Source organism: Lutra lutra, unplaced genomic scaffold (genome assembly GCF_902655055.1).
Source record: "Lutra lutra unplaced genomic scaffold, mLutLut1.2, whole genome shotgun sequence".
NCBI lineage: Eukaryota > Metazoa > Chordata > Mammalia > Carnivora > Mustelidae > Lutra > Lutra lutra.
In genome coordinates this window covers 706,397-778,485 of record NW_025923848.1, presented here as the reverse complement: position 1 = coordinate 778,485, position 72,089 = coordinate 706,397, and the positions used below count along the sequence as shown (strand labels likewise).

The window sequence follows — 72,089 nt, the reverse complement described above, 5'->3', positions numbered from 1 at the left end:
GCAATGCTGTTGGGATGGCTGTCAAACCGTCAGGGGAGGAGAGACCTGAGAGGCCCAGGAGGGCACCCCCACTCCTGAGGGCAGCCTTGGGCACAAATACGCATTGTGACCCTCAGCCCCAGCCCCCTTCCCATATAAAGCCCCTTGTGAGTTGGACCAAAAGCTCATATATGTGGCTTGCCATGCCCCTAGGCCTACCTCCTGACACAAAGTGGGATTTTCCAGGCGCCCATACCAAAAGCCTTGCTCTGAAATCCCTCTGGTCCTTTTGGGGGACCCCTGTGACAGAAAACAAACTGCTCCCTTCCCCAAGAATGACACCAAACTATTGAGATCCAGAGAGGGAGAACTTTCCATCGCACCATGAGGCCACCCCTACATTACGGGGCCAAACTAGACACAAAATCCAGAGCCAAAATCCTTAACTACACCATCACACTTGCCTTGATTTAAAATCCCCAGCAGCTGCCCCCAGGGTCTGGACAAACAGGGGCATTCTGACACAAGCTGAGCAATAACCCCCATGCAGACACGCAGGCAGATATTCCCAGAGACAGAAGATTGAAGCAGATAGAGCCCTAGGCCCAAATCTGAACCCTAGCTTTGGTTTCCAGGCATCTCCCATCAGAGGCCTGGTGTCGAATACCAGCATATGGGGGTTTCCTGAGGCACCAAACAGAACAACCCTAGTCCCCACATGGGAAGTTTGCTCTTTGGAGCTGTGTCAAACCCTTCTCAGTAGGAGAATCCTGCAGGGCCCCTGAGCCACCACCTCATTCCAAGCTCTCCATGGACAAAAACCCACATTATGACCCATCCTCGTGAGACTCCATTTCAACTCAGCACCCTGGGTAGTTCCCCCACGGCCAGGAGATTGAACCTGCATTGTCTCTAGGAGCCAATGGGAATGCGATGTGGGGTGTCCAGGTATCCATCCTTAGAACCCAGCTCTGGAGTCTTTCTGTATGGGGTGTACCGGAGCCACCCATGGTGACTCTACTCTCCCACGCAAGGCAATCTTGCGGTTTGGAGCAGCACAAAACCCCCAGCGTGGGAAAACCTCCATGGCCTCAAGAACCCCCCTTCATGAAGGGGCCATCATGGACACAAACTCCAGCCTCAGCCAACGTCTTATCCTCACCATGACTTCAGATGCAAGAGATCTCGATTAAGCATCTGCAGAGTGGGCCTGCCATGCCCTTGTCCCCAAACCTAAACCTACCTTTTGTTTTCCGACTACTGTCCTCACACTCCTGGGCCACAAACCCTCCAGACTGGAATTCCGGAACCACAACACAGCACTCTGCCTACCGAGCAGAAGAAAAACTTTGCCCTATGGAACTTCCCTGAATCCCTCAATGTGGCTGAAACCTACACTGCCGTCGACCACACTCCAATTTCATAGGCTGCCCTGGAAACTAATGTTCTGTCAGACACAGCCTGAGACCAGAACTCCCAAGAGACAGCCAGACAGCTCGCCACACACCCGGCATATCAGACCACCATGGGCTTAGTCCCTCATCTCTTCCCAACCTGGGTTTTCAGGCATCTGACACTAGATCTTATCTCCAATACCTGCATGCGGGGGGGAACCTGATGCCCAATCAGAACTCCTCCTTCCCCAAGGCAGGAAACCTTGCTGTTCACGTGGTGTCAAACCTTCAGGGTATGCGAAACCAGCATGGCCCATGAGGCCACACACATGCTTGAGGACTGCCTTGGGCACAAAAACGCATTGTGTCCCTCAGCGTGAGCCCCGTGCTCAAGGAAGGTCCCTTAGTGGCTGGACCAAGAGCCCGCATATGGGGCTTGCCATGTCCCTAGGCCACCAATCCCGACCAGAGGTCGCATTTTCCAACAACCGAACCCAGGGCTCTGCTCTGGAATGCCTCTTTTGGCGGGACACTTGAGGCAGAAAACAGGACTCCACCCTTCCCACAGAATGACCCCAAACTCTTGGAAACTGGGCCAAATCCCCAGAGAGGGATACTCGTCCAGGGACAATGAGGCCACCCCTTCATTCCACAGACATCCTTGACACTAATACCAGAGACAAAGGCCTGAGTGACCGCCTCCCACTCACCCTTATTTCATATCCTGAGGAGCTCCCCTCACAGTGTGTATATCGGGCCTGCCATATCCTCAGCCCCAAAACAAAGGCGAGTTTGTGTTTTCAGACTTCTGTCCCCACAACGCTGGCCCACACACCCTCCAGACTGGGGCCCCTGGAGCAACATCGCAGGGCTGTGTCTGACCTCTCCAAGGAAACTGTGCCCATTCCATGGGCCACAGCCCTACAGATTAGGAGAAACCTCCAATGTCCCCGAGGCCATCCCAATTGTGTAGGCTACCTTGGACAAATAGGGGTGATCTGACACAAGCTGAGGAACTACCTCCAATCAGACAAGCAGGAGGAAGTCCTCAGAGACAGTAGATTGGCCCAGACAAGCCCCTAAACCCTAATCTGAACCCTTGCTTTTGTTTCCAGTCATCTCTCCTCAGAGGCCTGGTTTCCAATACCAGCATATGGGGCTTTCCTGAGGCACCAATCATAACACTCCTCGTCTACACATGGGAAACTTGCTCTTTAGAGCTGTGTCCATACCCTCCGCTTAGGAGAATCCTTCAGGGCCCCCGTGCACTGCCACATTCCAAGGTCTCCATGGACACAAACCCACACTATGCTCCATCCTTAGCAGAATCCTTTTCAACTCAGCCCCCTGGTTAGCTCCCCCAGAGCCAGGAGATTGAACAGGCCTTGTCAATAGGACACAATGGGATTGTGAGTTGGGGTACCCAGGCATCCATTTTGAGAACCCTGCTCTCGAGTCTTTCTGTATGGGGAGTCCTGGAGCCATCCAACAAGATTCAACTGATCGGCAAACGGAATCCTTGCGGTTTGGAGCATATCATAACTCCCAGCGTGGGAAAACCTCCATGGTCTCATAAGGCACCCCCCACCTTCATGAAGGGCCAAATGGACACAAACTCCAACCTGAGCACACGTCTGATCCTTGCCCTGATTTCAAATGCAGGAGATCTCGATTCAGCCTCTGCAGAGTGGGCCTGCCATGCTCTCGCCATGAAACCTAACCCTAGCTTGTGTTCTCAGACTTCCGTCCTCACACTCCTGCCCCACAAGCCCTCCAGATTGGGAATTCTGGAACCACAATGCAGCATTCTGCTTGGCACCAGAAGGACAACCTTGTCTTATGGGACTTCCCAGAAACCCCAAATGAGGATCAACCTGCACGCCACATGACTGCACCCCAATTATATAGGCTACCCTGGGCACTAATGCTCTGTCTGACACAGCCTGAGCCCAGACTCCCCAACTGACATGCAGACAGCTGGCTGCACATTCAGCACATCAAACCAACCATGGCCTTAGGCCGTCATCCCTTCCCAACCTGGGTTTTCAGGCGTCAGAACCTAGGCCTTATCTCCAATCACTGCACAGGAGTGAACCTGATGCAGAAATCAGAACTCCTCCTTCCCCATGGCAAGAAATCTTGCTGTTGTCATGGTGTACAACCTTCAGGATAGGAGAAACCAGCATGGCCCATGAAGCCACGCCCATGCTTGAGGGCCGCCTTGGGCACAAACATGCATTGTGACCCTCAGCGTGACTTTGATGCTCAAGTAAAGCAAATCAGTGGCTGGACCAAGAGCACGCATATGGGGCTTGCCATGCCCTAGGCCCCCAATCCTAAACAGAGTTTGCATTTTCCAGTGGCCTGTAACCAGGGCTCTGCTCTGGAATCCCTCTTTTGGAGGGACACCTGAAGCAGAAAAGAAGACTCCTCCCATCCCACAGAATGATCCCAAACTCGTGGGAGGCAGGCCAAATCCCCAGCAACGGAGACTTGTCCATAGCCCATGAGGCAACCACTCCATTCCACGGCCATCCTTGACACAAAATCCAGAGACAAAAGCCTACACAACTGCCTAACATTCGCACTTTGTACATACCCTGAGGAGCACCCCTCATGGTCTCTAAATCGGCCCTGCCATACCCTCGGCCGAGTTTGTGTTTTCAGATTTCTGTCTCCACAGCCCGGACCCACACACCTTCCATGCTGGGGCACCTGGACCCACAGTGCAGGACTGTGCCTGGCCTCTCCAAGGAAAATTTGTCCATTCTATAGGCCACAAACCTACAGATTAGGAGAAACCTCCAAGGTCCCCGAGGCCATTCCAATAGTGTAGGCCGCCCTGGACAAACAGGGGCGATCTGACACAAGTTGAGCAACTACCTCCACTCAGACAAGCAGACGGATGTCCCCAGAGACAGAAGATTGAACGGGACAGGACACAAGGCCCTAATCTGAACCCTTGCTTTTGTTTCCAGTCATCTCTCCTCAGAGGCCTGGTTTCAAATACCAGCATATGGGGGTTTCTTGCGGCACCAATCAGAATATGTCTCGTCTCCACATGGGAAACTTGCTCTTTGGAGCTATGTCAAACGCTCCAGTTAGGAGAATCCTTCAGGGCCCCCGAGCTTCCACCACATTCCAAGGTCTCCATGGACACAAACCCACATTATGAACCATCCTTAGGAGAGTCCATTTCAACTCAACCACCTGCTTAGCTCCCCCAGAACCAGCAGATCAATCCTACCTTGTCGCTAGGAGACAATGGGAATGCGAGGTGGGGAGCCCAGGCATCCATCCGTAGAACCCTACTCTCTAGTCTTTCTGTATGTGGTGTCCGGGAGCCATGCAACAGGACTCGACTGTCCCACAGAAGGAATCCTTGCAGTTTGGAGCATCTCACAACTCCCAGCGTGGGAAAACCTCCATGGCCTCATGAGGCAACCCCTTCATGAAGGGGCCATCTTGGACACAAACTCCAACCTGAGCCCATGTCTGATCCTCGCCCTGACTTCAGATGCAGGAGACATTGGTTCAGGCTCTTCAGAGTGGGCCTGCCATGCCCTCGCCCCGAAACCTAATCAATCTTGTGTTCTCAGACTTCCGTCCTCACACTCCTGGCCCACAAGCTCTCCATTGGGAATTCCAGAGCCACAACGCAGCACTCTGACTGCACACCAGATAAACTTTGCCCTATGGGGATGCCCACAACACAAAATGAGGATCAACCTGAATGACACTGGACAGCACCCCAATTACGTAGGCTTCCCTGGGCACTAATGCTCTGTCTGACACAGCCTGAGCCTGGACCTCAAACTGACACCCAGACAGCTGCCCACACACCTAACCTATTGCACCCGCCATGGCCTTAGGCTGTCGTCTCTTCCCAACCTGGGTTTTCAGGCTTGAAAACCTAGACCTTATCTCCAATCAGTGCACAGAGGTGAAACTGATGCAAAAATCAGAACTCCTCCTTACCAATGGCAAGAGCCCTTGCTGTTGGAATGGTGTCCAAATTTCAGTATAGGAGAAACCAGCAAGGCCCATGAGGCCACAACCATGCTTGAGGACCGCCTTGGGCACAAAATCACATTGTGACCCTCAGCATGAGCTCTGTACTGAAGTAAGGCCTCTCAGTGGCTGAACCAAGAGCCCGCATATGTGGCTTGCTATGCCCCTAGGCCCCCAATCCTAAACAGAGGATGGGTTATCCAGTCGCCTGTAACCAGGGCTCTGCTCTGGAACCCTTCTTTAGGAGGGACACCTGAGGCAGAAAGCAGGACTCCTCCCTTCCAACAGAATGACCCCAAAAACTTGGGAGCTGGGCCAAATTCCCGGAGAGGGAGACTCATTTATGGCCCACGAGGCCATCCCTCCATTCCATGGCCAACCTTGACACAAAATCCAGAGACAAATGCCTTAGCAACCGCCTCACATTCTCCCTTCATTCATAATCCCAGGAGCTCCCATCACCGTCTCTAGATCGGCCCTGCCATACCCTCGGCCCCAACATAAGCCAAGTTTGTATTTTCAGATTTCTGTCCCCTCAGCCCTGGCCCACCCACCCTCCAGGTTGCGCACCCAGAAACCACACCGCAGGCTTGTGCTTGTCCTCTCCAAGGAAACTTCCCACTCCATTGGCCGCAACTCTACAGATTAGGAGAAACCTCCAAAGTCTCCGTGTCCATCGAAATAATGCAGGCCGCCCGGAAAACAGGGGTGATCTTACGCAAACTGAGCAACTTCCTCCACTCAGAGAAGCATATGGATGCACCCAGACACAGAAAATTGAACCAGACAGGACCTTATTCCCTAATCTGAACCCTTGCTTAGATTTCCAGGCGTCTTTCATCAGAGGCCTGATGTCAAATACCAGCATATGGGGGTTTCCTGAGGCACCAATCAGAAGACTTCTCTTCTCCACATGGGAAACTTTCTCCTTGGAGCTGAGTCAAACCCTCCCGTTAGGAGAATCCTTCAGGGCCCCCAAGCCACTGCCACATTCCAAGGTCTCCATGGACATAAACCCACATCATGATCTATCTGCAGGAGAGTCCATTTCAACTCAGCACCCTGGGTACTTCCCCCAGAGCCAGCAGATCGAACCTGCCTTGTCCCTAGGAGACAATGAGAATGCGAAGTAGGGTGCCCAGGCATCCATCCCTAGAACCCTGCTCTCGAGTCTTTCTGTATGGGGTGTCCTGGAGCCATCCCACAGGACTCGACTGTCCCGCAGAAGGAATCCTTGCGGTTTGGAGCATCTCACAACTCCCAGTGTGGGAAAACCTCCATGGCCTCATGAGCCTTCTTCTCTTCGTGAAGGGGCCATCATGGACAGAAAATCCAACCTGAGCCAAAAACTGGTCCTCGCCCTGACTTCAGATGCAGGAGATTTCAATTCATCCTCTGCAGAATGGGTCTGCCATGTCCTCGTCCCAAAACCTAACCCTATCTTGTGTTCTCAGACCTCTGTCCTCACACTCCTGGCCCACAAGCCCACCAGATTGGGAATTCTGGAGCCAAAAAGTAGCACTCTGCCTGCCCACCAGAAGAAAAACGTTGCTTTTTGGGATAGCCTAGAAACCCCAAATGACGATCAACCTGCACGCCACTCGACTGCACCCCAATTATATAGGCTGACCTGGGCACTAATGTTCTGTGTGACACAGCCTGAGCCCGGACCTTCAGACTGACACCCAGAGAGCTGGCCACACACCCAGCACATAGGACCCGCCATGGCCTTAGGCCGTCATCTCTTCCCAACATGGGTTTTCAGGCTTGAGAACCTAGACCTTATCCCCAGTCACTGCACAGGGATGAACCTTATGCAAAAATCAGAACTCCTCCTTCCCCATGGCAAGAAACCTTGCTGTTGACATGGTGTCCAACCTTCCTGGTAGGAGAAATCAGCTTGGCCCATGAAGCCACGCCTATGCTTGAGGGCCGCCTTTGGCACAAACACGGATTGTGATCCTCAGCCTGAGCCACATGCTCAAGTAAAGCCTCTCAGTGGCTGGACCAAGAGCCCACATATGGGGTTTGCCATGCCCCTAGGACCCCAATCCTAACCAGAGTTTTGGTTTTCCAGTACCCAGGGATCTGCTCTGGAATCCCTCTTTTGGTGGAACACCTGAAGCAGAAAAGAAGACTCCTCCCATCCCACAGAATGACCCCAAACTCTTGGGAGGCAGGCCAAATACCCAGTGACAGAGACTCGTCCATGGCGCATGAGGCCACCCCTCCATTCCACAGACATAATTGACACAAAATCCAGAGACAAAAGCCAAAGCATCCAGCTAACATTCACCCGTTGTACATACCCCAAGGAGCTCCCCTCATGTCTCTAGATTGGCCCTGCCATACCCTTGGCCCCAATCCTGAGCCGAGTTTGTGTTTTCAGACTTCTGTCCCCACAGCCCTGGCCCACACCCCCTCCAGGCTGGGGCACCTGGAGCCATATTGCAGGACTGTGCCTGGCCTCCCTAAGGAAAATTTGTCCATTCTAAAGTCCACAACCCTACAGATTAAAAGAAACCTCCACGGTCCCTGAGGCCATCCCCAGATTGTAGGCTGCCCTGGACAAACAGGGGCGATCTGACACAAGCTGAGCAACTACCACCACTCAGAAAAGCAGACGGATGTCCCCAGAGTCAGAAGTTTGAAACGGACAGACCCCTTGGCCCTAAACTGAACCCTAGCGTAGGTGTCCAGGCATCTCTCCTCAGAGGCCTGGTTTCAAAAACCAGCATGTGTGGGTTTCCAGAAGCTCAAAACAGAGTGCCTCTCTTCTCCATATAGGAAGTTAACTATTTGTAGCTGTGTCAAACCCTCTGGGTAGGAGAATCCTTCAGGGCCCCTGTGCCACCGCCACATTCCAAGGTCTTCATAGACACAAACCCACATTATGACCCATCCTCAGAAGAGACCATTACAACTCAGCCCCCTTGGCAGCTCTCCCAGAGCCAGCAGATAGAACCTGCCTTATCGCTAGGAGACAATGGGAATGCGTGTTGAGGATGCCCTAATGGCATCCATCCATAGAGCCCTGATCTCGAATCTTTCTGTATGGGGTGTCCTGGAGCCATGCAACAGGACTCGACTGTCCCGGAGAAGGAATCATTGCGGTTTGGAGCATCTCACAACTCCTCCCAGTGTGGGAAATCCTCCATGTCCTCATGAGGACACCCCTCCAAAAAGGGGCCATCCTGGACACAAACTCCAACTTGAGCCAACGTCTGTTCCTCTCCCTTACTTCAGATGCAAGAGATCTCAATTCAACCTCTGCAGAGAGGTCCTGCCATGCCCTCCTCCCGAAACCTAACCCTAGCTTCTATTCTCAGACTTCTGTCGCACACTCCTGACCCACACTCCCTCCAGACTGGGAATTCTGAAGCCACAACGCAGCACTCTGCTTGCCCACTGGAAGAAAAACTTTGCCAAAAGGGGCTGCCCAGAAACCCCAAATGAGGATCAACATGCACGCCACTCGACTGCACCCCAATTACATAGACTACCCTGAGCACCAATGCTCTGTCTGACACAGCCTGAGTCAGGACTTCCCGACCGACACCCAGACCGCTGGCCGCACACCCAGCACATTAGACCTGCCATGGCATTAGGCCCTCGTCTCTTCCCAACCTGGGTTTTCAGGCTTGAGAACCTAGACCTTAACTCCAATCACTGTAGAGGACTCAACCTTATGCAAAAATCAGAACTCCTCCTTCCCCATGGCAAGAAACCTTGCTGTTGACATGGTGTCCAACCTTCCTGGTAGGAGAAATCAGCTTGTCCCATGAAGCCACGCCTATGCTTGAGGGCTGCCTTGGGCACAAAGATGCATTGAGTCCCTCAGCATGAGCCCTGTGCTCAAGTAAGGACTGAGTGGTTGGACCAAGAACCTGCATATGGGGCTTGCCATGTCCCTCTGCCTCCAATCATAACCAGAGTTTTGGTTTATCAGGAGCCCATACACATGGCTCTGTTCTGGAATCCCTCTTTTGGAGGGACACTTGAGGCAGAAAACAGGCCTCCTCCCTTCCCACAGAATGTCCCCAAACTCTTGGGAGCCAGTTCAAATCCCCAGAGATGGAGACTCGTCCATGGACCATGAGGGCATGCCTCCATTCCTCGGCCATCCTTAACACAACATCCAGTGATGAAAACCTGATCAACTGCCTCTCACTTGCCCTTCATTCATATCCAGAGGAGCTCCCCTCACGGTCTGTAGATCGGGCCTGCCATACCCTCGGCCCCAAACCTAAGCTGAATTTGTGTTTTCAGACTTCTGTCCCCACAGTTCTGGCCCACACCCCCTCCAGGCTGCGGCACTTGGAGCCACAATGCAGGACTGTGGTGGCCCTCTATCCAAGGAACCTCAGCCCATTCCATTGACATTGACCACAATCCTACAGATAAAGACCTCCAATGTCCCCGAGGCCATCCCAATAGCGTAGGCCACCCTGGACATACAGGGGTGATCTGACACAAGCTGAGCAACTAATTCCACTCTGACAAGCAGACGGATATCCCCAGTGACAGAAAATTGAAACGATTAGGCCCCTAGTACCTAATCTGAACCCTTGCTTTGGTTTTCAGGCTTCTCTCCTCAGAGGACTGGTTTTCAATATCAGCTTAAGGGGGTTTCCTGAGGCACCAATCAGAATACCTCTCCTCTCCACATGGGAAAATTGCTCTTTGGAGCTGTGTTAAACCCTCCAGTTGGGAGAATCCTTCCGTGCCCCCGAGCTTCCACCACATTCCATGGTCTCCATGAACAGAAAACCACATGATGACCAATCATCAGAGAAGTCCATTTCAACTCAGCCCCCTGCATTGCTCCCCCAGAACCAGCAGATTGAACCTGCCTTGTCACTAGGAGACAATGGGAATGTGAGGTGCAGTGCCCATGCATCGATCCTTAGAACCCTGCTCTCGAGTCTTTCTGTATGTGGCATCCTGGACCCACCCAAAAGGACTCAACTGTCCCACAGAAGGAATCCTTGTAGTTTGGATCATGTCACAAATCCCAGCCTGGGAAATCCTCCATGGCCTCATGAGGACCCCCCTTTATGAAGGGATCATCATGGACACTAACTCCAACCTGAGCAAACGTCTTATCCTAGCCTTGACTCCAGATGCAGGAGATCTCAATTCAGCCTCTGTAGAGTGGGCCTGCCATGCCCTCGACCTGAAACTTAACCCTAGCTTGTGTTCTCAGACTTCCATCCTCACACTCCTGGCCCACAAGCCCTCCAGAGTGAGAATTCTGGAGCCACAAGGCAGCACTCTGCCAGCCCACCAGAAGAAATACGTTGCCCCATGGGGCTGCCCAGAAACCCCAATAGAGGATCAACTTGCACGCCACTCAACTGCACCGCAATTATATAGTCTGTCCTGGGCACTAATGTTCTCTTGGACACAGCCTGAGCCCGGACATCCTGACCGACACCCAGACAGCTGGCCGCACACCCAGCACATCAGACACACCATGGCCTTAGGCCGTCATCTCTTCCCAACCTGGGTTTTCAGGCTTGAGAACCTAGAACTTATCTCCAATCACTGCACAGAGGTGTACTTGATGCAGAAATCAGAACTCCTCCTTCCCCATGGCACGAAACCTTGCTGTTAGCATGGTGTCCAATCTTCAGTGTAGGAGAAACCAGCATGGCCCATGAAGCCACGCCCATGCTTGAGGGCCGCCTTGGGCACAAACACTCATTGTGACCCTCAGCGTGAGCCTGTTCTCAAGTAAGGCCTCTCAGTGGCTGGACCAAGTGCCTTCATATGGGGTTTGCCATGCCCCTAGGCCCCTAATCCTATCCAGAGGTCAGGATTTCCTGTTTCCAGTACCCAGGGCTCTGCTCTGGAATCCCTCTTTTGGAGGGACACCTGAGACAGAAATCAGGTCTTCCCCCAACCCACAGAATAACCCTTAACTCTAGGGAGCACCACCAAATCCACAGAGAGGGAGACTCATCCATGCACAATGAGGCCACCTCTCCATTCCTCGGCCATCTTGACAAAAAATCCAGAGACAAAAGCCTGGGCGACCGCCTTCCTCTCACCCTTCTTTCATATCCTGAGGAGCTCCCATCACCGTCTCTAGATTGACCCTGCCATACTATCAGCCCCAAACATAAGCTGAGTTTGTGTTTTCAGACTTCTGTCCCCACAGCCCTGGCCAACACACAATCGAGCCTGCAGCTCCTGGGCCACACTCAGGACTGTGTCTGCCCTCTCCAAGGAAATTCTGCCCATTCCTTTGGCCACAGCCCTACAGATTAGGAGAAACATCCAAGTTTCTGGAGCCCATCGCAATACTGTAGGCCGTCCTGGACAAACAGGGGCGATCTGGCACAAGCTGAGCAACTACCACCACTCAGACAAGCAGACGGATGTCCCCAGAGAGAGAATATTGAACCGGGCAGGCCCCTAGTCCTTAATATGAACCCTTGCTTTGGTTCCAGGTGTCTCTCCTCAGACGCTTGGTTTTAAATACAAGCATAAGGGGGTTTCTTGAGGCACTAATCAGAACACCTCTCGTCTCCACATGGGAAACTTGCTCTTTGGAGCTGTGTCAAATCCTCCAGTTCGAAGAATACTTTGGGGCCCCCAAACCACCACCACATTCCAAGGTCTCCTTGTAAACAAAACCACATGATGACCCATCCTCAGAGAGTCCATTTCACCTAGGCCCCCTGGGTAGCTCACCCAGAGCCAGCAGATCGAACCTGTCTTTTTGCTATGGGACAAGCGGAATGTGATGTGGGGTGCCCTGGCATCCATCTGTAGAACCCTGCTCTCAAGTCTTTCTGTATGGGGCGTCCAGGAGGCATCCAAAAGGACTCAATTGTCCCAGAGAAGAAAACGTTTGGATTGGAGCAGCTCACAACCCCAGCGTGGGAAAATCTCCATGGCCTCATGAGCACCCCCCTTCATCAAAGGGACATCATTGACACAACCTCGAGCCTGATACAACGTCTGATCCTCTCCCTGACTTCAGATGCAAGAGATCTTGACTCAGTCTCTGCAGCATGGGCCTGCCGTGCCCTCAGCCTGAAACCAAACCCTAGCATGAGTTTTCAGAATTCCGTCCTCACACTCCTAACCCTCAAACCCTCCAGATTGGGAATTCTGGAGTCACAACACAGCACTCTGCCTGCCCATCAGAAGAAAAAGTTTGCCCTATGGGGCTGCATAGAGACCCCAATGAGGATCAACCTGCCCGGTTGTGCTTTCAGACTGTCCCCACAGCCTAAACCTAGCCCTAGCCCTAGCCCTAAACCTAACCTTCTGGAGGCTTTTCCCAGAAATTTGGATGCTGGCTCATTTCTCGTCGTTTCATCCTGGATGAGCACGGAATGTTATGGTCTGTGATCAATGGAGTGAGACGGATACAAAGCTAAGGTCAAGCAAAGCTTTATTTCGCGCCAAACATCGAGAATCAAACTCTCCGGCCAGGGCCTTCTCTTTGAAAGAGGCGACCCCTCCCAGCCTCACGGACTACCTTTTATAGAGATAGTTTAGCCAGGCTATACACAGGTGGCCAATGAGATTGCAACACACAGAGAAAACTGCATAGTCATGTTAGGTCACATTCGGGCGGTCAATTGAATCACAATTCACCCTAGTAGATATATGCGTGCCCCACTGATTGGATGTCTCTACCTGGCCTGATCCGCCCTTGTATCTGGGATTTGCAAGTAAGTTCCTCCGGGGGTGTGAGAGTGGTGGGCAGGGTCAATCTAAGTTTACTGCATAGGGTCAAACGAAGTTTACTGCATACACAAATCTAAGTTTACTGCATAAACAACAAAATGGCTAACTCTGATTAAGAAGGCCCTTACATTGACAAAAAATCCAGCCTGAGCCCATGTCTGATACTTGCCCTGATTCAGATGCAGGAGATCTCGAGTCAGCTTCTGCAGAGTGGGCCTGCCGTGCCCTCAGCCTGAAACCTAACCCTAGCTTGTGTTTTCAGACTTAAGTCCTCACACTCCTGGCTCCCAAGCCCTCCAGATCGGGGATTCTGGAGGCACAACACAGCACTCTGCCTGTCCACCAGAAGAAAACCGTTGCCCTATGGGGCTGCCAAGAAACCCTCAATGAGGATAAACCTGCATGGACCTCGACAGCACCCCAATTCCATAGGCTGTAGTGGTCTCTAATGCTCTTTCTGAAATAGCCTGAGCCTAGGCCTCCCAACAGAGACCCAGAGAGCGGGCCACACATTCAGCACATCGGACTCGTCATGACCTTAGGCAGTCATGTCTTCCAAACCTGGGTTTTCAGGCATCAGAACCTATACCTCATCTCCAATCCCTGCACAGGGGGGACCCTGAGGCACAAATCAGAACTCCTCCTTCCCCATGGCAGGAAACCTTGCTGTTGGCATGTGGTCAAACCTTCAGGTTTGGAGAATCCTGCATGGCCCATGCTTGAGGGCCACCTTGGGCTCAAACACGCATTGTGAGCCTCAGCGTGAGCCCTGTGTTCAAGGAAGGCCTCTCAGTGGCTGGACCCAGAGCCCGCATATGGGGCTTCCCATGCCACTAGGCCCCAATCCTAACCAGAGATCGGGTTTTCCAGTCACCCATTCCCAGAGATCTCCTCTGGGATCCCGCTTTGGAGGGACGCCTGAAAGAGAAAACAGGACCCCTCCCTTCCCACAGAATTCTTGGGAGCCATTCCAAATCCCCAGAGAAAGAGATTCACCAAGGCCCATGAGGCCACCCCTGGATTCCATGGCCATCCTTGACACAAAATCCAGAGACAATAGCCTGAGCGACTGCCTCCCACTCACCCTTCTTTCATATCCCGAGGGGCTGCCCTCACAGTCTATCGATCAGGCCTGCCATACCCTGTGTCCCAAACCTAAGCCAAGTTTGTGTTTTCATACTTCTGTCCCCATAGCACTGGTACACACCCCTCCAGCTGGGGTCTCTGGAGCCACACTGCAGCACGGTGTCTGCCCTCTCCAAGGAAACTGTGCCCATTCCATTGGCCACAACCCTACAGATTAGGAGAAACCTCGAAGGCCCCCAAGGCCATCCCAATAGTGGATGACGCCCTGGACAAACAGGGGAGATCTGACACAAGCTGAAAACTACCTCCACTGAGACACACAGACAGATGTCCCCAGAGACAGGAGATTGAAACGGACAGAGTCCTAGGCCCTAATCTGTAGCCTAGTTTGGTCTCCAGGTGTCATTCTTCAGAGGCTTGGATTGGAATACCAGCACAACGATGTTGTGTCATCAATCAGAACTCCTCTCGTCTCCGCATCAGAAGCTTGCTTTGTGGAGCTGTGTCAAACCCTCCGGGTTGGAGAATCCTGCATGGCACCTGAGCCACGGCCACATTCGAAGGTCTCCATGGACACAAACACACAGGATGACCCATCCTCATGAGAGTCCATTTCAATTCAGCTCCCTGGGTAGCTCGCCCCAGGGCCCACAGGTCGAACATACCTTGTTGGAGGAGCTAAGGGGAATTCGAGGTGGGGTGTCCAGGCATCCATCCTTAGAAGTCTCCTCTCAAGTCTTTCTGTAGGAGCGTCCTGGAGCCATCCAGCAGGACTTGACTGTCGCGCAGAAGGAATCCTTGTGGTTTGGAGCAGCTCCCAACCCCTAGAGTGGCAAAACCTCCATGGCCTCATGAGTTTCTCCCCCGCTTCATGGAGGGGCCATCATGGACATAATCTCCAACCAGAGCCACGTCTGATCCTCGCCCTGACTTCAGATGCAGGATATCTCGATTCAGCTTCTGCAGAGTGGGCCTGCCATGCCCTCGGCCCCAAACCTAACCATAGCTTGTGTTCTCAGACTTCCTTCCTCACACTCCTGGCCCACAAGCCCTCCAGATTGAGAATTCTGGAGCCACAATGCAGCACTTTGCCTGCCTACCAAAAGAAAAACGTTGCCCTATGGGGCTGACCAGAAACCCTAAATGAAGATCAACCTGCATAGCCCCCAAACACACGCGTTTTTCCAATGCTGCTCTGGGCAGTAATGCACTGTCTGACACAGTCTGAGCCCAGACCTCCCGACAGACACCCAGACAGCTGGCTGCATACCCCACACATCAGACCCGCCATGGCCTTAGGCTGTCATCTCTTCCCAAGCTGCATTTTCAGGAATCTGAACCTAGACCTTATCTCCAATCCCTGCACAGGGGGGAACCTGATGCACACATCAGAACTCCTCCTTTCCCATGGCAGGAAACTTGCTGTTGGCATGGTGTCAAGCCTTCAGGGTAGGAGAAACATGCATGGCCCATGTGGTGATGCCCATACTTGAAAGCACCTTGTGCACAAACACGCATTTTGATCCTCAGCGTGAGCCCCATGTTCAAGGAAGACCTCTCTGTTGCTGATCCAAGAACCCGTATATGGGGCTTTCCATGTCTCTATGCCTCCAATCCTAACCAGAGGTCGGGGTGTCTAGTTGCCCTTACCCAGGACTCTGCTCTGGAATCCCTCTTTGTAAGGAAACCTAAGGCAGAAAACAGGACTCTTCTCTTCTCACAGAATGACACAAACTCTTGGGAGCAGTGCCAAATCCCCAGAGAGGGAGAATCTACCATGACCCATGAGGCAACCATGATGTTCCACAGCCATACTTGACACAAAATTCTGAGACAAAAACCTGAGCATGCTCCTCCCACTCGGCCTTCTTTCATATCCTGAGGAGCCCCCTCACAGTCTGTATATCGCCACTGTTGTACCCTCTGCTCCAAACCTAAGCCAAATTTGTGTTTTCAGACTTATGTCCCCACAGCTCTGGCCCACAGCTGGGGCTTCTGGAGCCACACCGCAGGATAGTGCCTAACTTCTCCAAGGAAAATGTGCCAATTCCATTGGCCACAACCCTACAGATTAGGAGAAACCTCCAAGGCCCCCGAGGACATCCCAATAGTGGAGGAAGCCCTGGACAAACAGGGGCATTCTGAAACACGGGGCTCCCGCTGAGGGTCACAATGCGTGTTTGTGCCTAAGGCAAAGACCTTCCATCCAGCACAAACCTGCTGGATGGCTCAAGGACGCCACATACGGTTAGTCTCAAGAGCGGGTTTTTAAAGATGGATGCCTGTATACCCCACTTCTTATTTGCATTGGCTCCCAGCCACAAGGCAGTTTCGATTAGCTAGCTCTGGGGCGAGCTCAGGGAGCTTAGGCGAGGAAGGTCTCTCAGGGCCTGGACCAAGAGCCTGCATATGGGGCTTGACATACCCCTAGTCCCCAATTCTTACCAGAGATCGGTTTTTCCAATCTCACGTTCCCAGGTCTCTGCTCTGGAATCCCCCTCTGGTGGAACACCTGACAGAGAAAACAGGACCCCTCCCTTTGCACAGAATGATCACATACACTTGGGAGCCGTGTCAAATTTCTGGAAAGGGAGGCTCGTCAATGGCCCATGAGGGGCCCCCTACATTCCACAGTTATCCTTGACACAAAATCCAGAGACAAAAGCCTGAGCAACCACCTTCCACTCGTCCTTCTTTCATATCCTGAGGAGATGCCATCACATTTGTAGATCGGGCCTGCCATTCCTTGGGCCCCAAACCTAAGCTGAGTTTGTGTTTTCAGACTTCTGTCCCCACAGGGCTGGCCCACACACCCTCCAGGCTGGGGCCTCTGGAGCCACACTGCAGGTCTGTGCCTGCCCTTTCAGAAGAAACTGTACCCATTCCATTGGCCACAGCCCTACAGATTTGGAGAAACCCCCAGGGCCCTGCGGCCATCCCAATAGTGTAGGCCACCCTGGACAAACAGGGGAATTCTGAAACAAGCTGAGCAACTACCTCCATTAGGACATGCAGGCAGTTGTACCCAGAGACAGAATATTGGACTGGACAGGCCCCTAGGGCCGAATCTGAATGCTAGCTTTGGTTTCCAGGCATCTCTGCTCAGGGGCCTGGTTTTGCATACCAGCATATGGGGGTTTCCTGAGGGACCAAACAGAACACCTCTCATCTCCACATGGAAAGCTTGTTCCTTGGAGCTGTGTCACCCCCTCCAGGTAGGAGAAATCTGCATGGGCCCTGTGCCACTGCCACATTCTACGGTCTCCATGGACACAAACCCACATTATGACCCATCCTCAGGAGAGTCCATTTCCACTAAGCCCCCTGTGTAGCTCACTGGAGAGACCGAAGAAAGAACATGCCTTGTGGTTAGAAGCCAATGGGAATGCGAGGTGGTGTTTCCAGTCATACATTATTAGAGCCTTTTTCTCCAGTCTTTCCTTATGGGGCGTCCTGGAGCCATCCATCAGGACTGGACTGTCCTGCAGAAGGAAACCTTGTGTATTTGAACAGGTTACAACCTCAAGCATGGGAAAACCTCCATGGACTCATGATGCCTCTCCTTCATAAAGGGGCCATGATGGAAACAACCTCCAGCCTGAGCCACGTCTGATACTCGCCCTGACTTCCGATGCAGGAGATATCGATTTAGTCTCTGCATCATGGGCCTGCCATACCCTCGGCCTGAAACCTAAACCTAGCGTGAGTTTTCAGAATTCCGTCCTCACACTCCTGACCCACAGCCCTCCTGATTGGAAATTCCAGAGGCACAACACAGAACTCAGCCTGCCCACCAGAAAAAAAAAAAATGTCCTATTGGGCTGTACAGAAACCCCCAATGAGGATCAACCTGCACGGTGTGTTTTCAGACTTCTGTCCTCACAGCCTAACCCTAGCCCTAGCCCTAACCCTAGCCCTAGCCCTAAACCTAGCCCTAGCCCTAGCCCTAACCCTGACCCTAACGCTAACCCTCTGGAGGCTTTTCCCTGAAATTCGGATGGTGGCTCAGTTCTCATCGTTTCATCCTGGATGAGCCCCCAGTGTTAGGATCTGTGATCAAAGGAGTGAGACTGATACAAAGTGAAGATCAAGCAAAGCTTTATTTCAAGCTAAGCATCGAGAATCAAATGGACCAATAAGTGCCATCTCTTGTAAAGAGGCGAACTCTCCCAGCCTCACAGACTAATTTTGATAGAGATAGTTTAGCCAGGCTATACACAGGTGGCCAATGAGGTTGCAATACATAGAGAAAACTGCACAGTCAAATTAGGTCACACAAGGTTGGCCAAAGGAATCACAATACACCCTAGTAAATATATGAGTGCCCAACTGATTGGATGTCTCTACCTGTCCTGTCCCGCTTTTGTATCTGGGCTTTGCAAGTAAGTTCTTCGGGGGTGGGGGAGTGGGGGTGGGCAGGGTCAATCTAAGTTTACTACATAGGGTCAATCGAAGTTTACTGCATAAAAAACAAATGGCTAACTGATTAAGTAGGCCCTTACATTGACACAAAATCCATCCTGAGCCAACGTCTGATACTTGCCCTGACTTCCAATGCAGGAGATCTTGATTCAGCCTCTGCAGAGTGGGCCTGCCATGCCCTCAACCCAAAACCTAACCCTAGCTTGTGTTTTCAGACTTCCGTCCTCATGCTCCTGGCTCACAATCCCTTCGGATTGGGAATTATGTAGCCACAAGGCAGCACTCTGCCTGCCCAGCAGAAGAAAATTGTTGCCCTAGGGGGCTTCCCAGAAACCCCAATGAGGACCAACCTGCATGGCCCTCGACCAAACCCCAATTTCATAGGATGCACTGGGCACTAATGCTCTGTCTGACACAGCCTGAACACAGGCCTCCAGACAGACACCCAGACAGCTGGCCTGACACCCAGCATATCGGACCCTCCATGGCCTTAGGCCAACATCATCTCTTCCCATCCTGGGTTTTCAGGCATCTGAACCTAGACCTTACCTCCAATCCCTGTCCATTGGGGAACCTGATGCACAAATCAGAACACTTCCTTCCACATGGCAAGAAACCTTACTGTTGGCATGGTGTCAAACCTTCAGCATAGAAGAAACCTGCATGTCCCATGAGGACATGCCAATGCTTGAGGGCCACCTTGGGAACAAACCCTCAGTATGTGCCCCGTGTTCAAGTCAGGCCTCTCAGTGGCTGCACCAGGAGCCCGCATATGAGTTTTGCCATGCCCCTAGGCCACCAATCCTAACCAGAGTTCAGGTTTTTCAGTCACCCGTATCCAGGGCTCTGCTCTTGAATCGCTCTTTTGGAGGGACACCTGAGGCAGAAAATAAGAATCCTCCCTTCCCAGAGAATGACCCCAAACTATTGATAGCTGGGCAAAATCTCCAGAGAGGGAGAGTCGTCCATGGCCCATGAGGCCACCCCTACATTCTACGGCCATCCTTGACACAAAATCTAGAGACAAAAGCCTGAGCGAGTGCCTCCCACTCATCCTTCTTTCATATCCCCAGGAGCTCCCCTCATGGTCTGCAGTTCGGGCCTGCCATACCATTGGCCCTGATCCTAAGCCAAGGCTGTGTTTTCAGACTTCTGTCCCCACGGCCCTGGCCCACACACCCTCCAGGCTGGGGTCTCTGGAGACACACTGCAGGACTGTGCCTGCCCTCTCCAAGGAAACTGTGCCCCTTCCGTTGGCCACAACCCTACAGATTAGGAGAAACCTCCAAGGCTCTGAGACAATTCCAATAGTGGAGGTTGCCCTGGACAAAGAGGGGCATTGTGACACAAGCTGAGCAACTACCTGCATTCCTACATGCAGACAGATGTCCCCAAAGACAGAAGATTGAACCAGACAGGGCTCTATGCCCTTATCTGAACCCTAACTTTTGTTTCCAGGCTTCACTCCTCAGAGTCCTGGTTTTGATTACCAGTATATGGGCATTTTCTGAGGCACCAAGATGAACACCTCTCGTCTCCACATGGGAAACTTGCTCTTTGGAGCTGTGGCAAACCCTTGGGCTAAGAAAATACTGCAGGACCCCTGAGCCACCACCACATTCCAAGGTCTCCATGGACACAGACCCAAACAATGGACCCATCCTCAGGAGAGTCCATTTCAACTCAGCACCCTGGGTAGCTCTCCCCAGAGCCAGCAGATCAAACCTGCCTTGTAATGAGAATGGGAGGTGGGGTGTCTAGCCATCATCCTTAGAACCCTGCTCTTGAGTCTTTCCTTATGGAGCATCCTGGAATCATCCAACAGGACTAAGCTGTCCTGCAGAAGGAAACCTTGTGGTTTGAAGCAGCTTACAACCCACAGCGTGGGAAAATCTCCATGGCCTCATGAGGCCCTCCCTCCCTGAAGGGGCCATAATGGACACTGTTAGGGTCCATGATCAAAGGAGCGAGACTGATATGAAGCGAATGTCAAGAAAAGCTTTATTTCCCACCAAGCATTGGGAATCACACTGACTGGTCAGGGCTGTCTCTTGCAAAGAGGCGACCCCTCCCAGCCTCACACACTACCTTTTATAGAGGTAGTTTAGCCAGGCTATACATAGGTCGCCAATAAGATTGCAATACACAGAGAAAACTGCACAAACATGTTTGGTCACACATGGGCGGACAATTGAATTACAATTCACCCTAGTAGATATATGTGTGCCCCACTGATTGGATGTCTCTACCTGGTCTGACCTGCCATTGTATCTGTGCTTTGCTACCTGGGACTGGTAGCTAGAGAGACAGTATGTGTGCCCCACTGATTAGCTGTCTCTACCTGGCTTGGCCCTCCCTTGTACCTGGGATTTGCAAGTAAGTTCTTCTGGGAGGTGCAGGGTCATTCTAAGTTTATTGCATAGGGACAATCTAAGTTTACTGCACATGGTCAATCTAATTTTACTGCATAGGTTCAACCAAAGTTTACCACATAAACAACAAAATGGCTCCCTCTGATTAAGTAGGCCCTTACATTCCCCCCTTTTCTTTGGAGATTAGTCAAATCCTTGACTTTTCAGCCAGTTCTATGTTATAATGAGCATGTCAGTCTAACATTTTATTGCTCTAGTTTTCTTTTGTACAAATGACATTAGTGCACAGTCGGTTGATGAGTTTGCCATTTACCGCTTTGTATAACCTTTTCCATTTTTCCTAATTCCGTTCATCTAATTTCCCACCTATACTTTACATAAACTGGTAACAATAGGAGAAAAAATACACTCATAGTCTTTTGCATCTTAGCCTTAGTCCACGGTCAGCAGGGTCCATTGGCGTGAATCCAGGCCCTGATGCCTTCTACTTTTACTGCTGTGGGGAAGGTCAGGATGACAGTAAACAGTCCCTTCTTTTGAGGCTCCAGGTTTCCCACTTAATGGCGATGTATTCAAACCATGTTCCCAGGTTGGTAAGGATGTGGTTCCACCTCTGTCTCCATCTCAGTGTGGACAGTCTGGATCCCTGCATGGGTTATTTTTAAGACAGACTATAATAAGTGCAGTGATTGGAGTACAGACTGATCAGTCATTTTTGCTAGGACAACCTCTTGTAGACAAAGACAGAGCATGGGGGGGGGCGTGTATTCCAAACATTATTTCAAAAGGGATCACCTTGATTAAGTAGGGTGTACATTGCGCCCTGAGGAGGGCAAAAGGAAGGAGATCCACCCATCCACCGCCAGTCTCCAGAATTAGCTTTGTCAAGGTCTCTTTAAGAGTCCAGTTCACTTGCCCAGAACTCTGGGGCCAGTAGGCACAACGTAGTTTCCAATGAGTGCCCACCGCCTTGGCCAATGCCTGTGAGACTGAACTCAGAAATGCAGGGCCGTTGACTGACCCGATCCTGAGAGACAGCCCAAACCTAGGAATTATTTCTTCTAATAGCTTTTTGCCTACCACTCCTGCTGTTTCATGTTTGGTGGAAAAAGCCACTACCCAGCCTGAAAAGGTATCTACAAAAACTCCCATATACTTGTGCACATATTTTCTGGGTTTCATCTTTAAAATCTATTTCCCAATAAATTCTTGGTTCCTTACCTCTTTCTCTTTTCCCTATTATCATTTTAGTTCCTCCCACATTAACTTCCTGGCATAGAGTACATCTATCAACTATATCCTGAATCATGAACCCTAATTTAGAAACCTGGAACTGCTTGCCTGTAAGTTCCTTGAGTTTGCTTGTCCCCAAATGAGTACCCTGATGTATCTGGTCTACTAACTCCTTACCTGGTCTCCGAGGGGGAATTAACTTTCCTGTTTTAGCCTTAGCCCAATCGCCTTCATGATCTAATTTAGCCCATTTTTGTAAATACTTTAAATCTTCCTCTGAATAGTCCGGTTTTTCTGGTAGGGCTGGAGCTGGGAGTGTAACGAGCTCTTGCACTGTTTCTCAGGCTGCTTGCTTTGTGGCTCAATCTGCTAATTGGTTTCCTTTTGAAATCAGATCAGACCCATTTTGGTGTCCTGTGCAATGTATAAGGGCCACTTCTTTTGGGGCCCAAATAGCCTGTAGGAGAGCCAATATTTCTCCTCTGTTTTTAATAGGCCTCTTTCTTCATAAATAGGCCCATGTATATGGAGAGTAGCAAAGGCGTACCTACTGTCCCTATAGATGCTGGCGGTTTTACCTTTGGCCATCTGCATTCCCTTGGTGAGTGTAAACAGCTCCACTTTTTTTGCGCCAATGTTCCCTTCAGCAGGGATGCCGTCCAGAGATCCTGCTCAGGGGAAACCACCAAAGACCCCGCATCCCTCTTTCCATCAACCATGTAGCTACTCCCGTCTGTGAACAGAGTCATCTCTGCATCTGGAAAGGGAATGTCTCCAAGGTCCGGCCTTACTCCTGTGACTTGGTTTTAGGACCTCCCCACAGTCGTGTGGGTGGTCAGCCAGCTCCTCTGGCAGCAGCGTGGCTGGATTTAGCACCACTGGAGCCATAAGGTCCCTCTGGGTTCCTTGAGGAGGAGGGCCTGATACCCCGTTACTCGGGCTTTTATCATCCATCAGTCTGGTGGAGTCTGGAGAAGGCCTTCAATAGCGTGGGTTGCGTTCAAGATGAGATTTTGACCCAAAGTCAATTCACTTGCATCCTTGACCAGGAGGGCCGTGGCAGCAATTATGTGGATGCAAGGGGGAACCCAGCTGCTACCAGATCTAGTTTCCTGCTAAGATAGGCTACTAGCCTTTGCCAAGGCCCCAGAGTCTGAGTCTACAGTCCTTTGTCCTCCCCTGCTTTTTCATCCACATCCAAGTGGAAGGGCTTGGCAACAACTGGGATGGCCAATGGAGGGCACTCAGTAAGGCTGTTTGTAATTCCTGAAATGCTCCTTCTGCCTCAGCTGTCCACTCTATCATAATGAGCCCCCCTTTTGCCAGTTCATAGATAGATCAGGCAATTCTGCAAACCGAGGTATCCACAGCCTACAGTAGCCCACTGCCCCAAGAAACTCCCTCACTTGTCGGGGCATGGTGGGGCGGGGGTATCGAGTGATCACCTGTTTCCTGGACTCAGACAGTGAACACACTCCCTCGTGGAGATCAAGGCCTAGATAAGTGGCGTGGCTCTGACAGAGCTGTGCTTTCTTTGCTGACACATGATACCCTTTTTCCTGCAAATTCTGTAAGAGATCTCATCCCTGCAAACATGAATTGTAGTCTCAGCGGCTATCAGCAAGTCATCAACATACTGTAACAGAGTGGCTGCCAGGTTGGAGGTTCTGTACTAACACAAATCCTCATGTAGGGTCTCTTTGAAGATAGTGGGTGAACTCTTGAATCCTTGTGGAAGCCTTCTCCAGGTGAGCTGACCTTGGAACCCTTCCGGTGGGTCGGAACACTCAAACACAAAGAGGGGTTGAGACTCCCTTGCTAAAGATATACAGAAAAATGCATCTTTGATATAAGCAATGATGAATATTGGGCTCTCATGCCCAGCAAAAATCAATTGATTTCTCCTCTACTTCAATTTCACCCGAGGTTTGGGGAGGGGCTCAGAACTATGGCCCTTTCAGTCTCTCGTGGCCAGCATTGCCTTCTCCCTTTTGTGGCACTCCCTGGCCCAATGCCCTTTTTCCATACAGTAAGCACATTCATCTGAATCTAAGTCTTTCTGCCTGCCTTCTCTGTTCTTAGGCTTTTCCTTCCATTTACAATCCCCTACCTGCCTCATGTAATGCCAAACCTTCCACCTGTGCATCCCTGTTGTTAAATAACTTTTCTGCTATTCCCAATAACTCAGTCAGATTCTTCCCTTCCAATCCCTCAATTTTCTGAAGTTTCTTCCCTACATCTGGGGCTGGCTGACAGGCAAAAGCAATATCATCTAAAGAGGTATCGTGCAACTTCCCTGAAGTTTACTTCAAGTTGTCTAGCTTAGGTAAACAAACATTTACTTTTACATCTCTGTAAGTTACAGATAACTTAAGAGAAATTTTCCCTAGTGTGGAAGAGCAAACATTACAGAACCATTAATGTTTAAAATAAGACAACACATCTAGAAATACAGCATTACAATCTTTCAGTTCACCTAGTCCCATGTTACTAATTCTGGCCTAGTCCGAATGCAGCTTTTACTTCTGTAAATTCTTACCCATTTCTGTTCCAGGATTTGAACATATCAAAGACGTGTATTTGTTCTGAAAGTTTTTCCATATGAATTTCCTTTAAGGCAGAAGTCATTTTACAAGAGAATTCTTAGGAGACAAATTTACAAAATCAGTTAAGGGACATTTGAGACAGAAAACAAGACTCCTTCCTTCCAACAGAATGACCCCAAACTTTTGGGAGCCCAGCAAAATGCCCAGAGAGGGAGAACCGTCCAGAGTTCATAAGGCCACCCCTCGATTCCATGGCCATCCTTGACACAGAATCCAGAGAAAAAAGCTTGAGCGACCGCCTCACACTTGACCTTATTTCCTATCCAGAGGAGCTCCCCTCATGGTCTGTACATCTGGCTTGCTATACCCTTGGCCCAAAACCTAAGCTGAGTTTGTGTTTTCAGACTTCTGTCCCCACAGCCCTGGCCCACACACCCTCCAGGCTAGGGTCTCTGGAGCCACAGCACAGGACACTGCCTGCTCTATCAAAGGAAACTGGGCCCAATCCATTGGCCACAACCCTACAGATTAGAAGAAACCTCCAATCCCCCGAGGCCATCCCAATGGCACATCCCAATGCACCCCAAAGGCTCATTCTGACACAACCTGAGCAACTACCTCCACTCAGACACGCAGACAGATGTCTCCAGACAGAGAAGATTGAACTGGACATGCCCCTGGGCCCTAGTCTGAGCCCTAGCATAGGTGTCCAGGCATCTCTCCTCAGAGGTCTGGTTTCAAATACCAGCATGCGGGGTTTTCAGGAGGCTCAAAACAGAGTAACTCTCGTCTCCATATGGGAAGCTAGCTATTTGTAGCTGTGTCAAACCCTCCACATAGGAGAATCCTTCAGTGTCCCTGAGATAACTCCACATTCAAAGGTCTTCATGGACACAAACCCACATGATGACCCATCCTCATGAGAGTCCATTTCAACTCAGGCCCCAGGCTAGCTCTCCCATGGCCAACAGATTGCACCTGTCTTGACCTTAGGAGCCAATGGGAATGCAAGATGTGGTTTCTAGGCATCCATCCATGGTGCCCTGCTCTCGAATCTTTCTGTATGGGGCCTCCATGAGCCACCCGGCAGGACTTGCCTGTCCCACAGAAGGAAACCTTGTGGTTGGGAGCAGCTCACAACCCCCAGAGTGTGAAAACCTCCATGGCATCATGAGGCCCCCCCTTCATGAAGGGGTCATCATGGACACAACCTCCAGCCTGAGTCAATGTCTGATAGTCAACCTGACTTCAGACGCTGGAGATCTCGATTCAGCCTCTGCAGAGTGGGCCTGCCGTGCCTTCGGCCCAAAACCTAACGCTAGCTTGTGTTTTCAGACTTCCGTCCTCACACTCCTGGCCCACAAGCCCTCCAGATTGGGAATTTGGGAGCCACAACACAACACTCCTCCTAGGCACCAGAAGAAAAAAGTGCCCTATTGGGGTTGCCCAGAAACCGCAAATAAGGATCCACCTGCACGGTCCTCGACTGCACCCCAATTTCCTGAGCCACCCTATGCACTAATGCTCTGTCTAACACAGCCTGAGCCCAGATCTCCCGTCAGACACACAGACAGCTGGCCGCATCTCCAGCACATAGGACCCGTCATGGCCCTTGGCTGTCATCTCTTCCCAACCTGGGTTTTCAGGCATCTGTCCCTAGACCTTCTCTCAAATCTCTGCACCTGGGGGAACCTGATGCACAGAACAGAACTCCTTCTTCCCCTTGGTAAGAAACTTTGCTGTTGGGATGCTAATGGGTGTCAAAGTCAAACGCTCCAGGATGCCCCATATGGAAAGACTCAAGAGCAGGGTTCTAAGGATGGATTCCTGGAAACCCCACCTCACATTCCCATTGGCTCCTAGCACAAGGCAGGTTTGTTCTGCTGGCTCTGGGGAGAGCTACCCAGGGGGCTGGGTTGAAATGGACTCTTATAATAATGCACCATAATGTGGGTTTGTTTCACTTGAGGCCCTGGAATGTGGCAGTGGCTTAGCGGCCCTGCAGTATTCTCCTACCAAGGGGGTTTTACACAGCTCCCAATAGAAAGTTTCCATGTGGAGACCAGAGGTGTTCTGTCTTGTGCCTCAAGAAACCCCCATATGCTGGTATTCAAAAACAGGCCTCTGGGGAGAGATGCCTGCAAACCTAAGCTAGGGTTCAGATTAGGGCATAGGGGCATGTCTGGTTCAATCTTCTGTCTCCTGTGACAAATGTCTGCTTGTCTGAATGGAGGTCATTTCTCAGGTTGTGTCAGCAATGCCTTTTTGTCCAGGGTGGACTACACAATTGGGATGGCCTGGGGAACTTGTAGGTTTCTCCTAATCTGTAGGTTTTTGGCCAATGGAATAAGCACAGTTTCCTTCAAGAGGGCAGGCAAAGGCCTGTGGTGTGGCTCCAGAGGCCTCAGCCTGTAGTTTGTGTGGGCCAGAGCTGAGGGGACATAAATCTGAAAACACATACTCATGTTAGGTTTTGAGCCAATTGTATGGCAGGCACGATCTACAGACCGTGAGGGGACTTCCTCAGGATATGAAAGAAGGGCGAGTGTGAGGCAGTAGCTCAGGCTTTTGTCTCTGGATTTTGTGTCAATGATGGCCGAGTAATGTCAGGGTGACCTCATGGGCCCTCGACGATTCTCCTTCTCTGGGGATTTGTCCTGGCTCCCACCAGTTTGTTGTCATTCTGTGTGAAGTGAGGAGTCTTGTTTCTATCTCAGGTGTCCCTCCAAAAGAGGGATTCCAGAGCAGAGCCCACGGTACAGACGAATGGAAAACCCAGCCTTTGGTTAGGATTGGGGTTGAGGGGCATGGGAAGCCCGATATGTGGGCCCTTGCTCCAGCCACTGAGAGAACTTATTTGGAGACATGACTCACGCTGAGGGTCCCAATGCGATAATAATTCCTAATATTAAAAGTATAGATGCAATGGCTTGGGTAAGGAAATATTTTGTTGATGCTTCTATGACTCATGGATTTAATTTTTTATTAAAATGGGGATAATAGCTAGTATATTTATTTCTAATCCAATTCAGATTGTCAGTCAGTGAGAGCTTATTAGTACTATAATGTTTCCTGAAATGACAGTTGATATAATGGTAGTAAGGATGGGGAGTTTAATTAGTATGGGAAGGGGATAAACCAACATTTTCAGGGTATGGGCCCGATAGCTTATTTAGCTGACCTTACTGTAGAGTTTGGTGTGAGCTGAGTAGCACAAAGATTTTTGAGTTCTTTTTTTAAAAGATTTTATTTATTCAACAGAGGACACAACCAGGCAGAGAGGGAGGCAGAGAGAGAGAGAGGAGGAAGCAGACTCCCTGCTGAGCAGAGAGCCCGACGTGGGGTTCAGTCCCAGGACCCTGGGATCATGACCTGAGCTGACGGCAGAGGCTTTAATCCACTGAGCCACCCAGGCTTCCCAGATTTTTGAGTTCTTAGGATTAGGTTCAATTCCTATAATTCTAGAAATAAGAGGGCTTGACCTCTATAATTTACTCTATCAAAGTAACTCTTTTTTTCAGACATATTTCTTATGTTTGGGGAGGAATACTTGCTGTTCTAATGAGTAAGGTTACATGTCATATGCATAGTGCTTGGTGTGAGGGGATAAAAATTTTTTCATAATAAATGTATGAGTAGATCACAATAGAATCATAAATAGGATGCTCAACTTCATAGGAAGGAAGTTGTTAGTAGAAGTGTTGTTGTGATAAAATTGATGGAGTATAGTTCTGGTAAGTATGGAGTGTGGAATGCACCAAAAAAAACAGGATAGTTGTAGGATATTCATTATAATAATGTTGGCATATTCACCGAGGAAAAATAGCGTGAATGGTCTGGCTGCGTATTTGACGTTGAATCTGGAGATTAATTCTGATTCTTCGTCTCTTAAGTCAAATGGGGTGCGGTTGGTTTCTGCTAGGGTTGAGATAAAACATATTATGGCTAGGGGGTCATGCTGGGAGGATTAGTCATAGGTGTTCTTGTGTAGTAATAATTGTGGATAGGGCAAAAGAGCCATTTATTTATAGTACTGATAGGAGGATAATGGCTAGTGTAACTTCGTAGGAAATTGTTTGGGCTACAGCTCAAAGGACCCCAATTAGGACATATTTTGAGTTTGAGGCTCATTCAGACCATAAAATAGTGTAAACAGCTAGGCTTGATATTGCTAATATGAATAAGATTCCTAAGTTTATATTGATGAGAGGGTAAGGTATTGGTAATGGGATTCATATGGTTAGGGCTAGTGTTAGGGCTAGAATTGGGGCCATTACAAATATACTGATAGATGATGTTAGGTGTCGTAAAGGTTCTTTAGTGATTAGTTTTACAGCATCTGCAATTGGTTGCAAGAGGCCATAGGATCCTATGATGTTTGGGTCTTTATGGAGTTGTATATACCCTAGGATTTTTCATTCCACTAATGTTAGAAAGGCTACAGCAAGTAGGATATGTACAATTAGTGAAAATATATTAATTATAAACATAATGTTCGGAAGAAGATTTGAACCTCTGAGAACAAAAGTTTAGTTTTACATAATTACTGGGCTCGACCACCCTAACAAGCCCTATCTCTAGGGCTATGAAATGAAGGTGGACTATTGAGATTAAGATTATAACCCCTATTAGTCCTAAGGCATTCTGATAAAATAGGCCTTACTTCTCTTGTCCTTTCTTACTGGGAGAAGTTGTTGTAATAGATAGAAAATGACCTGGATTTCTCCGGTTGGAACTCAGATCACGTAGGACTTTAATTGTTGAAGAAACGAAACTTTAATAGCTGCTGTACCATTGGGATGTCCTGATCCAACATCAAGGTGGTAAACCCTATTGTTGATATGGACTCTCAAATAGGATTGTACTGTTATCCCTAGGGCAACTTGTTCCATTGATCAAATTTCTTGGATCAATAACTGATACTATATTCGACTGGTTTGTCTATATTTGAATCAGTCAGAGGTTATTTTATTCTCCAAGGTCACCCTAACCTAAATTGTTAATCCATTAATAAGATTGCGTTATGCCTGATTGGTGATTAAATAGACTTATGGACTAGTTAATTGAAGATGCATATGGTCTTCTTGTCTTATTAGTTTATTCCCGGCTCTTCATGGGAAGGTCAATTTCACTGATTGGAAGTAAGAGAGAGTTAAACCCTTGTGTGGCCATTCATAAAAGTCCTTATTTAGAGAACAAATGATTATGCTACCTTGCACAGTCAGGATATCACGGCCCTTTAACTTGTGTCACTGGGCAGGCAGTGCCTCCAATACTGGGCATGCTGGAGGTGATGTTTTGGTAAACAGGTGGGGTTTGTGTTTGACGAGTTCCTTTTACTTCCTTTAATCTTTCCTTGTTGCATACTGGTGTTGGGATAACAATTGATTTGATAAATGTTTAATTAGTAGTTTATTTTTATCATGTTGCTAACTATCAGTGAGTATTCATTGACTGTTATAAGCTTATGCAAGGAGAAATGTTTCTTGTTACTCGTACTAGTATTATTGCTTCTATTATTAAATAGAATAGCCCAGTAGTACGTTAGGAGTTGGTTTAAGATTTTTGGAATTAAAAGGGTTGATGGTTGACCTTGAACACTTTCTTAATTGGTGGCTGCTCTTAGGCCTACTATGGTTTTATTTAACTTTACTCTCTAAGTAAGGTTGTATCCTTATTCTAAAAAGCTGCACCTTTTTAGATTATATTTTAAATTTACATTATAATTTTGGGATTTGTTGGGTAAATTTAAAGTTGAACTGAGATTCTATTCTGGGCAACCAGCTATCACCAGGCTCATTAGGCTTTTCACCCTACCTATAAATCTTCTGACTATTTTGCAACATAGGTGAGTTTATCTTTGTGGTTTATTCATGGGTAGCTCGTCTGGTTTGGGGAGAGTTAGCTTAATATCTCTTTGCTAAATTATTCTAGCTAGCTCATTATGCAAAAGGTATAAGGGGTGATCTTTGCTGTTTATTACTTTAAACATTCTTTCATTATTCCCTTATGGTACTTTCTCTATAGCTCCAAGTAAAATTTCTATCTCCTATGCTATAATGATGTAATTGAATATTTTGATTAGAGGCTTATTGTAGTTGTTGAGTTAGTGGTAGGTTGTGCTTGTGCTAGTTTTGGTTCAATGTGGTCATTGGTGTATGAATTCTTGGGTGTTGGCAGGATTCTGTCGATCTCAAAAGGCCAGAGTTCTTCTGTCTGTTGTTGGTCCTTATTGCTACGTCACCTGCCCATGTGTGTGTCAAGGTTCAACATAGGGGCTTGAATTCCAGGGTCAGGATCTGAGAGAGAACACGGGTCAGAGGCAGCACAGAGATGGGCATTGAGCTTTTAGAACTAAATCTCAGATTGGGCTTTTGGGTCATGGGGCAATGTTCTGTGGAATGGAAGGAATCACTAAGTACAGACCACACTTCAAGGGACAAGGTTATGCAAAGTTGTTTAAACAATATATGAGATATCAGAGAACCACTGGGAGGAGAAGGTGAAGACCCCTGTAGGGTTGGTGCCTTGCCCAGAATGACAGACTTGTAAGAAAGCTGAACCAGGTATAAACCTAGCACTTTGTGAGTATCGTCAACATTCAGGCCCTGGATGCACCTAGCCATACACTAGAGGGCTCTGGAGAAAAGCTGTGTTGAAGGCAGGGGCTACAGACATGGAGATGGTTTCAGGGTGAGTGAGCATTGATATCATAGACAGGAGGCATTCCAGGAAGGTCTTGTCTGAGGGGGAGCCTAGGTCATGGCAACCCACTGAGTGGACCCCTATCCACATCACACCAATTGGAAAGGAGGTAATAGGTCTCAGCACCGGATATGCAGTCTCTACTGGTAAGGGTGGATTCTGACCATCAAGCCCCAAGGCTCCAATTCCCTTTTTAGGTTTTGCTTTGAAAATTAGAAAGCCTAAGGTCTTGAGAAATTATGGCCTACCCTTCTGTAGATTGGCTATCATCATCTGGGACTCCAGAATGTGAGCACTGATGAACAGATGTGTGCCCAGAGGAGTGACTGTACAGACACACAAACACATACACACACACACACACACACACACACACACACACACACACGCACGCACGTACACACACACACACACACACACACACAAATACACACAACCCATTAGAGACTGTAGAATGGGATCTGATGAGTAGCAGGCTCAGAGAAAGTTAGAAGAGGAGGAAAAGGTGCTTGGAGTTATTTCCTACCTGTGACACCACTCCTCCTATAACATAGATATTATTCTACATATGCCTGTGGAAATCTGGAGGTAGCCCATGCTAGAATCACTGATATTGAACAAACAAGATGCAGACCACCCTGACAGGGATAATGCCTTATCCAGGGTCAAGGTAAGAGTCGAGAGATGTGTCTGAAGCCAGGTTGCGCCCTGGCTGCACTCAGCCCTTGCTTGGGTGTCTATGGAGAAGGGTGTTTTGGTGTCCCTGTGTACAGATGTGGTCTTGCATGCAGAAAGGGGATGAGTAGATGGCAGCCCTGAGCACTGTCTGTGTAGGTGATAATATCCAGGGTGTACATAGGTAGGTGATCTCTGGCAGTGAAGTCACTTCCTTGACCACAGACCCCAACAGAATATGGAACCACGCAACCAGGCACCCCCATTCTAGTGTAGTCCAGTACCAGATACTTGGCTGGAGACATCTGATATGGAAAGATGTTCTCTTGCTCCGTGCCTAATTCCCAGGTCTCTGTCTTCCAGAAAACCCAGGGGAATAGCTTTTTCTCTTGCTGCAGACTTTGGCCCAAACTTCACCCCCAACACCTGTGGGCATTTGGCAGGAAGTTTCATAAGGTAATACAAAGGATCCTAGACCAGGCCACGACACACCTCTGAACCATTCCAGGGCAGCCCCATCCCCTCCTCTTGACTTTCAGGTAAAGAGGGATATGTGGGGGTTTCTGTCACTGGCTGGAGGAGGTTGCAGGACAGTGGAAACCCTGGTGATCCCTTTATGTTCACCCAAATGTCATGGTGGGCAGGGTGGAAAGACGATTGTGAGGTGTGTCTTACCTGTGCCAGGGCACATCCAAGGCCCTGAAGCTGTGTCACGTTTCTTTCCTTGGTGGGGATGTGTGCATACTGGCGAGTGGTGCATCTGGAAGGGAGTGCCCTGTGTCTGAGGACCAGCAAAGGGAGCCAGACAGGGAACTGAGGCCTCCTGCCTGGCAGCTGAGCACTCTATTTATAGAGCTCCACACAAGAGATGGGGCAGGAGCTGGATGACGAGAACCTCTAATCTACCACCTTGAAGGACAAGAAGGTGCCCCACACTGCATACAGAGTCCAGTGCTGGCTCAGGGTGAGTGCAGGTGCTGGGTAGAACCAACTCCCAGGGTCCCAAAGCAGAAAAAAAAAAAAAGTGTCCCAAGTCCGAGAGCCAGGCTAGTACTGCCCTGGGCAACCCCTAAAGTCCTGAACCTACATCAATCTGTATCCCCATCACCTCCCCAAACTTACTTCCATGGCTCTGTCCCTGTCTTGGCCAAATGCAGCGTCACCATCCACATAGATGTAGGAATATCAGAAAAGGGACTCTAAACGCTATCTCATCCCATTCATCGAGAATCCTTTTGCCCTCTATTATGCATTTTCCTTGGTTGTGATTCCAGGTGTTCCCATTGTCTTGACAGTCCTTCCCCAAGTTCTGCAAGTCTTGCACATTATCATGGTGAGTTGGGAGACTTTACCCAAAGGAATAGGGGGCCCATGGTACTATGACTCCTGCTCTGCCTTTTGGTTGTGAGGGAACACAACCCTCCAGGGTTGTTGGGGCCCCTCCACGTTCAGGAAAATAGATCTCACTGTGCTGCACAACATTGCAGAAGGCCAGTAATTTATCACAGCCATTGAGCCCTGCACTGATGCAGGACTTTGATGACATTCATTCTATTGCCGACTCCCATTGCTGCACTAAACATCCTACATGCCCTAATATCCCTGAGCAGTCTCACCTAAGAAAATGTCTCTGTGCTCTCATCTCAATAATGGGATATATTATCAGAAATCACGGGATCAATGTCGTTCATGCAGGGAGGTGCTATCAATACTCAGCTCACAATGTAACCTGAAATACTATCAAGTTCAGACTTCACGTATTCACTTCTTTGTATGGATGCCAAGAACATATTTTTTTTTTCCTTTTCCGTTAAAGATTTATTAATTCATTGGTGTATGGACTCCTTTGGAAAAGATAGGGGGAGACTGGGGATAAGCAGAGGGAGAGACAGAATATTTATGAACACTCTGCCCTCAGTACAAAGCTCTAAGAGGAACTTGATCTCATGGCATTAAGATAATGACCTGAGCCAAAACCATGACTCCTAGATTTCAGGCAAGGAAACACACAGTCACCTGATTGTTTTTATGACTGTGTACCCACTAGTTCCACCTCTTTCCATAAGTCACTGGGATCTTGGGGGTTCAGTCTGTGCTCCAAACCCCAACCTTCATGGTGGCTATAGCACTGTCTCATGAATTCTCTGTTTCACCTCAGGGGAAAAATGGCTCTCCACTGAAGAGGAGTGAGACCCACGTGCTTTGGACCAACGGGGCCAACCTGCTAAAGAAGTAAATTCATCTGGAGCCTGCCCTCCTAGGAGGAAACCTCAGCTATGCCAACATATTTCTGGGCTCATACCGAGCCTTTGCCACGACCCAAGAGGTGCTGGACCTCCTGTTTGCAAGGATAGCACCCTGAGCCTACCTGCCCAGCGGGATTTGGCCACAACCTCGTTGTGAGATTTGAGAATGTCACAAAACATCCCTAGCCTTGGTTTTCTCCTCTGACTGAGGCAGAGTTATTTTAGGGACTCAGTGGGGTCTTGAAATGAAAGAGCACCTGGGTGTCTGGGCCTGTGCAAAGTTCTGTTAGCTGGCCTCTCCTTATACTCATTTATCATTGTCCTTCTTGTCATGGATGAAGCCTCTGACTTACTCTCACTATCACTGTGGACTTTATCTGAGTGGTTTGGCCACTTAAAAAGAGATATGAGACTATCTGCGGTCTGTGCCTGGGTGAAACCAGAGCAGTGGTCTTCAGGTATGAGCAGGGGGCAGATATCATTCAGATATCTGTGATGGGTTGGTTGGTGCCCTTTCATTCAGCAAGCATTCAGAAAACCCCACTCTGCACATGTGTTCCTATAGGAGCTGAGTGTGAACCCTGCACAGATCAGATAGCACCCCAAGACTCCAGACTAGTCAGGGGTCAGACAGTGACACTGGACACTAAGAGAGGTAACATCCACAGGGCATTTCATTAGTTGTCCCCTGGCTTCCTCTAGATATGGGTGCATTTCAGAAGCAGTGGAATATGTGAGTGAGATTTGGTTGATGAAGGAGGGCCTTCTTTCTCCCCAAGGGTAGCCAGGGGACTGTGAGTTGGAGGGAACCTTGGACACTCAGCCCACACATCTGTGATTTCTTCTTAAGGGTAAAGGTCTGAGGGTTTCCTCTGGAGAAAGGAAGGGGCCCAGGGGATATGTGGGTGTGGGCAATGTGGCAGAACAGAGGGGGCTGGGGAGCAGCTTTAGCCTCTAAACATATTATGGCTAGACGCAGTGAGAGCTCAGGGACCAGACATTTCACACCCTGTGGGAGAATAGTGTCAGTGGAAGGAGATCCACTCATGGCACCTAGTGAAAGAGGCAGCACAAGGCACAGGTGGTGACGTTTGAGGTATTTGAAGGGTCCTGTTAAGGAATAGCCAGAGACAGAGTCCCTTTGTCTCCTCTTTGGATGGCTCTTCACAGAGCAGTGGTATGTGCAGTGACGGTAATTAAGAGGACGGGCACCACCCCTCCCTGGGAACATGAAGTTGAATTCAAGTAGCATGTGCACAAGAAGACAGAGTGGGGAGTGTGTCCAGCACCCCTAAGAAGGACATAAATTCTAATACCATTGATCAAGTACTCACATTTATAGCGGGTTTGCCACCCTGTCATCTCTGACCAGGTTTGTCTCAGGCAGGACTGGCAATTAGCAGGTGGACAAGGACTAGGACTGGCCTTTTACAGGAGCTGGAAGCCTAGGGACAGAGGTTCCCACAGGGATTCCCTGGGATATTGGTTTGGGAGGGTGGGCTATCCTCTGACTCCTCTGCCTAACAGTCTCTTCTTAGGGCCATCTCCTCTGTCTTGATCACACATCAAGGACAATATCCAGAGGATTTTGGCCAGGCCCCAGTGTTTCCCAGCCTGAATATGCTGCTGGCATACCTGGGGCTCAATATGCCAGGCTCAAATTTGGATCACCATGCCCAGCTTTTGCTCTCCCAGCTGCAATATCTTGAGCCCGCGGAGCCAGGTTCTGGGTATGAGAAGGGCTGGGATGAATGGTGTGGGCCCGTGGAGGGTTCTGTGTGGGCCACACTGAGTAGGCTTCCATAGAGTGCAGCTGGGCCGAGCAGAGTGAGGAGTCTCAGATCCCTGTCCCCAAGGTCTTTAGTCAGGAAGAACAAGCAGGGATTGGTTCCTGGACACAGACAACATTGAGTGGTGGGGAAAGTTTCCTTTATTTCTAAGGGACATGGGAAGTCAATCATCATGATTATATTTTCTTTTCATGGAGCTACAGCACTAGTTCCATAGCAAGATCCTGAACCACCTCAGGAAATTCGCCCAGCTCCCACTGGGTCACCCGCTGTATCTTCAGAGACAAAGCTGGCGCACCCCATCCCTACTGCTGGATCGCACCCCTCAGCAAGAGCAGTGGGGACACCTGCCATGTTGGGTCCAGTGTAGGTGGTACCCAGGGCTCTAATTCACTCTCCTGAGATGAAGAGATGTCAGCCCCTTTTCCTGACCTGGAGGTCCAGCAGGGTCCTGCCACTGCTCCTGGGGTTCCCAAGAGACTCAGGACAGCACGTATCTCAGTGGAATAACAAGCCTTAGCCCCCAAGCAGCATCTCATGCTGGCCGGAACTGGCTGGATGGATTCCCCTTCCCTGTCCTTCTCTTTTCTGTAATTTTTGTGTTTTGTATAAATATGTACAATGGCTTCATAGATTTTGGTCGTATAAATAAAGTAGAAATTGTGATCACTTCAACGTTTACTCTGATCCTTTTCAATGTTATATCGAGGTGCTTTTAAGTAAAGTAAGGGCATTGCACAACCATTTACAAGTAGAACATTTTCATCACAGAGAAACCTGGACTACTGATTGCTCACTGCTCATTCTCTCATTCGAGTCCCTGCAACCACTGCTCTTCTCTCTGTCTTTGGTAATTTACCTCGTCTGGGATTTTCATGTTCCTGCAATTCGACAATACGGCCTTTTCTGTCTGGCTACAGCACATAAGAGCAATACATTTTTTTCAGTTTTTTTTTTTTTATAAAAATAACACTTTATTACCAACGAATGTTCCTGAAAGAACAATCATGGAAAACTCCAAAATAAACTACTTTCACTATCTTGGTTATTGTCCCCTTTTGTAAAGAAAGCCTGAGTTGCAGAACCTGGGGAAATATATGTGTCCATGAGAAATCTTTAAATTCTTTCTTTTTCCTGCATAGGCTATGTTTAAACTATTCTAACGGGTTTTTTATAAAAAATATTAAAATCATATCCTTTTTTATTTTAATTTTATTTTTTATAAACATATATTTTTATCTCCAGGGGTACAAGTCTGCGAATGGCCAGGTTTACACATTTCACAGCACTCACCATAGCACATACCCTCCCCAACATCCATAACCCCACCCCCCCAACCCCCCTCCCCCATCAACCCTCTGTTTTGTGAGATTAAGAGTCACTTATGGTTTGTCTCCCTCCCAATCCGATCTTGTTTCATTTACTCTTCTCCTACCCCCTCGACCCCCCATGTTGCATCTCCTCTCCCTCATATCAGGGAGATCATATGATAGTTGTCTTTCTCCGATTGACTTATTTCGCTAAGCATGATACCCTCTAGTTCCATCCACGTCGTCGCAAATGGCAAGATTTCATTTCTTTTGATGGCTGCATAGTATTCCATTGTGTATATATACCACATCTTCTTTATCCATTCGTCTGTTGATGAACATCTAGGTTCTGTCCATAGTTTGGCTATTGTAGACATTGCTGCTATAAACATTCGGGTGCACGTGCCCCTTCGGATCACTACGTTTGTATCTTTAGGGTAAATAACCAGCAGTGCAATTGCTGGCTCATAGGGTAGTTCTATTTTCAACATTTTGAGGATCCTCCATGCTGTTTTCCAGAGTGGTTGCACCAGCTTGCATTCCCACCAACAGTGTAGGAGGGTTCCCCTTTCTCCGCATCCTCGCCAGCATCTGTCATTTCCTGACTTGTTCATTTTAGCCATTCTGACTGGTGTGAGGTGATATCTCATGGTGGTTTTGATTTGTATTTCCCTGATGCCGAGTGATATGGAGCACTTTTTCATGTGTCTGTTGGCCATCTGGATGTCTTCTTTGCAGAAATGTCTGTTCATGTCCTCTGCCCATTTCTTGATTGGATTATTTGTTCTTTGGGTGTTGAGTTTGCTACGTTCTTTATAGATTTTGGACACTAGCCCTTTATCTGATATGTCCTTTGCAAATATCTTCTCCCATTCTATCAGTTGTCTTTTGGTTTTGTTAACTGTTTCCTTTGCTGTGCAAAAGCTTTTGATCTTGATAAAATCCCAAAAGTTCATTTTTGCCCTTGCTTCCCTTGCCTTTGGTGATGTTCCTAGGAAGATGTTGCTGCGGCTGACGTCGAAGAGGTTGCTGCCTGTGTTCTCCTCGAGGATTTTGAAGGATTCCTTTCTCACATGAGATCCTTCATCCATTTTGAGTCTATTTTCGTGTGTGGTGTAAGGAAATGATCCAATTTCATTTTTCTGCATGTGGCTGTCCAATTTTCCCAACACCATTTATTGAAGAGGCTGTCTTTGTTCCATTGGACATTCTTTCCTGCTTTGTCGAAGATGAGTTGACCATAGAGTTGAGGGTCCATTTCTGGGCTCTCTATTCTGTTCCATTGATCTATGTGTCTGTTTTTGTGCCAGTACCATGCTGTCTTGATGATGACAGCTTTGTAATAGAGCTTGAAGTCCAGAATTGTGATGCCACCAACTTTGGCTTTCTTTTTCAATATTCCTTTGGCTATTCGAGGTCTTTTCTGGTTCCATATGAATTTTAGGATTATTTGTTACATTTCTTTGAAAAAAATGGATGGTACTTTGATAGGAATTGCATTAAATGTGTAGATTGCTTTAGGTAGCATAGACATTTTCACCATATTTATTCTTCCAATCCAGGAGCATGGAACATTTTTCCATTTCTTTGTGTCTTCCTCAATTTCTTTCATGAGTACTTTATAGTTTTCTGTGTATAGATTCTTAGTCTCTTTGGTTAGGTTTATTCCTAGGTAACTTATAGTTTTGGCTGCAATTGTAAATGGGATGGACTCCTTAATTTCTCTTTCTTCTGTCTTGTTGTTGGTGTAGAGAAATGCAACTGATTTCTGTGCATTGATTTTATATCCTGACACTTTACTGAATTCCTGTACAAGTTCTAGCAGTTTTGGAGTGGAGTCTTTTGGGTTTTCCACATAGAGTATCATATCATCTGTGAAGAGTGATAGTTTGACTTCTTCTTTGCCGATTTGGATGCCTTTAATTTCCTTTTGTTGTCTGATTGCTGAGGCTAGGACTTCTAGTACTATGTTGAATAGCAGTGGTGATAACGGACATCCCTGCCGTGTTCCTGACCTTAGCAGAAAAGCTTACAGTTTTTCTCCATTGAGACTGATATTTGTGGTGGGTTTTTCATAGATGGCTTTGATAATATTGAGGTATGTGCCCTCTATCCCTACACTTTGAAGAATTTTGATCAGGAAGGGATGCTGTACTTTGTCAAATGCTTTTTCAGCATCTATAGAGAGTGTCATATGGTTCTTATTCTTTCTTTTATTAATGTGTTGTATCACATTGATTGATTTGCGGATATTGAACAAACCTTGCAGCCCTGGAATAAATCCCACTTGGCCGTGATGAATAATCCTTTTAATGTACTGTTGAATCCTATTGGCTAGTATTTTGGCGAGAATTTTTGCATCTGTGTTCATCAAGGATATTGGTCTGTAGTTCTCTTTTTTGATGGGATCCTTGTCTGGTTTTGGGATCAACGTGATGCTGGCCTCATAAAATGAGTTTGGAAGTTTTCCTTCTATTGCTATTTTTTGGAACAGTTTCAGGAGACTAGGAATTAGTTCTTCTTTAGATGTTCGGTAGAATTCCCCCCGGGAAGCCATCTGGAACTGGGTTTTGTTTGTTTGGAGATTTTTGATGATGTTTCAATCTCCTTACTGGTTATGGGTCTTTTCAGGCTTTCCATTTCTTCTTGGTTCAGTTGTGGTAGTTTATATGTCTCTAGGAATGCATCCATTTCTTCCAGATTGTCAAATTTGTTGGCGTAGAGTTGCTCATAGTATGTTCTTATAATTGTCTGTATTTCTTTGGTGTTCATTGTGATCTCTCCTCTTTCATTCATGATTGTATTTATTTGGGTCCTTTCTCTCTTCTTTTTGATAAGTCTGGCCAGGGGTTTATCAATCTTATTAATTCTTTCAAAGAACCAGCTCTTAGTTTTGTTGATTTGTTCTATTGTTTTTTTTTTTTTTTTTTTTTTTTTTTTTTTTTTTTTTTTTTTTGGTTTCTATATCATTGATTTCTGCTCTGATCTTTATGATTTCTCTTCTCCTGCTGGGTTTAGGGTTTCTTTCTTGTTCTTTATCCAGCTCCTTTAGGTGTAGGGTTAGGTTGTGTACCTGAGACCTTTCTTGTTTCTTGAGAAAGGCTTGTACTGCTATATATTTTCCTCTCAGGACTGCCTTTGTTGTGTCCCACAGATTCTGAAACGTTGTGTTTTCATTATCATTTGTTTCCATAAATTTTTTCAATTCTAGTTTAATTTCCTGGTTGACCCATTCTTTCTTTAGAAGGATGCTGTTTAGTCTCCATGTATTTGGGTTCTTTCCCAATTTCCTCTTGTTATTGAGTTCTAGCTTTAGAGCATTGTGGTCTGAAACTATGCAGGGAATGATCCCAATCTTTTGATACCGGTTGAGACTTGATTTAGGACCAAGAATGTGATCTATTCTGGAGAATGTTCCATGTGCACTAGAGAAGAATGTGTATTCTGTTGCTTTGGGATGAAATGTTCTGAATATATCTGTGATGTCCATCTGGTCCAGTGTGTCACTTAAGGCCTTGATTTCCTTGTTGATCTTTTGCTTGGATGATCTGTCCATTTCAGTGAGGGGAGTGTTAAAATCCCCTACTATGATTGTATTCTTTGTCGATGTGTTTCTTTGATTTTGTTATTAATTGGTTTATATAGTTGGCTGCTCCCACGTTAGGGGCATAGATATTTAAAATTGTTAGATCTTCTTGTTGGACAGTTCCTTTGAGTATGATATAGTGTCCTTCCTCATCTCTTATTATAGTCTTTGGCTTAAAATCTAATTGATCTGATATAAGGATTGCCACTCCTGCTTTCTTCTGATGTCCATTAGCATGGTAAATTCTGTTCCACCCCCTCACTTTAAACCTGGAGGTGTCTTCGGGTTTAAGAGGAGTTTCATGTAGGCAACACATAGATGGGTTTTGTTTTTTTATCCATTCTGATACCCTGTGTCTTTTGATTGGGGCATTTAGCCCATTCACATTCAGGGTAAGTATTGAGAGATATGAATTTAGTGCCATTGTATTGCCTGTAAGGTGACTGTTATTGTATATTGTCTCTGTTTCTTTCTGATCTACTACTTTTAGGGTCTCTCTTTGCTTAGAGGACCCCTTCGATATTTCCTGTAGAGCTGGTTTGGTATTTGCAAATTCTTTCAGTTTTTGTTTGTCCTGGAAGCTTTTAATCTCTCCTTCTATTTTCAATAATAGCCTAGCTGGATATAGTATTCTTGGCTGCATGTTTTTCTCATTTAGTACTCTGAATATATCATGCCAGCTCTTTCTGGCCTGCCAGGTCTCTGTGGATAAGTCTCCTGCCAATCTAATATTTTTACCATTGTACGTTACAGACTTCTTTTCCCGGGCTGTTTTCAGGATCTTCTCTTTGTCACTAAGACTTGTAAATTTTACTATTAGGTGACTGGGTGTAGACCTATTCTTATTGATTTTAAGGGGTGTTCTCTGAATCTCCTGGATTTGGATGCTTGTTCCCTTTCCCATATTGGGGAAATTCTCTCCAATAATTCTCTCCAATATACCTTCTGCTCCCCTCTCTGTTTCCTCTTCTTCTGGAATCCCAATTATTCTAATGTTGTTTCGTCTTATGATGTCACTTATCTCTCGAATTCTCCCCTCGTGGTCTAGTAGCTGTTTGTCCCTCTTTTGCTCAGCTTCTTTATTCTCTGTCATTTGGTCTTCTATATCACTAATTCTTTCTTCTGCCTCATTTATCCTAGCAGTGAGAGCCTCCATTTTTTTTTGCACCTCATTAATAGCTTTTTTTATTTCAACATGGATAGATTTTATTTCTTTTATTTCTCAAGAAAGGGCTTTTATATCTCCCGAGAGGTTTGCTTTAATATCTTTCATGCCTTTCTCAAGCCCGGCTAGAACCTTGAAAATCGTCATTCTGAACTCTATATCTGAAATATAACCAATGTCTGTATTGATTAAGTCCCTAGCCTTTGGTACTACTTCTTGTTCTTTTTTTGTTGTTGTTGTGAATTTTTCTGCCTTGTCATTTTGTCCAGATAAGAGTATATGAAGTAGCAAGTAAAATACTAAAAGGGTGGCAACAACCCCAGGAAAATATGCTTTAGCCAAATCAGAAGAGATTCCAAATCGTGAGGGGGGAGAAGGGGATAAAAAAGGGTACAGAAAGAAAAACAATTAAAAAATAAGATAAAAAAAGAAAGCCGATAAAAAATATAAAAAGTAAAATATATATATATATATATATATATATATATATATATATATATTAGATAAACTATTTTAAAAACGTTAAAAAAAAGAAAACGGTAAAAGTTAAAAAAAAATTTAGCAGAAGAAGAGAAAAAAATTGAAAAAGAAAAACAAATTAAATTAACTGCAAGGCTAAAGAATCATGGGGAGAAAGCCATGAGTTCTGTGCTTTGCTTTCTTTTCCTCTGGAATTCCGCCGCTCTCCTTGGTATTGAAACTGCACTCCTTGGTAGTTGAACTTGGTCCTGGCTGGGTTTCTCATTGCTCTTCTGGGGGAGGGGCCTGTTGTAGTGATTCTCAAGCGTCTTTGCCCCAGGCGGAGTTGCACCGCCCTTACCCGGGGCCGGGCTGAGTAATCCGCTCGGGTTTGCTGGGTTTGCTTTCGGGAGCTTTTGTTCCCTGAGCGCTTTCCGTAGAGTTCTGGAAGACGGGAATGAAGATGGCAGCCTCCCGGTCTCCGGCCTGGAGGAGCCGAGTGCCCGGGGCCCCACTCCTCAGTGCGTCCTCAGAGAACAGTGCCCAATGACTCCCGCCACCCTGGCCTCTGGCCGCCCTCCAAGCTGACCGAGCCTGCGACCGGTTCAAGGTAACCCCGAGCTGAGAGTCACTCCTTGGCTCTGTCTCTGTAGTTGGCTTCCCCATTCTAATACCGGTAAGCTCTGCGACACTCAGATACCGATCCTTCTGTGACCCTGCGGGACCTGAGGCCACGCTGACCCCGCCTGGGCTTCACCCCAGTTAAGCCTCTGGAGCAATGTCCCTCAGTGGAACAGACATTTAAAAGTCCCAATTTTGTGCTCCGCTGCTCCGCCGCTCGCCGGGAGCCGGCCCCTCCCCCGCGGTCTATCTTCCCATCGCTTTGGATTCACTTCTCCGCTATTCCTGCCTTTCAGATAGTGGTTGATTTTCTGTTTCTAGAATTGCTGTTCTTCTTCTCTTCGATCTCCCGTTGGATTTTTAGGTGTTTGCAATCTTTAGATAAGCTATCTAGCTGATCTCCCGCTACCTGAAGTAGTCTCAGCTGCTACTTCTCCGCCATCTTGACTCCTCCCTAAAATCATATCTTAAATCATCCCATTTATTTCTAACGAGTCCGGTAATAGAAAATTGTTCCTTAGGTTTTAGCCACACTATGGTTATGTAGTAAAATAATGATTCAAATATGAAGAAAAAAAGACACATTCCTTCTTCTAAGAAATAATATCACATAATGGATGGGGTCCCGATTCCATGATTTTCCCTCTGGGTTGTGTGTGTTTGCATGTGTGTGCACGTGTCTGTGTGTGTGAGTGTGTATCTGTGTGTCTGTTTTTCTGTGTGTAATACTGGGTGGGAGGCAGGGAGAGTTGTAGGCTGGTCTCTTCTTCTACCTACCATCTCAAAAGGTCCCACCATAGATAGGCACTGTCGCTGCCCCCTTGGGCATTCTCAGTGACAGCACTCAAAGCCTCATCATGGAACTGAGCCACTTCCAATTATTTGACTCTCATAATTCAAGTGATAAATATGTCTCTGCCACAAATCTCTGTTTCTTTCTGTCTGACTCCTACAAGTTTCACCACTTGAACTCTTTACATCAGGGACATTTCCCTTGTGCTGATGACGTCAGAAGAGCATGACAACCCAAGGAGTGAGAGGTCCCATGGTAGAGGAACTCTGGGCTCCTGAAAGACCACATGAAGGAGATCAGTTTCTTAGTTTCTGCCATCTCTGAGAGTTTTCCAGAGCTCCAAAAACCAAGGTTTCCTTTTGAGGGGCAGAAGGAGTTCTGTTTTGTGAATAGGATATCCCCCATGTGGAGGGATTCGAGAAAAGGGCTCTGGGTATGGATCTCTGATAACCCAACCTAGGTTTAGCATAAGGGCCAAGGGGCATGGCAGGTCCAATCTCATGGCTCTGGGGCCAGCGGTCTTGGTGGCTGCTTTGAGGATGGGACTCAGGTGTGTCACACTGCACAGTAGTACCCAGGGTGGCATACACATGTGGGTGGCATTGGGGCGGTGCAGTTCTCCCCTAATCTAGGGGTTTGGGGCAGCTCCATAGGTCACAGTTTCAATCTGGAGGGCAGGGAGAGTCCTGCTGTGGCCACAGAGTCCCCGGTCTGGAGGAATTGTGTTACAGGATGCTGAGGACAGAATTTTGAACCCAAGCTAGGTTTATGGTTAGTGGCTAGGGCATGGATAAACGACCTGCAGATGCTGAGGCAAGGTCCCAGATTCTGACATTAGGACAAATGTCAGGAATTTGCTCAGACTCGAATTTGTGTCCACTAGGTCCATCATATGTGTGGGTTGCCTCCTGGGGCCCCAGAGTTTTCTCCTGCTCTGGGGGGTTTTGTGAAGCTCCAAATAATATGGTTTCATTCTGGGGGACAGTTGGAGTCCTGTGTATGGCTCTAGGGTACCCCACATGGAATGATTCGAGAGCAAAGCACTGGGTATGTATGCTGGAAAACTCAAACCAGGGTTCGTGGTAGGGCCTGGGAGCATGGAAAATCTGATGTATGCCCACTGGTGCCAGATCCTTGGTGGCTGACTGGAGGTCAGTGCTCTGGTTGAGGGCAGAATGTGTATTAGCATTCAAGGCCTGCTTACATCAATCAGGTGACTTCAAGTTTTCATGCAGCTTTCTCATAATAGGGGGCTCGCCTGCAACTCAATAAGGCACATTTTCCATCTGGAGGGCAGGCACAGTCCTGTGGTGTGGCTCAGTGTTCCCAATCTGGAGGGCTTGTGGACCAGGATGTTAAGGATGGAAGTCTGAGAACCCAAGTTAGGGCTAAGGTTAAGGCCTAGGGCATTGAAGGCCAGTCTACAGATGCTCAGGCAAGCTCCCCAGGATCTGAGGTTAAGGCAAGTGTCAGGATGTCACACAGGCTAGAGTTTGTGTCCATGAGTTCTGCAATTCATAGGTGGCATAATGGTGGCATGGAGATTCCTCTCACTCTAAGGATTTCACAGTTCCAAATAACTTGGTTTATCTGGGTTGTAGGTTGTGTCCTGTTTCATGGCTCAAGGGTCCCCCATATGGAAAGATTCAATAGCAGGGCTCTACCTATGGATGCCCGGAAACCCAACCTAGTATGACCATTGCAGCCTAGGAACATGGAAGGTTCTATCTTGTGGCTCCGGGTCCAACTACTTGGGGGGCTGAGTTGAAATGGAGACTCATGCTGATGGGTCATAATGCGGGTTTTTTTCCAGGGAGACCTTGGTATGTGGCGGTGGCTCAGGAGCCATGTAGGATTCTCTCCTACCTTGAGGATTTGACACAGCTCCAAAGAGCAAGGTGTCCTTCTGGGGACAGGAGGTGTTCTGTTTTATGGCTGAAGGACCGCATGTTGGACCATATGTTGCTATTCGAGAGTAGGCCTATGGGGACAGAGGCATGAAAACCTAAGCTTGGGTTCAGATTAGGTCCTAGGGCATGTCAGGTTCAATCATCTCACTCTAGGGACATTTTCCTGGGTGTCTGACTGGATGTCAGAGCTCAGAGTGTGACAAACTGCCCATTGTTGTCCAGAGTGATCTACGAAATTTCAGGTGGCCTCAGGAGCCTTGAAGGTTTCTCCTATACAGGAGAATTTTGGCAACTGTGACAGGTACGGTTTCCTTCAGGAGGGCAGGTACAGTCCTGAGGTGTGGCTCTTGAGGCCCCATCCAGGAGGCCATGGGGGCCCAGGTTGCTGGGGACAAAACTATGAAAACACAAACCCGGATTAGGGTTAGGGCTGAGGCTATGGCAGGCTCAATCTGCAGACCATGAGGGAAGGTCCTCAGGATCTGAAATTAGGGCAAGTGTGAGGTGGTAGCTCAGGCTTTTGTCTCCAGATTGTGTGTCTAGCATGGACCCAGAATGTAGCTTTGTACTCAGGGGCCATGGAAGATTTTCCCTCTCTGGGGATCCTGCCTGGCTCCCAATAGTTCAGTGTCATTTTGGGGTAAGGGAAGAGTTCATTTTTCTGTCTCAGGAGTCCCCCAAAACCAGGGATTCTAGAGCTGGGCTCTGGTTATAGGCGCCTGGAAAACCCCACCGTGGTTTAGGATTTGGGCCTAGGCTCAAATCAGGCCCAATATGTGGGCTCCTGGTCAAGCTTTGGAGGACGCTTCTTTGAAAAAGGGGTCAGGCTGAGGATCACAATGCGTGTTTGTGCCCAGGGCGGACCTCAAGAGTGGACGTGGCTTCATGGTTCATGCAGGGTTTTCCTACTCTGAGGGTTTGACACCCATCCCAACAGAAAGGTTTCCTGCCATGGAGAAGGAGGAGTACTCTATTGTGCATCAGTTTCCCCCATATACAGGGATTTGAGATAAGATCTGGGTATAGATGCTTAAAAACCCAGGTTGGGTCGAGATGATGGCCTAGCACAATGGCAGGTCAAGTCTGTCTCATATGCGGCCAGTTCTCTGGGTGGCTGACAGGAGGTTGGGGCTCAGGCTGTGTCAAACAGAACATTAGTGCACATGGTGGCCTAAGAGATTGGGTTGCCCTCGAGTGCCATGTAGTTGGATCCTCCTTTGGGTATTTGGGCAGCCACATAGGGCACTTTTTCTTTCTGGCAGGCATGCTGAGTGCTGTGTTGTGGCTCCAGCAATCCAAATCTGGAGGGCTTGTGGGCCAGGTGTGTGAGGATAAAAGTTTGAAAACACAAACAAGGGTTAGGTTGAGGGCCTAGGGCATGGCAGTCCCAATCTTCAATGGCTGATAGAAATCTCCATAATCTGAGGTAGGGGCGAGTGTCAGACGTTCGCTCATGATAGAGTCTGTGTCCATGATGGCCACCTAATGGATGGGTGGCCTCATGAGACCATGGAGGTTTTCCCACTGTGGGGGTTGTAAGCTACTCCAAACAGCCAGGTTTCATTCTGCAGGACAGGGGGAGTCCAGTTTGATGACTCCAGGAATGCTCCTATGGAAAGATTCAATAGAAGGGCTCTACGGATGGATGCCTGGAAAGACCACCTTGCATTACCATTGCAGCTTAGGAACATTGCAGGTTTGATCTCCTGTCTCTGGGGCCAACTACCCAGGGGCCTGAGTTGAAATGGAGTCTCATGCTGACGGATCACAATGCTGGTTTGTGTCCAGGAAGACGTTGGAATATGGCAGTGGATCAGGGACCATGTAGGATTCTCTGGACCTGAAGATTGGACACAGCTCCAAATAGAAACGTTCCCTTCTGGGGACAAGATTTGTTCAGTTTTGTAGCTCAGGGAACCCCATATGTTGGTAATAGAGACCAGGCCTCTGGGGACCGATGACTGAAAACCTAAGATGGGGTTCATATTAGGACCTAGGGGCATGTCGGTTTCAATCTTCTGTTCTGGGGCCATCTACCTGGGTGTTTGGCTGGAGGTCCAAGCAAAGGGTGTGTCACACTGTGCATTTTATTTCAGGGCAGCCTACAAAATTGTGGCGGGCTCACGGCCTTGCAGGTTTCGCCTAATCTGCAGGATTTTGCAATTGTAAAGGGCACTGTTTCCTTCAGGGGGGCAGGAACACTCCTGCAATGTAGCTCCAGAGGCCACAACCTGGAGAGTGAGTGGGCCAGGTCTCTGAGGACAGATGTCTGAAAATACAAAGTTGGGCTTGGGTTAGGGCCGAGGGTAGGGCAGGCCCGAACTGTAGACCCTGAGGGCAGCTCCTTGGGATCTGAATTTAGGGCGAGGGTGAGGTAGTACCTCAGGCCTTTGTCTCTTGATTTTGTGTCTAGAATTGGCCCCGGAATGTAAGGGTGGCCTCATGGGGCCATGGAAGTTTCTCCCTCTCTGCTATTTTGCCTGGCTCCCAATAGTTTAGTTTCATTCTGGGGGAAGGGACGAGTCCTGTTTTCTGCCTCAGGGGTCCCCTGATAAGAGGAATTCCAGAGCAGGGCCCTGGGTACAGGCACCTGGAAAACCCCAGCTGGGGTCAGGATTTGGGCTTAGGGGCACGGCAAGCCTGATATGTGGGCTTTTGGTTTAACTCTCAAGGGGTTTTACTTGAAACCAGGGCTCAGAGTGAGGGTCTCAATGCGTGTGTGTGCCCAAGGCTGCCCTCCAGATTGGGTGTGGCCTCATGGGACATGCAGGTATCTCCTACTCTGAGGGTTTGACATCCTTCTGAACAGCAAGGTTTCCTCCCACGGGGAAAGAGGAATTCTGTTTTGTGAATCAGGTCCTCCTATATGCAGGGATATGAGATAAGGTCTGCGACAGATGCTTGAAAACCCATGTTGGGTAGAGATAACAGCCTAGGACCATGGCAGGTCCGATCTGCTGCATATGCGGCCAGCTGTCTGGGTGTCTGTCGGGAGGTGTGGGCTCAGGCTGTGTTGGACAAAGCATTAGTGCACAGGGCTGCCTAGGAAGTTGGAGTCCAGGGCGGTGCAGGTTGATCATCATTTGGGGTCTTTGGATAGTCCCATAGGGCACTTTTTCCTTCTGGTGGGCAGACAGAATGCTGGGTTGTGGCTCCAGAATTCCCAATCTGGAGGGCTTCTGGGCCAGCAGTGTGAGCACAGAAGTCTGAAAACACAAGCTAGGGTTAGGTTTCAGGCCGAGGGCACGGCCGGCCCACTCTGAATCAAGATCTCCAGAATCTGAATTAAGGGCGAGTGTCAGACATTCGTTCAGGCTACAGTCTATGTCTGTGATGGCCGCCTAATGGTGGGGCAGCCTCATGAGGCCATGGAGGCTTACCCACCCTTGGGGTTGTGAGGTGCTCCAAACCAAAATGTTTCCTTCTGCAGAACAGGGGGTGTCCTGTTTGATGGCTCAAGAGTCTCCCATTCGGAATGCTCGAAGAGCAGTGCTCTACATATGGATGCCCGGAGACTCATCTCGCATTCCCATTGGTGCCTAGGAACAAGGCAGTTCGATCTGGTGGCTCTGGGGCCAGCTACCAAGTGGGCTGAGTTGAAATGGAGTCTCATGCTAATGGGTCACGATGTCGGATGGTGTCCAGGAAGACCTTGGAATATGGCAGTGACTCAGGGGCCATGCAGGACTCTCGGGCCCTGAGGATTAGACACAGCTCCAAATAGAAAGGTTACCTTCTGGGGATAGGAGGTGTTCTGTTTTCATCCTTGGCTATCCCCACATGTTGGTATTCGAGATCAGGCCTCTGGGCACAGATGCCTGAAAACCTAAGCTAGGGTTTATATTAGGGCCTAAGGACATGTCAGTTTCAATCTTCTGTCTCTGGGGCAATCTACTTGGGTGTCGGACTGGAGGTCGATGCACAGGATGTGTCAGTCTGTGCATTTTATTTCAGGGTTGCCTACGAAATTGGGGTGGTGTCAGGGCCTTGCAGGTTTCTCCTAATCTGGATGATTTGATCAACTATAAAGTGCAGAGTTTCCTTTGGGCAGGCAGGCACAGTCCTGCGGTGTGGCTCCAGGGGCCCCATCATCCCAGTTGTGTGGGTCAGGGCTCTGGGGAAAGAAGTCTGCAAACACAAACACGGGTTAAGGTTAGGGCCAAGGGTATGGCAGGCCCGATCTGCAGACCCTGAGGGAAACTAATCGTGATCTGAAATTAGGGCGAGTGGGATGCAGTAGTTCAGGCTTTTATCTCTGGATTGTGTGTCTTGGATGGCCATGGAATGGAGGGGTGGCCTCATGGGGCAATGGAAGATTCTCCCACTCTGGGGATTTTGCTGGGCCTCCAATAGTTAGTTGTCATTCTGGGGGAAGGGAGGAATCCTGTTTTCTGTCTCAGGGGTCCTCCAAAAAGAGGGATTCCACAGCAGGACTCTGTTTGGGTGCCTGGAAGTCCCCACCGTGGGTCAGGATTTGGCAGAGGGGCATTGCAAGCCGGATATGCAGGTTCTTGGTAAAACTCCCAAGGGGTTTTATTTGAAAATGTGGTTCAGGCTGAGGGTCGCAATGCATTTTTGTGCCCAAGATGACCCTCAAGAGTGGGTGTTGCCTCATGGGACATGCAGGTTTTTCCTACGCTGAGGATTTGACTTCCATCCCAACAGTAATGTTTCCTGCTACGGGGAAGGAGGAGTTCTATTTTGTGCATCAGGTTCCCCCAAATTCAGGGATTTGAAATAAGGTCTGGGGACAGATGCCTGCAAACCCATTTTGGGTAGAGATGATGGCCTAGGGCCATGGCATGTCCTATCTACTGGATATATCTTCAGCTATCTGAGTGGCTGACAGGAGGTCAGGGCCATGGCCCTAGAAAACTACATGGCCCCATGAGGCCACCCAAACATTCGGTGGATCGCATGGACTCAAACACCAGCCTGAGCGACCTCTTTACTGTGACCTTTACCCTACATCCCTGGTTGTTTGCTTCAACATCTGTAGATTGAGTCTGCCAATCTAGGCCTGCCAGACCTAGGCACAAACTCTAACCCGGGCTTGAGTTTTCTGTCTTCTGTTCCAAAGGTCCTGGCCCACAAGCTCTCCAGATAGATAACTGAAGAACCACACCATTGGACTCTGCCTAACCTACAGAAAGAAACTGTGCTCAATGGAGCTGCACAAAACCCCAAGATTAGGAGAAACATGCACGGCCAAAGAGGCCACACCCTTTTAATGGAACCTGTCTCTGGACACTAATGCACATTCTGTCTCTCAGTCTGAGCAGTGACCTCTGGAAAACCACCCACATAGCCACCCACCCACAGCTGTCCCCAGAGTTGGCATAGTGGATCTGCCATGCCCCTAGTCCCTAATGCTAAACCTAGGTTGGTGTTTCCAGGATCCATACCCAGAGCCTTGCTCTCGAATCCCTCCATTTGGGGACAACTGTGACATACAACCAGACTCCACATCTCCCCCAGAATGAAATCATACTATTTGTAGCTGTGCAAATACCCCAGAGCAGGAGAAACCTGCATGGCCCCAGGAGGCTACACACACGTTCAGCAGCCCTAGTGGAAACAAATTCTAGTCTGGTCTGATCGATTGCCTGACACTAGCCCTAACTTTATATTCTAGGGAGCTCGCCTCAGAATCTGCAGATCAGGGATCCATGCCCTACACCCTAACTGTACACCTAACTTAGGTTTTCAGAATCCTATCTCTTGAATCCTGGAACACATTCACTCCAGATTGGGGACTCTGGAGCCACCCCACAGGGCTCACCCTGCCCTTGAGAAGGAAACCATGCCCTATGGAGCCCAACAAAACCCATATATCAGGGAAAACGTGCATGCTCCACGAAGCCAACAACTTTTGTTCTCTACCTTGGACACTAATATGCAGTCTGATACAATCTGAGTCCCGTCTTCCAATCAGCGACTGGGATAGCTGGCCCCAAAACCAATAGATCGGGCCTGCCATGCCCCTAGGCCTAAACCCTAACCCTGGTTTGGGTTTAAGGCATCCATACCCAGAGCTCTCTCCTCGAATACCTCCACACAGGGGACCCCTCAGCCACAATACGGAAGGAAACCTTGCTTTTGCATCTATGTAAACCCTCAAGATTGGAAGAAACCTGTGTTGTCCCTTAGGACACCCCCACTTTTGCAGTTCGCTCTGGACACAAACACCCATTATGACCCTTAGCCTGAGACCCATCTTCAACAAAGCCATATGGGCAGCTCATCCCAGATCCAGGATATAAGGCCTGCCATACCTTTTTTCCTAATCCTAAACGTAGGTTGGGTTTTCAGGCATCTATTCCCAGAGACCTGTTCTCAAGTCCCTCCATACGGGAAACCACGGAGCCATAAAACAGGAGAGCCCTATCTCCCAGAATACACCAAACTGGAACTGTGCAAAAACCTCAAAGCAGGAGCAAACTCCATGGCCCCATGAGGCCACCCACACACTCAGCAAATGGCATGGACAAAAAATCCAACTGGAGCAACCTCCTGACACTTATCTTAACCTCAGATCCCCAGGAGATCGTCTCAGCCTCTATAGATTGGGCCTGTCATTCCCTAGGCCCTAACTCTAGCCTGGCTTTGGTTTTTAGAGGCCAGTGCCAAGGTCATGGCCCACAAGTCCTCCTGAGGGACAACTGCAGAGCCACACCATGGGATCTGCTTAACATATAGAGGAAACCATGCTCAATGGAACTGCACAAAATCCCAAGATTAGGAGAAACATGAAGGTCAATGAAGCCACCGCGACATATGAAACCCGACCCTGGACACTAATGCACATTCTGTCCCACACCAGGAACCCTGTCCTTCAGTCAACCACCTATGTAGCTTGCCACAGAGTCAGCAGATCATTCTGCCATGCCCCTTGTCCCTAATGCGAACACTAGGTTGGGTTTTCTGGCATACATACCCAGAGCCCTGCTCGCAATTCCTTTCATATGGGGATCGCTGAGCCATACAACAGGACTCCACCTCTCCCCGAGAAGGAAACCATGCTATTTGGAGCTGTGCAAAACCCACAGAACAGGAGAAAGCTCCATGGCCTCAGGAGGCCCCTACACATTCGGCAGCCCTAGTAGACCCAAATTCTAGTCTGCTCTGAGTGAATGCCTGACACTCGCTCTAAGTTCATAGTCTGGGGAGCTTGCCTCAGCATCTGCATATTGTGGATTCATGCCTAGGGCCTAACCATACACTGAGCTTGGGTTTTTAGAATTCCATTCCTTGAGTCCTAGAGTGCCAGCCCTCCAGACTGGGGACTCTGGGGTCACACCACAGGACTCTCCATGCTCTCCAGAGGGAAACTGTGCCCTATGGAGCTGCACAAAACCCCTAGATTGGGGAAAACGTGCACTGCCCACTATGCCATCCCAGTTTCATACACTAGCATAGACACTAATATGCAGTCTAACACAACCTGTGTCCCGTCCTCTGATCAGCCACTAGGACAGCTGGCCCCAGAGCCAGCAGATCGGACCTGTCATGCTGCTAAGCCCTATTCCTAACCCTAGGTTTGGTTTTCAGGCATCCACAACCAGCGCCCTCCTCTCGAATACCTCCATACAGGGGACCGCTGAGTGCCAAAAAGAACTTCTCCTGTCCCCCAGAAGGAAACCGTGCTTTTTGGAGCTATGTAAAACCCTCAGATTTGGAAGAAACCTGTAAAGGCCCTGAGGCCATGCCCACTTTTGCAGGCCGCCCCGGGCACAAACACCCGTTGTCCCTTAGCTTGAGCCCCATTTTCAACAAAGCCCAATGGGTAGCTCACCCCAGAACCAGGATATAAGGACTGATGTGCCACTAGGACATAACCCTTATAATAGCTTGGGTTTTCAGGCATCCATACGTGGAAACCTGGTCTCAAATCCCTCCATATGGAGGACCCTGAGTGATAAAACTGAGTGATAAAACTGGACACCAGCTATCTCCCGGATAGACCAAACTGTTTGAAACTGCGCACAAGCCTGCACAGGAGAAACCTCCAAGGCTGCATGAGGCCACGTCACATGCAGTGGGTGGCATGGACACAAACTCCAGCCTGAGCTTCTTCTGACTGGGCCTGCCATGCCCTGGGCCCTAACCCTAACCCTAACCCTAACCCTAACTTGGGTTTTCAGACTTCTTTCCCCAGAGTCCTGGCCCACAAGCCTTACAGAATGGGGACTCAGGAGCTATAACCACAGGACTTTCCCTGCCCTTCAAAAGGAAGCTGTGCCCTATGGAGCTGCACAAAACACCCTGATTAGGAGAAACATGTACGACCTCTGAGGCCCCTCCCATTTACAGAAGCCAGTCTTGGACACTAATACACATTCTGTCATTCATCCTGAGACTCGACCTCCACTCTGCCACCCATGTAGCTAGCCCAAGAGCCAGAAGATCAGACCTGCCCTGCTCCTAAGCCCTCATTCTCACACTAGTTTGTGTTTCATACATATGTCCCCAGTGGCCTGGTCTCAAATCCCTCCATATGGAATAACCCTGAGCCAGGAAACAGAACCTCTCCTATCCTCCAAAAAGATTTCTAGCTGTTTGGAGTTGTGTAAAAACCTGAAAGTAGGAGACACCAGCATGGCCAAGGCCACGCCCTCCTTCTGAGATAGCACTGGACACAAACTTGCATTGTGACCCTCACCCTGTGCTCCATTTACAACTGAGTCCCCCAGGTAGCTCCCTCCAGAGACAGCTCATTGGGCATGCATGCACGGCACCTAGGACCTAATCCTAACCTTAGGTTGGGTTTTCAGGAATCCATACCAAGAGTCTTGGCTCAAATCTCTCCATGTGAGTGACTCCTGAGCCATAAACCAGGTCACCTCTTGTCCCGCAGAATAAAACCTTACAAATTGGAGGTGCTCAAAATCTCCAGGACTTTAGTAACCTCCAAGGCCATATTAGGCTACCCTCATATTTGGCAAACTCATGGACACAAACTCCAGCATGAGCGAACGCCCAAAACTCGCAAAAAACTCACATCCCAGGGTGCTTGCCTCAACCTCTGCAGATTGGGCAGGCCAGGCCCTAGGCACCAAACTTAACCCTAGCTTGGGTTTTGAGACTTCCATCCCAAGAGTTCTGGTCCACAAGCCCTCCAGATAGAGAGCTCCAGAACCATATCATAGGACTCTGCCTGCCCTCCAGAAGGAAACCATGCTCTACAGAGCTGCACAAAACCCCCAGATTAGGAGAAACCTGCAGGGCCAACGAGGCCACCCCCATTTAAGGAACCTGTCCCTGGATACTAATACACATTCTGTCCCTCATCCTGAGCCATGACCTCCAGTCAGCTACCCATATAGCTGGTCTGTGAGTCAGCAGATCAGACCTGCCCTGCCCCTAGTCCCTAATGCTTACCCTAATTTGGGTTTTCAGGCATCCATATCCAGAGCCCTGCTCATGAATCCCTCCATTTGGGGGACCATGAGACATACAATAGGACTCCACCAGGCCCCCATAATGAAATCTTGCCATTTGGAATTGCCCAAAACCCCCTGAGCAGAAGAAACCTCCATGTACTCAGGAGGCCACCTCCACATATGATGGCCCTAGTGGTCATAAATTCTAGTCTGAGTGAAATCCTGACACTCGCCATAACTTCAGATACTGGGGAGGTCGCCTCAGCATCTGCAGATAGGGCCTGCCATGCCAAAGCCTTAGCCTAGACCCTAACTTGGATTTTCAGACGTCTTTTCCAAGAGTCCTGGCCCAAAAACCTTCCGGGTTGGGGACTCAGGACTCACATCACAGGCTTCTCCCTGTCCTCCAGAAGGAAACCATGCCCTATGAGTTGCACAAAAAAACCCCAGATTAGGGGAAACACGCACTGCCCCAATGCTACCCCACTTTCATACTCAACCCTGAACTTTAATGCACAGTTTGACACAACCTGAGTCCTGTCCTCCAATTAGTCACCATCCCTACTTTCCCCAGAGCGAGCAGATTGGATATGCCATGCCCCTAGGCTCTTATCCTAACCCTAGGTTAGTTTTTCAGGCATCCGTACTGACCCATGCTCTCCTAAAGCCTAATGGAACCTCCTACAAAATGCCCTGAGACATTGGGGGCGAGGTTGGTGGCAATGTTTACAGCAGGTGAAAAAGCCATTTCCCTGGGGATTCTGGAGCCAGAAACCCATAGTGTTGGCAAAAAAACAAGAGTCCATCTTTTTGTATCAGATGTCTCCAGCCTAGGAACTCTGGTAGTGGACTACAGTAGAATGTGGGTGCCTGGTTGCAGTGTTCAACATTCTATTGGGGTCTGCGGTCAAGGATATAACTACTCTGCATGAGATCACCTACCCAAATCCATGCTGGATTACAAACTATACAAATAGTGCTCAGGGATGCCATCTGCTCATCTCCTTTCTGCATGCAAGTCCATATCTGTACACAGGGACATGGATACACCTCTATCCACAGGCCCCCAAGGAAGGGCTGAGTGGATACAGGGCGCCACCTGGCTTCAGACACAAATCTCCACTCTTACCTGTTTGTGACCCTGGATAAGTCATTATGCCTAACAGGGGTGGTCTACACCTTGTCTGTACAATACAGATGATTGGAGCATGGACTTCCACCGCATGTCCACTAGCATATGTGGATAATATGTATGATATTGGAGGAGTGGTGTCCCATGCAGGAAATACCTCCAAGCACATTTTCCTCCTCAATTTATATGAGTCTGCTACTGGTCAGATCCCACCCTACAGTCCCTAATGGTGAATGTGAGTGAGTGAGTGTGTGTGTGTGTGTGTGTGTGTGTGTGTGTGTGTGTGTGTGTGTGTGAGTGCATGCACAGTCGCTCCTGTGGAAACATATCTGTTCATCAGTGCTCATATTCCGGCGTCCGAGAAGGTGACAGCCCCATCTACAGAGGGGTGGGCCATACTTTCCTAAGACTTTAGGCTTTCTAATTTTCAAAGCAAACCCTAAAGAAGGGATTGGAGCTTTGGTGCTTGATGGTCAGAATCGACCCTTACCAATAGAGACTTCATATCTTGTGCTGAGAGCTATTAAATCCTTTCCAATGGGTGTGATGTGGATAAGGGTTCACACAGTGAGTTGCCATGACATGGACTCCCCGTCACACAAGAACTTCATGGAATGCCTCCTGTCTATGATATCAATGCTCTCTCTCACCCTGGAACCATCTCCATATCTGTAACCCCTGCCTTCAACACAACTTTTTCCAGAGCCCTTCAGTGAGTCTTAGGTACATCCAGGGCCCCAACTTTGAGGACACTCACAAAGATCTGGGCTCATGCCTGGTTCAACCTTCTAAAAGTCCGTGATTCTGGGCAAGGCACTAACAATGCAGCAGTGTTCACTTTCTCTCAGTGGTTCCTTGAAATATCATATCCTGTTTGATCATCTTTGTGTAACCCTGTCTCATGGAGTGTGGTCTGGACTTAATAATTCCTTCCATTTCATAGAACATGGCCACATGTTGAGATGGTATGAATCCTGCCAAAACCCCTAACTGAACTCAGGTTGTCAAAGAAGCAGGTCCTGCCTTGGTATTTTCAACAACCCCAAAGTACCGAGGGGCTCTGGCAATAGCCCCGAGCTGAGCACTGCTGGATTCCTGAACATAAAATCTCATCTAAGACTGTGAGACAGTGATTGTTGGTTAAGCCACCGAGTGTTGGGTAATGTTGTCACACAGCACTAGGAGTGGGTTACTGATATTGCCCAACTGCCCCAGGCTGTGACCCTTCTCCCTTAACTCTCTGCTCCCCTCTTCAGCTTCCTCTAATCACTCTGGCCTCCTTTCTAACGCCACTGTGGGAACATCATATTCTTCTTCCAATCCTCTGCAACATGGTACCCTCTGCCTGGCTAAATACACTCAGATTTCGGCAGAGCTGCCTCCTTCTTTTCCTGCCACAGGAATTCTCAATGTCATCTCACAGAGCCTTGTTGGAGCCCTCAACTGGTGGAGCTCAGGACCTAGTTGTAGTCCCTTGCTCTTTTCTTATAGAGCAAATGCTCTTTCCATTCACCTTTCAGTTCATGTTTGTTCATCTGCCCCTATAATCCCTGATCACCTAGTGGGAGGAACTGGTTTCCTGATAAGCACTGGCACCACCTGAGTGCTTAGGGCCCAGTGGCTAAAGGAACAGGAGAAAGGATCCAGCACACCACAGACCAGGTCTATTGTCCAAGCCCAATTGATTTGGATCATGTGTAAGTCCTGTTGTTTTCTTTTACTTCCTACATCACCTTTGTATTCCATGTGGGGCTCAAACTCATGACCCTGAGATCAAGTACCTCATGCCCTACTGACTGAGGAAGCCAGTTGCTTCTTTGGTCATTTTATCTAGGCTCTAGGCTGATAACTATCGAAGTTTGCTTGCTTATTTCAACATGTTGTAGGTATATTATGTTATGCTGAACTACCAAATAACTCCATAAATTATGGTGGCATGTTGCCATAGATTTCCTCACATGACAGTGCTGAGTGGATCTTCAGATTGGAGACTGAGATCCTTCATGTGGTCTTTCAGGAGCCCAGAGTCCCTCCTCCATGGACCTTCTCACTCCCTTGATTGTCCAAACACCTCCTACGCCATCAGTACAAGGGGAATGTCCCTGAATTAAAGTGTTGAAGTGGTGAAGCTTGTAGGAATCAGACAGAAAGAAACAGAGATTTGTGGCAGAGACGTACTTATCACTTGAATGATGGAGTCAAATAATTGGAAAAAGCTCAGCTGTTCAACGGTGGGTCTTTGAGTGCTGTCACAGAGAATGCCCAAGAGGACAGCAGTGACAGTGCCTGTCCACTGTGGGTATATCAGGTAGAAGAAGAGCCCAGCCTGAAAACTCTCACCGCTTCCCCCCACAGCATAACACACACACACATACAAACCCACATACAAGCTCACACACAAACCAGATGGAAAATCATTGGAATTGGGACAAAAGCCATTATAGGTCATTATTTAATGGAGAAGGAACTTGTCCTCATTTTGTTATATTTAAATCATTATTTTGCTACATAAACACAGTCTGGCTTAAAACTAAAGAACTGTTTACTCTATTACTTGAATTGTTAGTAATAAATGAGAAGATTTAAGATGTGATTTTAATATTTTTTTATAGTTTGCCCACTAGAATTATTTAAACATGGCCTATGCAGGAAAATGAAAGAATTTAAAGGTGTCTCATGGACCCAGATTTTCCCCGGTTTTTGCCATTCAAGGTATCCTTATGAAAGGCAACATTACCCCAGATAATGAGAGTAGTTTATTTTGGGGCTTCCCATGATGATAGTTCTTCAGGAATATTTGTTTGTAATAAAATGTTACTTTTATAAAACAATGAAAAAATTATATATCTTTCTTATATTCTATAGCCAGACAGAGAAGGCCATATTGTAAGATTCAAGTCACAAGGCTGGGATAGCTATGTATTTCCCCCTTAGGACCACCTTTGCTGGATCCCATAGGTTTTGCACCAAAGTGTCTTCATTCTCATTGGTTTCCATGAATTATTTAAGTTCTTTTATTTCCTGGTTGATCCAAGCATTCTTAAGCAAGGTGGTCTTTAGCTTCCAGGTGTTTGAATCCCTTCCAAACTTTTCCTTGTGGTTGAGCTCCATTTTCAAAACACTGTAATCTGAGAATATGCAGGGAATAATCTCAATCTTCTGGTATCAGTTGAGCCCTGATTTGTGACCCAGTGTCACAGTGACCAGTGTGTGGTCTGTTCTGGAGAAGGTTCCATGTGCACTTGAGAAGAATTAGTATTTTGTCGTTTGAAGGTGTAATGTTCTGTATATATCTATGAGGTTCATCTGGTCCAATGTGTCATTTAATGTTCTTGTTTCTTTATTGATTTTCTGCTTGGATGATCTATTACTGAGAATGGTGTGTTAAGATCCCCTACTATTAATGTATTCATATCAGTATGACTCTTTATCTTGATTAACAGTTGTCTTATGTTGTTGGCTGCTCCCTTATTGGGGGCATAAATATTTACAATTGTTAGATCTTCTTGGTGGATAGAACCTTTAAGAATGATTTAGTGTCCTTCTGTATCTCTGACTACAGTATTTAGTTTAAAATTTAATTTATCTGATATGAGAATCGCTACCCCAGCCTTCTTTTCAGGCCCATTGGCATGAAATATTCTTCTCCATCCCTTCACTTTCAGTCTGGATGTACCCTTAGGTTCAAAATGGGACTCTTGTAGACAACATATACATGGGTCCTGTCATTTTATCCAATCTGCAACCCTGTGCCATTTTATGGGCACATTTATGCCATTCACGTTGAGAGTGATTATTGAGAGTTACTTTTTTATTGACATCGTGTTACCTGTGAAGTCTTTGTTTCTATAGATGTTTCCATAAATTTCTGTTCAATGATATTCTTGTTTTTTTTTTCCTCTTGTATAGAACTCCCCTTAATATTTCATGTAGTGCCAGATTGGTGGTCACATACTCTTTTGAACCTTGCTGGTCATGGATGCTCTTTATCTCTCCATATATTTTGAATGTCAGTGTTGCTGGATAAATTATTCTTGGCTGCATGTTCTTCTCATTTAGTGCCCTGAATACATCTTCCTAGTCCTTTCTGGCTTGCCAGGTTTCTGTGGACAGGTAGGACGTTATTCAGATGGGCTTTCCTCTGTACATAAGGAAGAACTTCCACCTAGCTGCTTTCAAGAGCTCCTGTCTACAATTATGATTCATCAGTTTCACAAGAAGGGGTTTCGAGGTCTTTCTAGATTCTATGATCTTGGGGGGAGACCTTTCCGCCTCTAGTAAATGAACACTGGTACCATTCTCCAGGCTGGGAAAAATTTCATAGGGAATTTGTTCAACTATATCCCCTAGTCTTCTTTCTTTCTCCTCCCCCTCAGGGATTACAATAATTCTGACATTGAAACATTTTATAGCGTCATTTATTTCCCTAATTCTATTTTCATGTCTTCTAATCTGTTTGTTCCAGGCTTCCTCCTGATCTTTTTGCTCTATCAGTTTGTCCTCTAGATCACTAATTCTACCTTCTGCTTCTACCTTCAATTACCCTAGCTGTTAGAGAATTAAGATTAGATTGGAACTCATTGAGAGCATTGTTAACATCATCCCTGGTGGCTTTCACTTCTGCTCTAACCAATTCCATTTTGTCATCAAAGGCTTTCTCCAACCTAGTCATTGCCTGGATAATTCTTAGCCTGAATTCCCTTTCTCACATACTGTTTATGTCCATATCCAATATCTCTGATGGAGAGGGCATAGTCTCTGAATTTTTTCTCTGTTGGGCATTCCTCCTCCTAGTATTTTGGTGAGAATTGGCTGAAGGGATGTGTAACAGAATGTATAAACCCTGTTGCAGGCAATATGCACTCTGGAACACTTCTTAGCTGTAGGGTGTCCCCAGCAAAAAGAAAGAAATAGCGAGAGAGAGAGAGAGAGAGAGAGGAAAAAAATGAAAAAAAAAAAAAAAAAAAAAAAAAAAAAAAGACCCGGCCTGAAAGGGGCCCAAAGGTAAGATTTATAAAGTATACAAACTAAAATGGACAAACAAACAAACAAACAAACAAAAATAAATGACAAGGAAAAAAAAAAAAAACGCAGCCAAAATGAACCCCATGTATAAGATTTATATACCACCAGAGCAAAAACAAATACACAGAAACAGTAACAGAAGAAAAAGATGGGAGTGTGGTTTTAAATTCTCTTTATCTTAAACAAAGATATCTATCTTAAACAAGATATCTCTTAACAAGAGATATCTTTGTTAAAGGACTCAAATTTCCTGAGATGAAGGGGGATTAAGCTGGTTTATATATAGTAGTAGTATTGATTGGGAAAAGGAGATTACTTTGAAGCATATCTATATGAATATTAAAAAATAAATAAAATTTTAAAAAGAGGAAAGCATAAGAAAAACACAGGTAATGTTTCAAAAAAGTTCAATGTAAGTATTATTATGGAATTTGTTTTACTGAAGCTCTCTTTGTGATGGTATATAGGTTAAAATTATTTAAAACATTGAAAAGAACAGAATAGTGGGAATGAATTAAAAATAAAATTTGTATCTATGAAGTAGTGGTGTTTGCCCTCTTATTTTTGTTTTATTTTTGTTTTTGGTTGGCTTTCTGGGGTAGGGGCCTGCAGCTTGATTTTTCCGGCAGTCTTGCTAGAGTCGAATCCTCCTACCCAGTTTCAAGGGACTGGGCTCTGAGGAAACCGGTTGTTCAGGCTTTTGTTCACTGGAGCTTTTTGCTTTATGTTTTGTTTTGTTTTGTTTTTCTCTCTTTGGCAGATTTTGCCAGTTCTTTGGAGGTTTAGAAGTAAACAAACTGCACCCAGACCTCTGTCTCAAAAAGAAGCCTCAGTCTGTTCCACTCTGGGTGCTCCAGGGCACATAAATTCCACCTCTGTGGCCATAGGGCACATCCCCAGTCATGGTCTCAAGCATCAGAGGAACTCCCACTTTTATCCAAAACCACGGGAAGTACTAGTCCAGAGAGCTGGCTTCCAGTGGCTGCCTCCACCGCTGCTGTCTGGGCAGGCCCAGACCTCCAGAGATGTCCCAAGCAGAGATAGTACACTGAGATTTTCCCTCTTGTCCAAGCTAGAAGTGTTCAGACTCTCCAGGTCCTAGAGAGCACTGGCTAGTGCCTGTGCAGAACTCTCTTAGGGGAGGAGTATTTGTTGCTGGTCCTACTGTTTCCGCGTGAAGAGTGAAAAATTCTATGGTTCTAGAGAGTTCAGGCTGGCATCCACAATAGACTCTCTCACGTGCACCACCACTCAGATGCTCTCATGTACAACAGCAGCTCAGGGAACAAGGCCTGGCTTTTCCGCTACATTCACTCTGGCTCAGCACCAGTGGTGGCCATCCTGGGTCCCTGGGCTTAAGACTCTGTCCCTAACTACCCGATTCCACCAATTTCCCCTTAAGACCTTTTCCTCTTTTTCAGTGCTTTCAACCAGATTCCAACTTAATGCTGGTTCCCAATCACAGGGCACTCTCATATTCGGGTATTACTTTCTAATGGATGACTTCTGGAGGCTCCCTCCCCGTTTTGTTTGTCTCCCAATATCTGTCAGATATTCCCACTCCACTTTACCTGTCCACTGGAATCTTATGCCCCCTTAGAGATCCAGAAGTGTATAATTCTAATCTCAGGCTGATTTCATGGGTGATCAGAGTTATTTGGTAGATAATCAGCTCACTTTAGGGGACCTGTTAGAACAGCACCTCCTACTTCTCCGCCATCTTGTCTCCACCCAATAAGAGAGACAGAATCCTCAAGCACACTCTGCCTTAGGTATGCAGTCCAACGAGGAGATCTATCTCAGTATGCTGATAATCTGACCTGACCAAAACCATGGCTCTTGGGATTCAGCCAAGGAACCACCCAGTAACATGACTATTTTAATGTCTGTGGGCCCTCTTGTTCCACCTCTTGACGTAAGTCACTGGGAAAATGGGGGATTGGTCTGTGCTACAACCCCTAAACATCCTGAGGGCTACAGCACTGTCTAATGGCCCCTATGTTTCACCTAAGGGGAAAAATGGCTCACCAATGAAGAGGAGTGAGACCCACGTGCTATGAACAAATGAGGCCAACCTGCTAGAGAAGCAAACAACTCATTGGGTGCCAGTCCTAGGAGAACTCAGCTACGTTGACATATTCATGGGTTCATACTGAGCCTTTGCCACACCCAAGAGGTGCTGGACCTCCTGTTTTCAAGGTGAACACCATGCCGATAACTGCCCAGTGCAATTTGGCCACGACCTCATTGTGAGTTTGGGAATGTCCCAAAACTTCCTAAGCATCAGTTTTCTCCTCTGATTGGAGGAGAGTTATTTTGAGGACTCAGTCGGGTTTTGAAGGGAAAGTTTAAATGGGTTCCTATGGCTGTGCAATGGTCTGCTAGACAGCCTGTGTTTGTGTTCATTTAACATGGTCCTACTTTTCATGATGAAGCCACTTCCCTATGCCTCACTATCATGATGGTCTTGATCCAGGCTGTTTGGCCATTCAAAAGGAGATCTGAGACTCTATCTGGGGTCTGTGCCTGAGAGAAAGCACAGGAGGGGTCCCAGGGGTAAACAGTGAGCCCAGGTCCACTGAGATATGATTGGCTGGATAGGGTCCTTTTCATTTAGCAAGCATTCAGAAAGCCCCACTCAGCACAGGGTCTCCTCTAGGAGCTGACTGTGAACCCTGCACAGAGCAGACAGCACCCCAAGGCTCCAGACTAGTCAAGGATCAGACAGTGACACTGGACACGATGACAGGTAGCATCCACAGGACATTTCATGTGGTGCTCCCTTGCCTCCTCTATATATGCTTGCATTTTCTCCAGTTATGATGGGGTCGGCAGAGTGCAAGAGCAGAAGCATATGTGAGTGAGCTTTGGCTAATGCGGGAGGACCTCTTCACTCCCACAGGGCAGCCAGGGGACTATGAGTTGGAGGGACTCTTGGGCCCTCATGCCACACATCTGTGATTCCTCCCTAAGGGTAAATGTCTGAGAGTTTCTTCTGGATAAAGGAAAGGGCCCAGGAGAGCTGTGGGTTTGGGCACTGTGGCAGAGCAGATGGGGCTGGGGGACAGCTTTAGCCCCTAAGAGAATAATTCAGAACCCAGCCCACGCCCAGGCTTGACTCTCCTTCAATCCTAAGATCCAGAACAGAAGCTGTGGGGACCATCACACTCAGCAATCTGTTAGAACCTGTATGCTGGGTACTCACAGGGTACTCGGGAGACCCAGTGAGTATGCAGCGACCAAACATTGCACACCCTGTGGGAGATTAGTGTCAGTGGAAGGAAACCTACTCGTGGCACCTAGTGAAAGAGGCAGCAGTTGGGCACATGAGGTAATTCTTGAGGTATTGGGAGGGAACTGGGAATGCCTGGCTAGAGAGAGAGTCCATTTGTTCCCTCTTTGGTTGGATCATCACAGAATGGTGGTGTGAGCAATGAGGTTAATGAAGAGGCCAGACACCACCCCTCGCTGGGCACATGCAGTTGAATTCAAGTAGCAAGTGGGCAAGGAGACAGACTGAGAAGTATGTCTAGCTCCCCTGGGAATCACAGATGTACTCACACCATTGATCAAGGACTCACACTCATAAAGGATTTTTGCCAACCTGTTATCTGAGACCAGGCCTGTTTCAGGCATGACTGTCAGATAACAGTTGGACAAGGACTAGTACTGGTCTCTGACAAGACCTGGAAGCCCAGGGACCCAGGTTCGCACAGGGGTTCCCTGGGATATTGGTTCGGGAGTGTGCCCTGTCCTCTGACTCCTCTGCCCAACTGTCTATCCCCAGGTCCATCTCCTCCATCTTGAACACATGGCTAGAACAATAGCCCGAGGATTTTGTCCAGGCCCCAGAATTTCCCAGCCTGAATATGTTGCTGCTATACCTGGGGCTCAGTATGCCAGGCTCAGTTTTGGAGCACTGTGCCCAGCTTCTGTTCTTTTTTTCTTTTTTTTTTTTTAAGATTTTATTTATTTATTTGACAGAAATCACAAGTAGGCAGAGAGTCAGGCAGAGAGAGAGGAGGAAGCAGGCTCCCCGCTGAGCAGAAAGCCCGATGCGGGGCTCGAACCCAGGACCTGGGATCATGACCTGAGCCGAAGGCAGCGGTTTAACCCACTGAGCCACCCAGGCGCCCCTCAGCTTCTGTTCTTATAGCTGCATCAGCTTGAGTCCACAGAGCCAGAATCTGGCAGTGAGAAGGGTTGGGCTGACTGCTGTGAGCCTGTGGAGGGAACTGGGTGGGCCACACTGTACAAGCCTCCATAGAGTGCCATTGGGCTGAGAGTAGTGAGTAGTCTCAGATCTCTGTCCCCATGGTCTCTAGTCAAGGAGAACTCCCAGGGATTGGTTCTTGGACACAGACAGGATGGAATGGTGGAAAATTTTCCTTTATTAGAAGGTACATGGGAAGTCAATCATGCTGATGATACTGTCTCTTCATGGAGCCATGAAACTAGGCCCAGAGCAGGATCCTGAACCACCTCAGGAATTCGGCCCAGCTCCCAATGTGGCACCCACTGTATCATCAGAGAGAAAGCTGGTCCACCCCATCCGTGGTGCTGGAGCTCACCCCTCAGAAAGAACAGTGGCACCACCTTCCCTGTTCCAGGTTGTAGTCAGGGCTCTAATTCACTCTCCTGAGATGTCAGCCCCTTTACCAGACCCGGAGGTCCAGAGGGGTCCTGCCCCTATTCCTGGGGTTCCTGAAGTGCTCAATCCCGCAGCAGTCTCAGTGGAATAACTAGCCTCAACCCCCAAGCAGCAGCTCATACTGGCTGGAACCCCACGGATCTATTCCCCTCCCTGTATTTGCTCTCCATGTAATTTTTCTGTTTTGTATACACCTGCATAATGGCTTAATAGATTTCTTATATTAAATGAAGTTGAATTTGAGTTTACATAGAAGTTTATTCTGATCCTTTTCAATCGTATATCAAGGTGCCTTTAAGTACATTAAGAGTGTTGCACAACCATTGACTTGTAGAACATTTCCATCACAGAGAAACCTGGACTACTTATTACTCACTGCTCATTCCCCTGCCTTAGTCCCTGCAACCACTGTTCTTCACTCTGTCTCTGGGATTTTACTTCCTCTGGGATTTTCATGTGCCTGGAATCCTACAATATGGCCTTCTCTGTCTGGCTAAAGAACATAAGAAAGATACATATTTTGTTCAATGTTTTATAAAAATAACATTTTGTTACAAAAGAATGTTCCTGAAAGAACAATCATCATGGGAAGCCCCAAGATAAACTACTTTCATTATCTGGGTTAGTGTTCCCTTTCATAAGGACACCTTAAATGGAGAAACTGGGGGAATGTCTGGGTCCATGTGACAACTTTAAATGCTTTCATTTTCCTGCATAGGCCACATTTAAACTATTATAGTGTGCTTTTTATAAAAAGATATTAAAATCACAATTAAATCTTCCCATTTATTACTCACAAATGAGTAACAGAGTAAATTTTTATTTAGGCTTTAGCCAGACTGTGTTTATGTAGTAAAATAATGTTTTAAATATGAAGGAAAAAAGAAGCATTTCTTCTCCAAGAAATGATGGCCCATAATGGATGGTGTCCCAATTCCATGATTTTCCCTCTGGGGTGTGTGTGTGTGTGTGTGTGTGTGTGTGTGTGTGTGTGTGTAACACTGCAGGAGGCAGGGAGAGTTTTTGACTGGGCTCTTGTTCTACCTAATGTTCCCACAGTGGACAGGCACTGTTGATGTGGTCCCCTTGGGCATTCTCAGTGACAGCCCTCAAAGCCCCATCGTTGAACAACTGATCCATTTCCAATTATTTCACTCTCATGGTTCATGTGATAAATATATCTGTGCCACAAATCTCTGTTTCTTTCTGTCTGATTCCTTGAAGCTTCACCCCTTGAAGGCCTTTAGTTCAGGGAGGTTCCCCTGTTACTGATGGCATTGGAGGTGCATGACAACCCAGGGAGTGAGAAGACTCATGTTGGAGGGACTCTGGACTCCTGCAAGACCACATGAAGGAGCTCAGTCTCCAATTTGAAGATACACTCAGCACTGTCACATGGGGAAATCTATGGTGACATGCTACCATAATTTGGGGAGTAATTTGGTAATTCATCATAACATAATATACCTACAAAATGTTGAAATCAGCAAGTAAATTTCGAGAGTTATCAGCCTAGAAATTAGAGAAAATGACCAAAGGAGCACCTGGCTTCCTCAGTCAGTAGGGAATGGGATACTTGATCTCAGGGTCATGAGTTTGAGTCCCACGTGGAACACAGCGTTGATGTAGGAAACACGAGAAAACAGCAGGATTTACACATGACCAAATCAATTGGGCTTGAACAAAAGTTCTGGTCGGTGGTGGGCTGGATCCTCTCTCCTGTTCTTCAGCCACTGGGCCCTGAGCACTAAGGTGGTACCCGTGTTTATCAGGCAACCAGTTTCTCCCTTGAGGAGCTCTGGGTATAGAGGGGCAGATGGACAAATGTGAACTGAAAAATTGAATGGAAAGAGCACTTTCTCCATAAGAAAAAAGCAAGGGACTACAACTGGGTTCTGAGCTTCAACAGGTGAGGGGGCCAACAAGGACATCTGAGATGATATTGACATTTACTGTGGAAGGAAAAGAAAGAGACAGCCCTGCACAAGTCTGAGTGTATTTAGCCCGACAAAGGGTCCCATGGTGCAGAGGATTGGAAGCAGAAAATGATGTTCCCAGAGTGAGGGTTAGAAAGGAGGCCATGGTGAATGGGGGAAGCTGAAGTGAGGAGCAGAGAGGAAAGGGAGGAGGACCATGGCCTGGGGCAGGTGGACAGTATCAGTACCCTGCTCCTAGTGCTGTGTGACCTTATTACCCCACACTTGGTGGCTTAAACAAGAAATACTGTATCACAGATTCACAGGAGACTATAAGTACAGGAGTCTAGCAGTGTACAACTAGGGGGTCCTGCCAGACCCCCTCAGTACTTTGGTACTATTTCCAACACCAAGGCTGGGCCTGCTTCACAGAGAACCTGAGCTCATTTAGGGGTGTTGGCAGGATTCAGTCTGTCTCAAAAGGCCTGAGTTCTTCTGTCTGTTGTTGGCTCTCTTTTCTAGGGCACATGCTCATGTGTGTGTCAGGGTTCAACATAGGGGCTTGTATTCCAAGATGAGGATCTGAGAGAGAACACAGGTCAGAGGCAGCATGAGGATGGCCAATGAGATTCTAGAATTAATCTCAGATGGAGCTTTTTCATCATGTGCCCATGTTCTGTGGAATGGATGGAATCTCTAAGTCCAGACCACATTCCAAGAGACAGGGTTACAAAGATGTTTACACCGGATATGTGTTTTCATGGAACCATTGAGAGAAGGTGAAGACCCCTGCAGGGTTAGTGCCTTGCCAAGAATCACAGATGGTAAGAAAGCTGAAACAGACATGAACCCAGCTCTTTGTGAGTGTCCTCAAATTTGGGGCCCTGGATGCATTGATCTAATCACTTGAGGGCTCTGGAAAACGTTGTGTGGAAGGCAGGGGCTAGAGATATGGAGAGGGTTTCAGGTTGAGGGTGAGCATTGATATCGAAGACAGGAGGCATTACAGCAAGATCTTGACTGAGGGGGAGCCCAGGTCATGGCAACCCACTGAGTGGACCCCTATCCACATGACACTCATTGGAAATGAGGTAATAGCTCTCAGCACAGGTTATGCAGTCTCTAGTGGTAAGGGTGGATTCTGACCATCAAGGCTAAGGCTCTAATCCCTTTTTTAGTGTTTTCTTTGCAAAGTAGAAAGCCTAAGTTCGTGGGAAACTATGGCCCGTCTCTCCGTAGATGGGACTGTCACCTTCTGGGACTCCAGAATTTGAGCACTAATGAACAGATGAGTGTCCACAAGAACGATTGTGCATACACACACACACCCCATCAGGGAATGTAGGGTGGGATCTAATGAGTAGCAGAGGCAGACAAAGTGATAAGAGGAGGGAAATGTGCTTGGAGTAATCTCCTACATGTGACACCACTCTTACAATATCATAGACAATATTCCACATATGCCTATGGACATCTGGATGAAGTCCATGCTAGAATCATCTTTATTGTACAGATGAGATGCAGACCACCCTTGACAGGGATAATATCTTATCCAGGGACAAAAACAGATAAGAGTGGAGAGTTGTGTCTGAAGCCACGTGCGGCCCTGGCTGCACTCATCCTTTCCCTGGGGGTCGGTGGAGAGGGGTGTGTTTTTGTCCTGACTTACGGATGTGGCTTTATATGCAGAAATGAGATGAGCAGACAGCAGCCTTGAGCACTGTTTGTGTAGGTGATAATCCAGGGTGGACTTGAGTACGTGATCTCAGCCAGTGAAGTCACTTCCTTGACCACAGACCCCAACAGAATTTGGAACCCCTCAACCAGGCGCCCACATTCTAGTGTAGTTCAGCACCAGAGTTACATGGCTGGAGACATCTGATACAGAAAGATGATCTCTTGCTGCTTGCCTACTTCCTGGGGCTCTGGCTTCCAAAAACCCCAGGGAATGGCTTTTTCAAATACTGCAGACATTTGCCCAAACCTCATTCCTAGTGCCTCAGGGCATTTGGTAGGAGTGCCATAAAGTGATTTGAGAGCAGGGTTCTGGATAAGGGTGCCTGAAAACAAACATAGGGTTAGGATTAGGGTTTCAGGGCTTGGCAGGTATGATCTGCTGTCTCCTAGGCCAGCTGTCCCAATGGCTGATTGGAGGACAGGACTCAGGTTGTGTCAGTCTGAGCATTACTGTCCACAGTGGTGTAGAAAGTGGGAAGGCTTCTGGGTCATACACTTTCCCCCTAATCCAGGGTATTGTGTAGTTCCATAGGGCATGGTTTCCTTCTGGAGAGCAGGGAGAGTCCTGCTGTGTGCCTCCAGAGTCCCCAAACTGCAGGGCTTATGTTCCAAGATCTGGGGACAGAAGTCTGAAAACCCAAGCTAATTTTATGGTTAGCTTCTAAGGCATGGATCACCTATCTGCAGATGCTGACAGGAGGTACCCAAATTCTGTAGTTAGGGCGAGGGTCAGGCATTTGCTCAGACTAGAATTTGTGACCATTAAGGCTGCTGTGTGTTGTATGCTGTATGCTGTATGCTGTATGTTGATGTGGGTTCCTGAGAACATGGAGGTTTCTCCTGCTCTGGGGGTTTTGCACGGTTCCAAAGAGCAAGGTTTCATTCCTGGGGAGAGGTGGAGTCTTGCTGTGTGACTCTAGGGTCCTCCATATGGAGGGATTCAAGAGCATGGCTCTGGGTATGAATGCTTGAAAACTCAACCTAGGGTTACGGTTAGGGCCTAGGGGAATGGCAGGTCTGATATGCTGACTCTGGCACCAGCTACATGGGTGACTGACTGCAAGTCAGACCTCAGGCTGAGGGACTGAATGTATATTACTGTCCAGGGTAGGCTTCCACAATGAGGGGTTGCGGCTTCAGGCCCGTGCCGCTTTCTCCTAATGTGTGGGTTTCGTGCAGCTCCACAGGGCACCTTTTTGTCCTGGAGAGCAGGCAGAGTCCAGTGTTCCCTACCTGGAGGGCTTGTGACCCAGGACTTTGACGACAGAAGTCTGAATACCAAAGCTAGGGTTAGGATTTAGGCCTAGGGATCCACAGGCTAAATCGGTGGACATTGAGGCGAGCTCCCCAATATCTCAGGTTAAGGGGAGTGTCAGGAGTTTGCTCACTGGAGTTTGTGTCAATGATAACTGCCTTACGTGGGAGTGGCCTTATGGGACCATGGAGTTTTCTCCTGCTCTGGGGCTCTTGCGTAGATCCAATTAGCTTGTTCTATTCTGGGGGATAGTTGGTGTCCTGTTTTATTGCTCAGGGATCCCCCGTATTGACAGATTTGAGAGCAGGGCGCCAGGTATGGTTGCCTGAAAACTCACACTAGGGTGAGGATTAGGTCCTTGTGGCATGGAAGACCTTATATCCTGGCTTTGGAGGAAGCTACCCATGGAGCTGTGTTGAAAATGGGGATCAGACTAAGGGTCACAATAGGTGATTATGGCCAGGGCAGTCTGCAAAAGTGGGCGTGGCCTCAGGGTAACACTGGATTCTTCCAACTCTGAGAGGTTTACAAATCTCCAAAAACCAAGGTTTCTTCTGGGGGGCAGAAGGAGTTCTGTTTTGTGGCTCAGGGGTCCCCATGTGGAGGGATTCGAGAGAAGGGTTCTGGGTATTGATGCCTGCTAATCCAAGCTAAGTTTAGCATAGGGGCCTAGGGGCATGGCAGTTCCATTCTGCTGGCTCTGGTGCCAGCTGTCCCGGCGGTTGATTGGAGAACAGAACTCAGGTTGTGTCAGACTGCACTTTAGTTTCCAGGGTGACGTACGAAAGTTGGGTGGTATTGGGGGCCATGCACATTTATCCTAATCTAGGGTGTTTGAGCAGCTCCCTAGGGCACGGTTTCCTTCTGGAGTGCAGTGATAATCCTCTGGTGTGGCTCCGGAGACCCCAGTGTGGAGGGCTTGTGTTTCTATTCTCTGGGGACAGTGGTCTGAAAACCCATGCTAAGTTTATGATGATGGT

General features: G+C 47.9%; 1 long non-coding RNA gene across 1 annotated transcript; it reads left to right on the top strand.

The window, feature by feature from the left end:
* Nucleotides 1-40,360: 40,360 nt before the first annotated feature.
* LOC125092725 (uncharacterized) lies at nucleotides 40,361-67,689 on the top strand. Its single transcript, XR_007125053.1, has 6 exons — nucleotides 40,361-40,371; nucleotides 45,661-45,669; nucleotides 46,477-46,481; nucleotides 57,536-57,541; nucleotides 63,563-63,749; nucleotides 67,426-67,689. It is a non-coding gene; the product is annotated as an uncharacterized LOC125092725 (long non-coding RNA).
* The last annotated feature ends 4,400 nt before the right edge of the window (nucleotides 67,690-72,089 follow it).